This window comes from Panthera tigris, chromosome X, assembly GCF_018350195.1.
Source record: "Panthera tigris isolate Pti1 chromosome X, P.tigris_Pti1_mat1.1, whole genome shotgun sequence".
Classification (NCBI taxonomy): Eukaryota; Metazoa; Chordata; class Mammalia; order Carnivora; family Felidae; genus Panthera; species Panthera tigris.
Window position 1 is genome coordinate 82,981,635 of NC_056677.1, and position 72,089 is coordinate 83,053,723.

Sequence of the window (72,089 nt, forward strand, 5' to 3'; positions counted from 1 at the left end):
CTTTATAATATTACTTTGTTTTGAGGCATTTATAATAATCTTCATGGAATTTTCTGATTGCAGTAATATATGTACATAGCAGAAAAATAAAAAATAATTGAACATATTAATAGTAAAAAAAATATTCAAACACTGGTGGTCATAACAACTTTTCTAATATTCTAAGGTGAAAGCCATTGAATTGGCACTGAGGATACAACATGACATAGTTGTTAAAAACCATGACTTTGGATTTAGACAAATTGGATTAAATTCTTACCTTGCACATGAAGGTAAGGTAAAATTCTTCTCTACCTGTCAAGTTCTTGCAGCTGGACTAAGAATTAAATTTACATATGACAGATTAACAGAAAAAAAACTCACAAAGTTTTGTTATGTGTGCACAGAGCCCCAATAATGAAATTGTCACCTAAAGAAGTAACCAAGGTGGGCAGTTTTTATACATTTTAGACAAGGAGACAATAATCTGTGAGGAATTGACAGGAAAAAGAAAACGACTTTGGGAGCTTCAATTCGTAAGGAATTCTAAACAGAATTTGGACTCGGGTAGTTAATTAGTAAAAAGTAACAAGGGTTGTTTATACAGCCTTCTCAGTTCTAAATTTCTCATCTCCGGTGATAAATATGGCTCCTTGTCTCCTGGTACAGGGAGAATGCCTTTCACATGGGATATTTATTTCTTGCTTTCAGGATGGACAGAGGAAGATCTGAACCTTCCTGCATGGGCCATCTCTGAAGTAACTTTTATTTAAAATACAATATGCAGGGGAACCTGGCTGACTCAGTTGGTAGAGCATGTGACTCTTGATCTCAGGATTGTGAGTTCAAGCCTCATGTTGTGTGTAGAGATTACTTAAAAATAAAATCTAAGGTAAAATAATCAATATACTGAAGTGGCACATTTTGGGGGACCCAGCCCTTGGCCCCTACACACAATTCACTTAACTTTTTTGTCACTCAGGTATCGTATTTGTAAAAGGTAATTCTGATCTATTTCAAATGGTTACTGTTAAGACTCATTTGGGGCACTTGGGTGGCTCAGTAGGTTAAGCATCTGACTTCGGCTCAGGTCATGATCTCATGGTTCTTGGGTTCAAGCCCCACATTGGGCTTTCTGCTGTCAGTGCAGAGCCTGCTTCAGATCTTCTCTCTGTCTCTCTGTCTCTCAATCTCTCTCTCTCTCTCTCTCTTTCTCGGCTGCTCCTCCACTCGTTAGCTCTCTTTCAAAAAAAAAATAAAATAAATAAACAAGGGGTGCCTGGGTGGCTCAGTTGGTTAGGTATCCTACTTTGGCTCAGGTCATAATCTCATGGTCCATGGATTCGAGCCCCATTGCAGGCTCTGTGCTGACAGCTCAGACCCTAGAGCCTGCTTCAGATTCTGTGTCTCCCTCTCTCTCTGCCCCTCCCCCACTTGCGCTCTGTCTCTCTCTGTCTCTCAAAAATAATAAATGTTAAAAAAATTTAAAAATAAACATAAAAAAGATTCATTTATTCAAGAAATTTATTGAGTGCCTACCAATTATTATTTAAGGCCAATAGTTGTTTTGTTTTGTTTTGTTTTGTTTTGTTTTGTTTTTTAAGATAGAGCATGTGTGCATGAGCAGGGGAGAGGGGCAGAGGGAGAGAGAGAGAGAGAGAATCTGAAGCAGGCTCCACATTCAGCCTGATGTGGGGCTTGATCCCACGACCCCAGGATCATGACCTGAGCAAAAATCAAGAGTCAGGTGCTCAATCAACAAGGCCACCCAGGGACCCCTAAGGCCAGTAGTTCTTAAGTATTGCTGTCAGACTAGAAGCATCACCTAAGAACTTGTTAGAATTGCAGATTCTTAGGCCCCACTCCAGCCCAAATGAATCAGAATTCTGGATGTGGGGCCCAACCATTTGTGTTTCCAAGTCGGCCAGTTGATTATGAGTACGCTAAGGTTTGAAAACCACTGCTGTAGGCATGAGGGTCATAATGGATCCCAAAGTAGAAGAAATAGATTGAAGGTTACAAATATGAAGCACTTGGCTCATGAGAACTCAATCAGAACAGACCTGAGAACCAATAAAATGGCATTATGTACTTACTACCTTTTCACATGTTTTTGTAAGAAGGAAATTTCCAAGCACGTTTGTCACTGGTCCGCCAAACAGCGTGAAAGGTAGGAGGAGCTTGCAATGCTCCACTACTGCAAGTAGTGAAGCTACCACAACTTGCAATAGCGGTAATGAAATTACAGTAAGCATTCAGTCCCATAACAAGAACAGGAGCCAAATATCAAAAGAAAGATTCTTTTAAAAAATTGATCCCAAGGTACAGAGTAGTATATTCCTGCCATGATGGGGTGTTTGCTTAATATGTATATGATATCAAGGTAGTAATATACCTTATTAGGCACTACTTAGTAGACGATGATAAAAAAGATGTTTTTGTTTTAACTGGGCATAATATATGGGAAATAATGATGCTGTACACAGTACTTAGCTTTATAGATTGATCTGTGGGATACAAACTGTGTGGGATAGAGTAAGGAATGTAATGTTTTAGCTTGAACTTAAATCCTGTGCCACTCTATAATTAACATATTCAGGTAAGTCTTCTGACCTGTGTTAAAAAAAATCAACCTAATAAATTTGAAGATAAAATTGGCTTTATTAAGCATGAGGGTGGGGCAAAGAAGTTATTAGCAAAAGAAAAGATTGTTTCAGGCAACATCACCTCCCTTTAGGGGGAAAGGCAGAAGGTCTTAGGTAGATTACCTCACCTTTCGTTGGAGGATGGAGAGGGCCCATGTGACAAGCTGAGCCGCCCAGGCACCACAGTAAGAAGCAAGAAATTTAAAAATCAGTTCAAGTTTATGTTCATATGTAAAGGGAGCTTATCATTAGCATTATAACTATAATTAACTTCTGTGTAAATGCCTGAAATTTTTAAGGGGACCAGGAAGGAGAGAGATCTTAATAGAAAAAGTAACTATTAAAGTAGAAAAAGATTTTGATGCCATCTCACATCCTTAACAAGTTGCATTTTGACCTATTTTTTCCCAAAAATATATATGCAACACACACATACAGCAGTCTAAATGAATGCTGTTAATAACTTTTTATTAACAGTGTAGGCTTTGCCACCAAGCCTCCACATGCTCTCATACATTGTTGAACTCAGCTGAACAATGTAATACAACTCTTCCAAAAAAAAAATAGCATTGTTGATTCATCTCCACATTAAAAATGTTTACTAACTACACAATAATAGCTGTAACTCATGCTTATACATATGGATCTCCAAAATCACCATTTATGAAGTTCTTACTATGCACTGGGGCATAATTGGATATTTGCTTTTAATCCTCACAACAGATCTTTGACAGATGCTCTGTTATTGTCTCAATTTTACAGAGAAACTTAGTTATATAGTTTAAATAGCTTGCCCATAGTCACACTGCTACTAAGAGCAGACCTGAATTTGAATCCAGATCTGTTTGACACCACCACTTGTATTCAGGGCCGATAAGCAATAGGCCCCCTGAAATACTGGTATCTGTCTGAGTTCTTTCACAGTCATTTTTTTTATTCTCAAAATGAAAAGGTTTTAGTGTTTAGTTTCCTATTGTTGCTGTAACAAATTACCACAAACTTAAAATAACAGTATTTTCTTAGAATTCTGGAGGCCAGAACTCCAAATTTTGAGTTCTACAAGGCTAAACTCAAGGTGTTGTCAAGTCTGATTCCTTTTAAAGGATCCAGGAGAGAATCCATTCCTTTCCTCTTCCAGTTTCTGTTGACTGATGACATTCTTTGCCTTACGTTGTGCCACTATATTTTCTGCTTCCATTATCACATTGCTTTTTCCTTTTCTGAAGTCAAATCTCCCTGTGCCTCTCTCTTATAAGGACACTTACAATTACATTTAGGACCCACTTGCATAATCCAAGAAAATCTCCCCATCACAAGATCTTTAACTTAATCACATCAGCAGGATCCCTTTTGCCATGTAAGGTAAAATTTACCCGTTCCAGGGATTTAGAAACTGGATATCCTTGGTGAACAATATTCAGCCTACTACAATGTTCAAATGATCCTATGATTTACACTGTCATATAAACATTGACTTCCAAAACTGTGTCTCTACCATATATCTCTCTTTTGAGCTCCATGCTATTTTATTCAACTTACTTTTCGACTTCACCACCTATATTCTCTACCTTGTACTAAATGTCTTCTCTTTCAGTTCTCTCTCCCTACCCAAAATCTCTCTGGGATCTTTATCTTAATTAATGTAGAAATGGAAAAATATTCCATGCTCATGGGTTAGAAGAACAAATATTCTTAAAATGTCTATGCCACCCAAAGATATTTACAGATTTAATGCAATCCCTATAAAAATACAAAGTATTTTTTCACAGAACTAGAAAAAACAGTCCTAAAACTTGTATGGAACCTTAAAGACCCCGAATAGCCAAAGCAATTTTGAAAAAGAAAAGCAAAACTGGAGGTATCACAACTCCAGACTTCAAGATATATAAAAAAGCTGTAGTAATGAAAGTAGTATGGTACTGGCACAAAAATAGACATATAGATCAATAGAAGAAGATAAAAAACCCAGAAATAAATCCACAATTATATGGTCAATTAATCTTTGACAAAGGAATGAATATCCAATGGGGGAAATAACAGTCTTTTCAACAAACAGTGCTGGGAAAACTAGACAGCTACATGAAAAAGAATTAACCTGGACTACTTTCTAAAAAATTTTTAATGTTTATTCATTTTTGAGAGAGAGAGAGATGGAGCATGAGCAGGGGAGGAGCAAAGAGAGAGGGAGACAGAGAATCAGAAGCAGGGTCCAGGCTCTGAGCTATCAGCACAGAGCCTGACACGGGACTCAAACCCACGAACTGTGAGATCATTACCTGAGCCGAAGTCCGACGCTTAACCAACTAAGCTACCCAGGCACCCCAACTTGGACTACTTTCTTACACCATATACAAAAATTCAAAATAGATTAAAGACTTAAATTTGAGGTGTGAAGTAATAAAAACCCTAAAAGAGAGCATAGGTAGTAATTTCTGATGACATTGGCTCTAGCAACATTTTCCTAGATATGTCTCCTGAAACAAGAGAAATAAAGCAAAAAGAAACTATTGGGATTACATCATCATTAAAAGCTTTTGCACAGTGAAAGAAACAAAACTAGAAGGTAACCTACTAAATGCGAGAAGATATTTGCAAAAGACATATCTGATAAAGGATTAGTATCCTAAATATATAAAGAACTTATACAACTAAACGCCCAAAAACCAAATAATCCAATTAACAATGGGCAGAAGACATGAACAGACATTACTCCAAAGAAGGCATAGAGATGATCAACAGACACATGAAAAGATGTTGAACATCATTCATCAGGGGAATGCAAATCAAAACTACAATGAATATCACCTCACACTTATCAAAATGGCCAAAAACAAAGAAACAACAAATGTTTACAAGGATGTGAAGAAAAAGGAACCTTCTTACACTGTTAGTGGGAATACAAACTGTGCCACCACTGTGGAAAGCAGTATGGAGGTTCCTCAAAAAAGTTAAAAAGAGAACTACCTTATAATCTAGTAATGACACTACTGGGTATTTACCCAAAAAATACAAAACCCTCATTAAAGGTATACATGCACCCCTATGTTTATAGGAGCATTATTTACAATAGCCAAATTATGGAAACAGCCCACATGTCCATCAACAGATAAATGGATAAAGGAGTGATATATACATTGGAATATTATTCAGCCACGGAAAAAAATGAAATCTTGTCACTTACAATGACATGGATGGAGCTAAAGAGTATAATGTTAAGCAAAATAAGTGAGTCAGAGAAAGACAAATACCATATGATCTCACTCATATGTGGAATTTAAGGGGAAAAAAGGAGCAAAGTAGAAAAGAGAGAGAGAGAAACCAAGAAATAGACTCTTGGTTATAGAGAACAAACTGATGGTTACCAGAAGGGAGGTGATTGGGGGGATGGGTAAATGGGTGATGCAAATTAAGGAGTGCACTTGTCATGATGAGCACTGGGTGATGAATGGAATTGTTGAATCACTATATTGTACACCTGAAAGTAATATAACACCATATGTTAACTATATTGGTCTAAAGTAAAATAAATTAAATTAAATTAAATTAAATTAAATTAAATTAAATTAAGTTACATTAAAACACTAAGATTCAACAAGCTTCCTAAACCAGACTTTCTTAGTGTCCACATCCAATCAGTTACCAAGACCTATTGATTGTACCTCCCTTAAACTACTCAACAGCCTCCTTTCTGATCTCCCCACCTAAAGTATTGTCCTATCCTACAAAAAGCTGATTCCAAGAATGCCTGTGTAGCTCAGTTTGTTAAGTGTCTGACTCTTGATTTCAGCTCAGGTCATGATCTTATGATCCATGGATTCAAGACACATCAGGGTCCACACTGTCTGCTTGGCATTCTCTCTCTCCATCTCTCTCTGCCCCTCCCCCACACACTCAGGCATTCACTCTATCTCTTTCTCTCTCAAAATAGATAAATATACTTAAAAAAAAAAAAGATGATTCCAGGGGCGCCTGGGTGGCTCAGTCGGTTAAACGTCCAACTTCGGCTCAGGTCATGATCTCACAGTTCGTGAGTTCGAGCCTTGCATCAGGCTCTATGCTGACAGCTTAGAGCCTGGAGCTTGTTTCAAATTCTGTGTCTCCCTCTCTCTCTGCTCCTCCCTCGTTCATGCTCTGTCTCTCTCTCCTTCAAAAATAAATAAAAACATTAAAAAAAAATTTTAAGGTGATTCCAGAATGTCATATTCAATAATCCTTAAACAGCTCTATGAATTCAGCATAACTTTGGGAAATCTTCATTCTACCTTTACAGAATTCTCAAAGACAAGAAGAACCTGACAAGTAGAAAACATTTTTTTTAATATATTTTCATATCAGTTTTTAGCTGTTATTGGAGATGAACTCCGTTTGTGGAATGTTTAGAACATTAGTATAAAATGTTGTTCTTGGAGGGTAACTTTATGTACACCACTATACTATAGTCCTGATATATTTCTAGTCTGAGTCCAGTTTCACCTTTGGCTTTGCTGTAAATACAGGTTACGTTACTCTTATTTTGGATTCTTTTTCTTTACTCCCATCCTTGCTGCATCCTCACACCGCTTGTTACTCCATTCCTACCATTGCTGTATTTTCTTCCTGACTGTGAACACTTGCTCTAGGGCTTCTGACCACTGTTTTCATCCTGTTTTGGATGGTGGCTGAATGGGATAGGTCCAACCTTGGTCTCCGTGACTCCCCTTTTTTGATACGTTCCCTGCTGGCAAAGCAGTTCACATGGTCTTTTCACATCATCAATATCTCATACAATATATTCAATTCTTCTTATTAAACTATATATTTTTGTCTTAACTCTCTAAGGTCATTTCCTTTAATTGGATATTTAGATGTTCTCAAGCTCCACTCTTCCTCCCACAATAATCTAATCCTATCCATGGTGTGTAGATATTGCTATTTTTAAATTAAATTTAATTAATTAATTTTTAATTTTTATTTATTTTTGAGAGAAAGAAAGACAGACAGCAAGCATGGAAGGGGCAAAGAGAGAGGGGGACACAGAATCTGAAGCAGGATCCAGGCTCTGAGCTGTTAGCACAGTACCCCACTCAGGCCTCGAACCCATGAACCACAAGATCATGACCTGAGCCAAAGTCCAATGCTCAACTGACTGAGCCACCCAGGAGCCCCTATTTTTTTTTTTAATTTAGAGAGAGAGAGAGAGCATGTGAGAGGAGGAGAGGGGCAGAAAGAGAGAGAGAGAGTAAGAGAGAGAGAATCTTAAACATACTACATGCTGAGCCCCACCCCACCCTCCACCCTGACATGGGCTTGATCCCACAACCCTGGGATCATGACCTGAGCCAAAATCAAGAGTCAGGAGATCAATCAACTGAGCCACCCAGGTGCCCTACTATTCTAACTTTTACAAAAAAGTCTTGATAACATGTGGTGGGCTGTCCCAACAAGTTGGCCTCTGGAATGATTTCTTAAACTATTTCCACAAGCAGAGTTCAAGCAGCTGTCCCTGTCTTTGTGTTCCTCTAAATTTGCATAATCTATCACCTCATGCTTGCAGATAACCGAATTTGTCAATCTTGACTCTAGATTCTCATTAGCCACCTTTTCTTCTGGAGAGCTGACCAGATATCTATGCTTTCCCCCACCACCTCCCCCCATTTTCACTAACTTTTTATTTTGAAAAAGTTCAAACCTCCAAAATATTTCAAGAATAATAAAGTGAATGTCCATATACTCTTAATCCCTTTATCTAGATTAGATTCAGCAATTAATATTTTGCCAATTGCTTTCTCTCTTATGCTACATATTTACTTTCTCTTTCTTCATGTTGAAACATTTTGAAGCTAATCACAGATATTATAATACTTCAGCATTTTATCTCCTAACAATAAGGACAGTCTCCTAAACAAGCACAATACAATGATTGCTTCAGGAAATTTAGTATTAATGTAATACTATTTTCTTATCTACCATCCTTATTCAAACGTTATATTTAGTTGGTATGTCTTTTAATCTCTTTTAATCTAGAATAGTTCTCTCACCTTCATTCTTTCATGGCATTGACATTTTGGTGGAATGTGGAGCAATGAAATTCTCATACATTGTTTGTATGAGTACAAAATGTTGTACAACCAATTTGGAAAACTGTTGGCAATTTCATACAATGTCAAACAGTTGCTCTTTCTATACCCCAGCAACTCTACTACTAGATATTTACCCAAAAGAAATAAGAACACATATTCATTAAAAAAAACTTATGCAAGAATGTTCATAGCAGCTATATTTATAATAGACAAAAATGGAGATAACTCAAATGTTCAAAATATCTGAGTACATAAACAAATTGTAGTATATTCAGACTATGGAAAAGGACAGGAAACTTTTTGGAGTGATGGAAAATTTTTTGGAGTAATGGAAGTGTCCTATTTTACACACAATTGTATACACTTAAGATCTGTGCATTTCACTGTGTGTAAGTTTTACTTCAATTTTTTTAAAAGAGTGTCTATCTGAATATGCACATCATAAAGGCAGGAACTTTCTTTTGTTCACTGCTGTGTCTCAGGACCTAGCCAAGGGACAGGGCACTTAGCAGGAGCTCAATAAAGGAAGGAAAGGAAGCAGACCATGGAAATCATCTACATCAATGGTTGTCAAATATGTAATGTAGACTCTAACTTTCAACCCTAGATGTATAGGTATGTCTTGTATTTGAAACCTTATATTATTAATCCATTTCCTAGTTTACTAAGAATCCTTTTGATCAATTACAAGTGTTATGAAATAAGAAAATGTCCATTTCAATGAAAATTTTCTTACTTTAAACCTAAACTTTCCCAGTTTTTTTCATACTGCCTTCACTTTACGTGGTGAGCCTCCAGGATTAAGGGATAAATTGGCTAAGTGATGAGTATGTGTCCATACAAAATTATGCAATATTGTCGGTTAACATTTATCTTAGTCCATGTGGCCAGTATTAGCAGGAAGTTGAATATAGAGTCTCAGGAGAAAAGTCTGGGTTGGATAAACTGATTTTGTCTAGCACAGTCTGTTACACAGTAGGCATCCAGTGAATGAGTAAATAAATGAAATGTAAATCTGGAAGCTCAGGCAAATGTAACTGAAGGTATATCCTACCAGTATTTTTCTATATCTGTGTATCTTTAAAAGCAGAATTCGGAATCAGTTTCATAATGTTCTTTGAAAATTATGTTTATTGCTATTTTATTTTTGAAAAATTAATGTCACTTTGTAGTAGAATATTTAGAAAGTAGTTATGAAATGCCACCTTGTGACCAAAGACAGAAGTACAGGATTTCACACAAGGGAGAGTGGCCCAGAGAGGGGAAGCTTCACAGCCAGTACCCTCAGAGGTCTAACACTTATACCAGGTTCTTCTCAGAAGTAAGATGGAACAGAATGCAAAGAACTGGAAGAGCCATCAGGCCCTATCTCAGCTAAAGGGATAGGAGAAACAGAATTATACTACTTTCACCTTTATGATCCTTTTCTAATTATAAAAAATCCATATGCTCATTGAAACAGTTAAAACTGGAAATACAGAGAACAAAGAGGAAGCTATAAATTTTCCATAATAATACCATTTAGAAGTATTTTGATATTTCTCTTTAACTTCTGTGTGTGTGTGTGTGTGTGTGTGTGTGTGTGTGTGTGTTGCAGCTGGCTTTTTCATGAAACAGTATGATCGTCAGAAATACCTTTCCATGTCAGTGAGATGTTTCTACACCATATTTTGTAATTCATGAAAGAAAGACTTTCTTCATGATTTCAAATTTTAAGGCAGGTAGCTAAATAACATGGAAATGTAAAAAGGGAAATTTTCTCGTTCTAAAATTCACACATGCCACCAGAGTGCATAAATGCTGGAAATGTATATGGAATTCAATTATTTATTTTATAATTCTAAATGAATAACATTTATTCCATTTAGTTTATGCACTATTTGCTTCTTTTATGCAAGGGATGAGGTTGAATGAAAGGAACAAGAATAGACTTTTGCTTTGGAAGGGTGATATGGAGTCAAGGAAGCACAGACTTTCTGAGTTTGTATTTGAGTATTATCTCAGCATCACCTGATGATGATGATGATGATGATGATGTTGATAAGGATGATCAAAGATCTAACGTTCTATGAGGGCCTGTTGTAAGCCAGGAATTTCATAGTTTTCTGCACTAACTTCCCACAACAGTCTTGTGGGTGTATGTAGAGTCATACTCATTTTAGAGATGAATGGACCACTCTGGGCTCACACTTTTTATACATAGAGAATCCAATTCTAGCCACTGCTTTTCCATTATACTGGCCTCATTCTTTCAGATGATAGGTTGCCAAGGCTTGCTCATTGATCATTAGAAATCTTCACAGTATGTGGCCTGTACCCAACAGGAATCCACTGAGTATTCACTCAATACCATCCCTTGATGATGATAATGACATTGATCATGATGATGATGATGATGATGATAACAGCAGTGATGGTGATGGAGAGGAAATTTCCTCTTTGGTCTAAGAGTTCCATTTCCAGGGAGCCCATGAATGGTCTAGTCTCAAAGATAGTAGGTGTCCTCCAAGAAAAAATGATAAGTGATTAATGCAATGTTACACGCTGTAAGGGAAAGAGCCCAGCTTGGAACCCAAGTTTTTTCTGACTCCAAGGCCATACACTTAACCACTTTGCCTTCCTAAACCCAAGAACTTGAATTTTATCTTCACCTTACTGTCCAACCAGTTTTTCAGGATATGAAAAAAAAAAGTGGTAATAATTCCTCAGATGACAGACCAAAAGAGCAATGGTAACAATTGTTTCCTCTACCATCAATGCCTTCAAATGCATCTTCATACCAACTTACGGCTTAACTCCTCTGGCCCCCCAAGTTGGGGGCTGAGCCCACAGTGCAAGGATGTTGTTCAAACAGGAGGTGACACCCCTTTTCTCCTGAACTGTAGGACCACATACTCTTGTAAGCTTCCTTTACCTGGGGTTTCCTATATCCCTGAGCCAGGGCTGATACAGACATCAGAAGCACTGCACCACACACACACAGAGTTATTGCAGAACCACACCAACAGGCCCAGACACAACAGAGGCCTTCTGGGAGTCTGAGCAAGCTGGATAGTAGGAGAATGATAGAGGTCTTGCCTGAAATCTATACCCATTTTCATCCCAATTGTTTTGGGAGCTACTTCACTGGACTCTGAGAGAAAAGTCAATCTCTTCAGCTTTATCTCCAAGTTACCTGGCCAAACCCAGTTCAGACAATTGCATAGACAAAGATGATCATAAACCAATGTTTCTGGTTATGAATCTTTGGGGCTTTATCTCATCCCATACACAAAGTTCCTTAAAAGAGAAGGGGAGAAGGAAGCAAAGGTAAACTGCTCTGAACTGCAATGAGGACAGGTGTTGTCCTCCAAGTATGTCCAGGGCAGCCCAGCCATCATCTTAAGAGAGTCTGTGCCTGCTGCAGGCTGGAACAGAGAAATCATAGTCAGAGCCACCCTCAGGAGGAGTGACTTGGGTGAGCACAGCCAAGTCTACCTCAGTGACTACCTGAGCACAGCCCCTCTGAGAACCAGGAGAATGGATTTACCCTGTCTTGTAGAACTGGTGCAATGAGGACCTAGAAGTTCATCTCACTCCAACCAGAGTCGAGCCCAACTAGCATCCATCCAGCTGTTGCAACTTTGAAGAATAGTTTGGAGACATGAAGATCCCCCCAAATTATATCACAATGAAAAAATGAAAACAAAGCCAAAAAGCATAGGACTGGCTAACCATTTTGTGTGCTGATCACAAAAAGGGTACCTGAATATATTTAACTCATATTAAAAGGAGTGAATGCATGGCCAAACATGGTGTTCAGTCAAGAAAAAATTTATCTAATATTACATTTCTTCCCTTGTCTTTTTATCTTGTATTTCATTATCAAGGGGAATCTTTTAAATTTTATGTATAAATCTGTCAATCTTTTCATAGTTCATACTTAAAAATATAAATACTGTTGTAGACCTCTACTTTCTGAATTTCAATAAAATTCATCCATATTGTCTCCTAATTATTTTAGGGTTCATATTTGAAACAATGTAAAGCATACTGTATATGCCAGTCATCCTCATGCTTCAGTGTGTATCATAATCCCCTAGAGGAACTTGCTGTTACTTTTACAGCCAGTCAATGAGTCTTAGGTCAGCCCCAGAAATCATTATTTTAAAGATGCTCTCCAAGGTGATTCTAATGCAGGTGATTATGCAAGACTTTGAGAAAACATTTGGAGTGCAATCTACATCATGCATTTTCCTTTTGGAATTGCTTGCCATGATACTAGAGAAATAAAAAGATTTGTTGAAGACTATTGAGTCGATAGCAGAATTTGGACAACACCAGCTCCTTAGTAATAATCAAGAAATCAATTAAATATTAAAACATGATGTCTCAGTTAAACACAAGTATGTGAGGCTGTCAGGAAGAAAAGATAGTTTTTGTTCTGTAGGGGAAATAAAATTCTGAACATTTATATAGTAGCCTTTCTATTAGTGCATTTATACAGTTCAAGTCTTTTTTTTCTTTTTTCACGTTTCAACTGGGGATGGGATGGGGTGAAGGAAACTATTCCCTTAGATCGGTTTCCTGTATTGTTTTGCGCAATTTATGCATATTCAGTCTTCTGAACCAGTAGGACAAGCCTGCCAGGCGCTTTCAGGGAGAGATCATCTCACAAGAGAAGGAAGACAAAACTTTAGTCCTTAGACCTAAAGCAGCAACTCTGACTACAGCACTTTTTTTATTCAAACTTGTACCTTGGTCCTACTTCTCAAATGACCTCATCATGTCTGACTCCTAATTAGAGGAAGCGTCCTGGAATTAAAAACAAAAGGGGCTGTTTTGCTAAAAACTCTGCAAGACACTGTGGCTCAAGCAATCCTAGGGCAGTCTCACCTGTGTTAAGGGTCACTATAAAGCAGACAGGCTTCAGAAAAGAATGGAGGTTCAACCCAGTAAGGACTCCAGGAAATTGAGTGGGATTTGGCACCCAAGCACTCCAATGTGTCAGGAGCAGTGAGGGCCAGCAGAGTAAAGGACCCAGCAGAAGAGGTAGCAGTGCCCACCAGGCATGGCAGAACCCAGGGGAGGAGTGGGGTTTAACAGCAGATGACTGGCATGGAAGCCCCCAATGCCCTGCCTACTAGTGAACTTGTTCCTGAGCACAGGTAAGTCATGCCAGGGACCTCCCTCCAATAACTGATGTTCTGTAGTGGGTTGGAGTTCTGTATGCACAGGTAGGACTGAGTCTACCTGGCACAGCTCAGAGTTGCCTCATTTCTTCCTTACAGCAGCTCTGTGAGGCAAATATTTTCCCCATGAAAAGACTGAGTCTAAGCAAGTATATCTGTAATAATTGCCAGTTTTATTCCTCTGGCTAAGAGATCCAGAGGTAATTTGAGGTTTACATATTTCTTTTAGTTATTCCATCAAGAATTTAGGTGCCCCCATTGCCCCTATAAGCCGGTTGCAAATTATTTGACTCTTAATTATAAAACTTTTATTCTTTTTGTGTGTGTGACATGTGTTCATGAAAAAATACATATAAGCAAAAAGAAAAAAGCTCACACTACACAGAAATAATCAGTTTTTGATATATGTATGTATGTATACACACGCACGCACACACACAATTTGGGATTTAATCCTACATATGTGAGCTGATACTAAATATACTGCTTTTTAACCGGTTATGTTTTACTTTACAATATAGTATGAATATATTTTCATGCATATGTGTGAAACTTTCCAATTGAAAAACAGACCTGGAGAATGGGTCAAAATACAAAATCCAGTGAGATGCTGGTAACAAGGGAACTACCTAAAAAAAATTCCACCAGATGATTAAAATAAAACGAAAGTCAAAGATACATCAGAAAACGCTAACAGAAAGAAAGCAGGGGCCAGATTTAATATCAGACAAAAAAATTCAAGGCCTAAAGCACACAGGATAAGGGCGGCTGCGTGAATGTCTTTGCTTCCAATGCATCATCACAAACTTGTTTCTTACTCTTCTTATCTCTTCCCTAAGCCTTTCCAACTCATCTACTCCTCTTATCATTTCTTCAGGGTCCAAATGCCTCACAGGAGTGTCCTCTTTAAACCCCTGGCCAGGTTGGGTCGGCCCTCCTCTAAGATTTCCTTCTGCTTCCTGGCTTACACCTTCTTCGGAAGGTTGAGGATTTCCTTCTGCCTCCTGTGGTACAGCTTCTGAAGGGCGGCCTGCCTCTGCCTTTGGCATGTTCTGTGGTTTTCCTTCATTTTCTTCACAAGACTTTTGCATGTTGAGTATTTTTCTGTTATTTCTTTTGAATAAATTAATTCTAGAAAACAAGGAAACAAAACTAGATGCCAGACAAATAGACCAGCCATAGTATGGGTTCCCATAGCGACTGGCCTCTTCTCTTTCAGGTCCCTAATATGTCTAAGTTTTCCAACTAGAGAAAGCTAGGTCCTCAAGCTCAGAACTCCCCTGACTCCACCCCTTCCTCCACCTTCCTTCCCTCCCCGTTTGGCTCCAGCTCCATCTTCCCTTCTCCCGCTCCAGCCCACCATTTCCCAGCAGGCCCTGCTTACAGGCCTCTCCTAGCACACAAGCGGAAGCAGCGCAGAAGCAATTAACCCTCTCCTTAGAGGCCTGTCTCCAATATTCCCGCCCTCCTGGGCTTTCCCAAGAGGTTCCAAACTCCCGCCACTCACCTGAGACGGGGTGGTGCAGTATCTGGCCTCCCCTCCCCCTTCCCGGTCTCTCCTACCTCCCCCGCCCCCGCCCCATTTCCGCTGCAGGCTCTGCAAAGGCCTCCGGCGCTTAATCCGGATGGGGAGAGGCTGTGGCGACCCCAGGATCTGCTTTGCTGTCATCCACACTCCCACTCCCACTCCCGTCCCCACCCGAAGGGACCTGAGGCAACCTTACACTGACCTGCAGGGATCCAGGGGATTTTCCTGCCTCTTCCCTCACTCGATCTGTGTCGCGTCCAAAGACCAAGAGTCCTGCAGAAGGACAGAAGTGCTTGCTGAGCAGGCCAGTACCTGAATCTCGGATCCTTTTCACGATTCTAGGCCTTGTTCATCTAAAGTTGTCCTCTCCTTCCTTTTAAGGCAACCCCGCCCTCCCTCCCCGGTGCCCCCCGGCTCCCTGCAGGCAGGGAGTGGAAGACACATGTTATTTCCCAAATTGTTTGTTTCTCTAGGAACCGTCAATTGGTTAGCATTCTGCCTTTCCTCCCCCATCCCCCACCCCCATCAAACAGCCCCAAATCTCCTGCAAAAAATGGGAGTTTGGCGGACTGTAATGTTAGGAAAACAGTGGCGACCCTGACTAGCTTTTGCTCTCTGGTTCCTAGACCTCAGGATCCCCAAGGCAGCGCCCGCTTTTATACTGACCTGAAAGGATCCGGGGCACTTTTCTCCTTCTCCAGCAATACGTAGCAGCTACAGGGAAACAGGCCCTGGACTATAAGGACTTCTGCACACGTCGACTCCTGATCACGTGAGGGTCGCGTCATCAATGAGCTCCAGTCTTCAGTTACCCCTCCCATTTAACACTGCAGTCCGCCCCCTGCATTCCCTCCAGTTGATACTGTCAATCTTTTTTCGTATTTGCCAATCACAGACAATAGAACTGGTATCTTACTCTTGCAGTTGCTATTCGCCCTTCTTGGATTGCCAGGGAGGATCAGCTTTTAGGGGTTAATCGACCATTTCTCCTTCGTTTGGGAATTATCTCCTTCTCTCTCCTGCTTCAAATTCGCCCACCTCCTCTCCTCCAGGAAGACCTACAGTCCACCATTTCCCCTGGAGTCCTAACTAGCATTAAAAGGGGCGAAGGTGGTAGATGGGGGAAGGTGGTGGGTAGAGGCGGCAGGAAAAGAATGTAGGAGTGAGAGTGTGGGATTTTTTTTTACGACTTCTTTTGAATTTTTTAATGTTTTAAGTATGATATTAAATGATCATGATATTTTACAATGATACTTAAAAAAGATGCCTTATAGTCGATATTTGACACAATATGGAGGACAAGATAGTTTTATCAATTTTTAAGACTTCGGAAAAATTTCGTAATGGCTACAAATGAAATGACAGTTTGCACAACATATTGATGTGTTAGAAAAAAATAATCTTATTAAAAGTGCACCTTTAAAAAAAACTGGCTCCCAGATTAATCTGTGGAAAGAAGCCCAGTTTTCTCTTGTTAACAATTTTATATAAATAATCAACTATTTTCTCTCTCTGGCTGAACTCAAGTTATCAAGTGTTAGAAGCCTGATTTTTTTCATTGATGACTGATGAATGAATTCCGCTTGGGTTTCAAATGGACTTCAGACAGACCTCTTCTGTTCTCTAGGATCTGGTGCCTTGTTAATCAGATGAGTCCACAGAAAAGCCAGCTTTCCTCAGAGTGAACTTTATTTTGGAACTCAAATAGCTTTCATACATTCAAACATTCAGAAAGGAGAGAGTTCCCTATATCTCACCATTTGGTCCCCTATATCTCACCATTTGGTGTGAGGCTTATTAGGTAGAATTTTCATTCATTCATAGCACTCTTAAGATATTCTGGTATCATTCACTTTGTTCCATTCAAAAAGAGAACTATCAACATGCATAATTGTTATGATCAGAAGCAGAGAGAACATCAGTGCTGCAAAAAAATATTAGTTAAAAGTGGAAAATGATACCCTAACAACTCATAATCTTGAGTACTTGAAGGTGTGTTGTTGCCAGAAATGGCATTCTGGCTAATGGAGTCAGCTGGGGAGTCAGGGAAAGGAGGAAGTAAGGAATCTTTTGCCTAGGATGGTCACAGGGGGATGAGGCAGCCAACAACAAAGCCTGCCATGGGAAAGGAAAGGTTCAAAAAATAAATATTTTTTTCAGGCTTAATGCTTCATAATTTATATTTAAGCATGAATAATTTATTCCACAGTTGAGGGATACATTTTCTATTATTCAAGAGAGAGTTTTCAATGTAAATATAGACAGTGAATTATAAAGATGTAATCATTAACTACGACAAAATGTTTCCATTCTTTCACATGTTAAATGTGTTTATTTATTTTAGAGAGAGCGAGAGACAGAGTGTGAGCAGGGGAGGGACACAGAGAGGGAGACACAGAATCCGAAGCAGGCTCCAGGCTCTGAGCTGTCAGCACAGAGCCCAACGCTCCCACAAACCAAATCGTGAGATCATGACCTGAGCCAAAGTCCAAAGCTTAAACCGACTGAGCCACCCTGGTGCCCCATCAGATGTTACATTTAATGGGGGACAACTATGATTTTTTAAAAAAATATTATCATGCAATAAAATTGTCCCTTTTTTTGTGTGGATAGTTCTATGAAGTTTAACAAAAGTTTAGATTTATGTAATCATCACCACAATCAGGATACAGTTCAGTCACCCCTCCAAAAAAACTCCCTTATGCTACCCTTTTGTAGTCATATCTTACCCCCATCCTTGAACTCTGGCAACCACTGGTCTATTCCCAATTCCTATAGTTTTGTCTTTTGCAAAATGTTATATAAAAGAAATCTACAATATATCACATTTAGAGACAGGCTTCTTTTACTCAGCAAAATGCCCTGGAAAGTCATTTAAGCTATTTCATGTAGCACTGATAGTTCATTCTTTTCTTTTTGCTGAGTAACTTTCTGTTATATGGATGTAACAGTTTATTTGTCCATTTACCTGCAGGACATTTAAGTTGTTCCTAGTTTTGAGTAATTATGAAGGGAGCTCCTATAAACATTTGTGTATAGGTTTAGGACATTATTGCCTCACGCCTGACTGTTAAGGGAACTCCTTCTCTGACCTATCTGCTTTCAGTGCCTCCTTCTCCCTTTACAATTTACCTAGCACATTACCATCAAATTCAACTTTACTCTTCCTTATTTTTAGCTTGTTATTCTCCTGCTCGACAGTCCTGGATGGCAACCCCACCATCAGAGAAATAAATCCTACTTTCCTCATCCTGACATTCAACATTGATCAGAATTGATTCTCAGGACCCATGTTCACAACCTTGTCATTACACTTCTCTACTGCATCAAAAGGAACTCTCATTCACTGTGCCCCAAGTATGCCTTCTTCTCTCTTTGTCCTTAACATGCCATTTTCTTCCTCTTGATTGCCCTCCACTTCCTCCTAAATCCTGGTCCTGCTCATTCTTAGGAGCCCAGACTTCATCACCCAGACTCTAAAGCCACCACAACTGGAAGTGATCTCTCCCTTCCCTCTCTATTCTACATACAGGGTTTGTACCTCTTATATTGCCCTTAGTGAAAGTTGCCTTGTACCTTTGCACTTTTCTGTGTATTTGGAGGGAAGGCATATCTAATCAGGCAGATGGTCAGATGTAGTTTGAAGATGGGGAGTGGAGGGAGTGTCAGGCTTCAGCTTACATGCTGTTTGAGTGGCTCTTATAATTTTCAACGGTGCATCTCCCAAAAAACTCAGAGTTTCAGAAGGAGCTGTTTGCAGATTGACTCACAGATGAAACTTCTTTCTGTCTGCACAAAAAAATGGAGCAGAAGTTTCATTGCCTCCTCCTCTGCTTATTCTCCTTACATGTAGTCTGAGCAACTTTGACACCATTTTTAAGGAAATATCGATAGAAAATATTGACCCTGTTTTCCTAAATACTGACGAGAGAGATCGGACACTCACTGGTGTACACTGACAGGAAGATCATACAGGTGTTTACCTTTATTCTTATCCCTGAGCAATTTCAGTGCATCAATATAACACATAGCTACCTTCAAAATTAAATTAATCACAGTAGCTTTTAGATATAAGTAGATTTTTTGAAACCAATATTACACTATATGTTAAATAACTAGAATCTAAATAAAAATTTGAAATAGAAAAATAAATATAAGTAGATACTTGAATATAATAGCATTATATTAAAGTGAAAACTATTTTTAAAAAGGAATGAAAAATGTGCACATATTAATTTAACAATAAAGGTATGAGTTCTAGAAAGTAGATACCCTGAGCTTCTGACCTAATCAATGTCTTGTTTTCATGTACCAAGAGGACACTAGGGATGGCTGCAAAGCCCAAAGTCCTCCAAGTGGTGTGAGGGCAGAAGAAAGGAAGGTAGCATTTTGCCAACCAGGAGCTCTTGTACAAGACTGTGATATCCAGAATATTGTTTTCTATGTTCCCTTTATTTATGTTTTTAATGTTTATTTGAGAGAGAGAGAGAGAGAGCATTAGTGGGGGTGGGGGGGCAGAGAGACAGAGAGAGAGAGAGAGAGAGAGAGAGAGAGAGAGAGACTCCCAAGCAGGCTCCTCACTGTCAGGCTGTCAGTGCAGAGCCCAATGCATGGCTGGATCTGAACCATGGGATCATGACCTGAGCTAAAATCAAGAGTTGGATGCTTAACTGTCTGAGCCACCCAGGTGCCCCTCTGTGTTCCCTTTAGAAGTCACTTCCATAGTTTTTTGTTCTGAATCTCTATATTCAGGAACTCCTCCTGCATATTTCTTTTTCATTGTTGTTTCAAAGCTCATCCCATAGAAGAGCTTGAGACAGCTATTCCTCTCCTTCACTTCTCTAGCACACTCTGTATGGATTGAAAGCATCCTTCCCAGCATGGCAAAATCTGCTCCACATCCAAAGATTTGGCTGCATAGTGTAGATTCAAGTGGCCACCATATGAGATGATTCGCCCCTTCAGAGCACAAGCAGACATAATACATTGGGTCTTTGTTCTACTGAGAGTAGTCCACTCATGTTCTGTTAAGTGAAACACAGAAAACATGATTTCCAATTAGACTGTATCTGTTTCACAAAGTAAACTCTTCTACCATCCCTCCATACTATATTCCCTGACATTTGGAAATTTGGCATGGATACGTTTCAAAAGTTTCACAAACTACTCAGAATAGCCATTGGCCATGTTCAAGGAAATGAACCTATCTTGAAGCACAACTTTTCATCTCTGCCAGATAATTCTGCCTGCTTCCTGAACTCACAGCTAAATGCTGCACACATTGTGGATTATTGTGGCAAAGAGTTTCTGGTTATCAGGGCATAATGCTTATGAATTGTTGTGAATCTGAAATGCTGTGTCATAACCACTGCCATTTCAAATGTTCCCATGGTATCCATGTTGGCCACAGTTAATAGGAATCCTTGAGTTGGTCTGCTTAGACTTTTAATATGACAGCATGCTCAAGATCCACCTCAGGTAGATTCTTTAGATTGTTTTGCTTAATTAAACCTTGAGATCCATATCTATGTAGAGCCTCTTATTGGGTTCAGGGTAGGCACACATCAGCTGTACTACAGCTTGGGCCAGGCAACCTTTTCCTGTGGCAGAAGCTGAGTTGTTTGAGAGAAAGTGTCCTTGCTAACAGGCTTGGTGCTTTTAAAAATTAAATTTATAATAAAAGAAAGTTTCTGCTGGCCTTTTGATTCTGCCTACATTACCTGTTCTACATTATCCTTTAGATGCTGTATTTTCCCATCCTAACACTTTCACCCTGTTTTGTTGGCTTTCTACTTTGTATCCCTCCCTTACCTTTTAGGGTGCCATAAGGACAAAAACTTTATCTGGTTCAACTTTGTAACCACTCCAATGTTGATAGAAACAATTAAGTTGGTGGAAATAATTTAAATCAATATGGGAAAGATTAAATAAATTATCCATACTGTAGAAATTGTGTAGATATAAAAAGGAATGAAAAATGTACATATAAGTGACATTGAATTATATTAAAATAATATTTTGGGGGGACCCTGGGTGGGTCAGTCAGTTGAGTGTCTGACTTCAGCTCAGGTCATGTTCTCACAGTTTGTGGGTTTGAGTCCCACATCGGGCTCTGTGCTGACAGCTCAGATCCTGGAGTCTGCTTCAGATTCTGTGTCTCTCTCTGCCCCTCCCCTGCTCATGCTCTATCTCTCTCTGTCTCTCAAAACTAAATAAATGTTAAAATAAATTAAAATTATATTTTTGAGTGAAGGAAGTGGCATAACAGTATTTAGAAAATACTCTTTCATGCACATACACATGATAAATAGATATATGTATGCATAACTAGTTTATTAAGTAGTTCAAATTTTCTGGCATAACATGGAATGGTTTTATTTTTTCAAGTAATTGCTGTCAACTGTAGTCTGTCAAATTCTCCCTTTCTCACTGAATAATGAGTCCATGTAATGACATTTCAGTTTGTTTTCTCAGCTATTTAGTTTCATTCATTAAGAGAGTTTTATTATATGGGTTCTTGAAATTCAGCCTGGTGTATTTTTTTAAAGTTTTTGTTCTGAAATTATTTTAGTTCTAATGAAGACTTTTAAGGATAGTACAAAGAGTTCCCATATACCCTATGTCCAGCTTTGTCTAATAATTATGTTACATTTATAAAAATAAAGAAATTAACTTTTGTGCCCTACTATTAACTAAATTACAGACTTTATTCAGATTTCTCCAGGTTTTCTACAAATGACTTTTCTCTATTCCAAGATTCAACCCAGGATACAAAGTTAACACATCTTTTTAGTCTACTCTGCACTGTTGTAGTTTCTCAGTCTTCCTTGGTTTTCATGACCTTAACACTTTTGAAGAGTGAGGTATTTTGTAGAATGTTCCTCAATTTGGGTTTGTCTGATATTTTTCTCATAATTACACCAGAGTTACTGATTTGGAAGAAGAATATCACAGAGGTGAAATGCCATTTTCATCATAATATCAGGGTTACATGATATCAATATGACCAATCAATGGTGAAGTTAATTTTCATCACTTGGTTAAGATGATGTCTACTGGGTTTCTCCACTTATAAAGTTACTGTTTTTCTCTTTTTTTACTCTATTTGTTAGAAGCAAGTTACCAAGTCTAGCTCACATTAAAGAGGAGAGGAATTAAGTTCTACCCCCTGGATGGGGGAGTACCAAGGAATTTGTAGATATGTGTTTGAAAACAACCATAGTAGGGTGCCTGTGTGGCTCAGTCAGTTAAGCGTCTGACTTTGGCTCAGGTTATTATCTCATGGTTTGTGAGTCGGGGCCCCATGTCCGGCTCTGTGCTGACAATTCAGAGCCTGAAGCCTGTTTTGGATTCTGTGTCTCCCTCTCTCTGAGCCCCTCCCCCACTTATGCTCTGTCTCTTTCTGTCTCTTAAAAAATAAATAAACATTAAAAAATTTTTAAAAATGAAAAGAAAATAACCATAGTAATTAATAAATAATAGGAGTCAAATAATTTGAAACTATGAAAAATATTCTGTGGATTTTTCCTGCAGCAATTATTACAATGATGTTCTTATGGTAAATTTTTATATCACTCATTTCCTTCTACATTTAATACTTCTAAATTATTCTGTAAAGATTTGTCCTCCCCCTCCCCCGATTTACTTATTGATACAAATCTTTGTTTCTATCACTATGACTCATGAATTTTTAAATCTTTGGCATTATAATTCAATATGATCATTATTGTTTTTGGGTTTTTTTCCCCCAAATTGTACCACCCTTGGCCATAGGGGCTCTTTCAGGTTAGCATGCCCTTATCCTTTTTCTGCTTCCTTGCTTTCTGGTACTACAAGATATTCCAGATTCATCTTGTATTTTCCTTTTTCCAATGGCCCAATAATCAGCCACTTCTCCAAGAAATCTTGGTTACTTTTATTGGATAATCATATATAATTAAGATCTGAATGCAAGGTGTATCTGTTGGTAATGGAGTGTCATTGTTTCTAGGACTTCTCAGTTGATAGAGCAAAGAGATGTATGTATACCTGCATCTATTTATTGTGTCTGTATCTCTCCTTCCCTCCTTCTCCCCTCCCCACAATACATACATTCATACTTATGACTCTAATCCATTATGACAGGTATTAATTTAGCTTTTTCTCCACTTATTTTTAAAGTTTTTTTAAAATTTATTTAAGTAATCTCTACACCCAATGTGGGGCTCAAACTTGCAACCCCAAGATCAAGAATTGCATGTTCTTCTGACTGAAACATTCAGGCACCCCAGTCCGTCCACTTATTTTTAACTTCTGTCACTGACAGTGAGAAACCTGGTTCTCTTTATATATGATTGATTGATTGATTGATTGACTGATTTAACCCTACTGTATATTTAAAGTAGTTTCAGAATTGTTGTCATTTATATCTGTGGGAAACAAATTTCCCAATAAGAGCACAGAATTTATTTTGTCAGTTCTTTTTGTCTTCATCCTTATAATATACAGCGAAAAGACTATTTTCCAAAGCATCTTAGGTCAGCTCTTTTCCCCCCACCCTTTCATAAGGTTAGGGCATTCATCTGTAATACAATGCCTCGGATTTTCATGATTTATATTTTTTTCATCCCTTTGCTTTCAATCTACTTGTGAATCTAAAGTGTGTCTCCTATAAACAGCATATAGTTGGATCTTTTTAAAATTCAGTCTGACAATCTTTGCCTTTCATTTGAGTTGTTTAATTCATTCACATTTGATGTTATTATTGATATAATTGTAATTATTTCTGCCAACTCACTTTTAGTTTGTCATATGGCTCATGTATTTTTTGTTCCTCTATTCTCCCTTTCCTTCCTTTTCCTTACATTAATTGAATATATTTTTTAACTTTTTTTTAATGTTTATTTATTTTTGAGAGAGAGAGAGAGAGAGAGAGAGAGCAGGGGAGGGGCAGAGAGAGTGGGAGACAGAATCACAGGCAGGGTCCATGCTGTCAGCACAGAGCCTGACGTGGGGCTTGAACCCATGAACCATGAGATCATGACCTGAGCCGAAACCAAGAGTTGGACGCTTAACCAACTGAGCCACCCAGGTGCCCCGAATATATTTTAATAAAGAATTTTAGTTTCTTTAATAACATTTTCATTATATTTTTCAGAAGTGTTTCCTTTATGATTGTCCTAGGACTTGGCACATACATCTTAACTTACCAGGATCTATTTCATATTTATACTAACTAAACTCCAGTAAGACATAGAAACATCATTCCCTTACAGTCCTATTCCCTTTTTCCACTCATTTTGGTAATATTGTTATACATATCACATCAAAAAATCTTATAAGCCCATCCATTTTTATTATTACTTTACATAACTTTATGTCTTTTATGAAAGATGTGAGAAGAAGGATAGCAAGTAATATTCATAGAATTATGTTAGTCTCCTTATTTATCACTTCTGGTTCTCTTCGTTTCTTCAGAGGTATTTTAGTTACCTTGTGGATTCATGTCCTTATCCTAATACAGCTTTGCTCCCACCCATCTCCTTTGTGCTCTTATTGGCAGATATATTTCAGCTCTATATGTTATAGCCCCAAACAACACATTATAAATGTACTGTTTTAAACAGTTCCTTTTCAAAATCAGTTAAGAGAAGGAAAGGGAAAAATATGCACTTGTACTGTCTTTTAGAATTACATAATTACCTGTATGTGTGCTTTTATGTTCCATGGATTCAAATTACTGTCTGGGGTCATTCACATTCAGAACTAGAGAACTTTCTTTAGTATTTTTTGTAAGGTGAGAATGCTAGCAACAGATTCATTTTTTATCTATTTCTTTATTTTGCCATCATTTTTGAAAATTAACTTTGATGAACACAGAATTCCTGGCTAACAGGTTGTATCTGTGAGCAGTTTGAATATGTTGTTTTCCTTCCTTCTGGCATCCATTATTTTGATGATAAATTAGCTATTAATCTTACTGTGGTTCTCTTATAAGTTAGAAGTTATTTTTCTCTTGTTTTTTTTCAATATTTTCTTCTTGTTTTTGGCTTTCAGTATTTTGCAATGTTGTGTCTGTTTGCCAATCTCTTGTATGTATTCTACTTGAAATCCACTGAGCTTCCTGGATATGTAGATGAATATTTTTCATTAAATCTGGGAAGTTTTCAAACCTTATTTCTTTGAATTTTTTTTCTCCTCCTTTTCCCTCTGCTTTTGGTATTCTCATTATGTACGTTAGTCCAATTAATGCTATTCTATGTTTCCCTGAGACTATTCAGTTTTCTTTTTTCTCTCTTCTTTAGATTACATAAAATCTATGAATCTTAGAATTTACAAATTCTTTCTTCTGCTAGCTCAAATCTACTGTTTGGTTCCTCTCATGAATTTTTTATTTCATTCTTTGTACTTTTCAGAATTTCCACTTGTTTCTTTTCATAATATCTCTTTTTTATTTTTTTCTACTTGATATAACATTGTTATCATACTTGCCTTTATTCTTTAATCACAGGGTTTTTCATTCTTGAAATATATTTATAGTGGCTACTTTGAAGTTTTTGTTAAATTTAACATCTGGTCACTCTTACAGGTAGTTTCTATTGCCTGCTTTGCTCCCCATACATGGGCATACTTTCCTGGTTCTCTGCATGTCTTGCAATTTTTTAGGTAATACATTTTAGCAACTCTGAGTACTTGTGTTCTTCTCCTGGGGTTTATTATTGTTGTTGTTTGCTTGTTTGTTTAGCGGCTGGCTATTTTAGTCATGTCCATTTCTTCCCAGCTATGTTAAGACTCTTTTGTTGTTCCTGAGAGGGCACAGAATTGGGTATGCCCACAGTCACTGTTGTATGACAATGGTTTTGTCAGTTCTCTTCACTGTCTTTTTCCCTGAACATACTTAGCTGTTAAGCTCCACTAATAGCTGGCTGATTGTTCTCTTCTTTTTATTTTGTTTTTAATTTAAAAAAAATTATGTTTCATTTATTTTTGAGAGAGAGAGAGAGAGAGAGCAAGTAGGGGAGGGGCAGAGACAGAGAGAGAAAGAGAGAGACAGAGAGAGACAGAATCCGAAGCAAGCTCCAGGCTCCGAGCTGTCAGCACAGAACCCAATGCGAGGCTTGAACTCATGAACCATGAGATCATGACCTGAGCTGAGGTCAGATGCTTAACTGACTGAGCCACCCAGGCACCCCTGTTTTTAATTTTTTTATTATTTATTTATTTATTTATTTATTTATTTATTTATTTTGAGTGAGAGAGCAGGGGAGGGGCCGAGAGAGGGGGACAGAGGATCTGAAGCAGGCTCTGTGCTGACAGCAGAGAGCCCAATGTGGGGCTCAAACTCATGAACCTGGAGATCATGACCTGAGCCAAAGTCAGATGCTTAACCAACTGAGAAACCCAGGTGCCCTATTGCTATATTGTTTTTGAAACTGCTCTGGGGCATAAATTGCTTCACAGATTTATGGTATGAAATTTTGGCCCCTTTTCAGACATAGTTTTTGATGTCATTGTGTGATGTTTGTTTTGACCCCAATAAGACTCTACTTATCTGTCTCTTTTTTTAATCCTCTGATAAACTAGCTGGCATAATGTTAAGTTACATCTCTAGTTAATGTACTGACCTCCTCTTAATTGCATTTGACCACAATCTTCATTTCTTATCGTGCTTTCAAACTTCAACCTCTCCACACTGTGTGACAGTGCTTTGGAAAGGGATTGGAGCTCTCTGCTTCAAAGCCTGCCTTTCCCAATGGAAAAAAAAAATCTCTGATACAAGGCTCTGGAGCTAGGGATGGGCACAGTGGCACAATTTGAGTGACACTCCTGCTTTAGGACCTGTGCACTTGAATGGGGATTAAGTACCATCAAGTCTTCTTGACTTGCCTGTCCCAGGCAACTGGGGGCCCAGTATTCTTAGCACACTGTGCTGAAGAGAGAGCTTCTTTCTGATAAATTGGGCCTGGGCAGAAGGGAGCCCTCACCTTTTGGCTACACTCACCTAAAACTTATAGTCTGAGCAACAGATTAACTCAAAGCAGTATAAGAAGTTCCTTCTCTCCTGGAAAGATAAAGTGACCCTTCAGATGTGAGCTGAGGTGAGAAGGGAACTGTGCTCTTGGCTGTACCCTTCTGGAGTATAATTTCCATTATGCTGAGCTGGGAAGGTGTAAGCATGGAGAAAGTCTTGGTTCAAATGTCACAGATTCTCATTGTTTTTATTGTTTTAGATTTTTTTAAAGAAATGTATCATTTTTTTTTCCATTTGCTGTATACCCTTATGATAATTTTCAAAGAATTCAAATGGTTATATTAAAAAATAACTTTCAGCAATTTCACCGGGGAATGGATCCTCAGAGTTCCTCACATTACCATGCCAGAAGTGGAACACCAACCACAGTTATTTTAAATTCCCTGTCTGATAGTTTCAAGACCCATGTCATATTTGATTCTGGTTCTCATTATTGTTTTGTCTCTTCAGAATGTTTTCTTTTCTTGTCTTTGTATTTCTCATAATTTTACCTGAAAACTAGGTAAGATAGTAATTACTGAGGTAAATAGAGTTTATGACTGAAGATGAACGTGTCTTTCCTGCTAAGTTTTTAGTATGGAAGTTTAATCTAGTTAGAAGTTGGGCTTAGTTTGATGTTTTCTTCCCATTGGCTTTGAGTCTTTCCAATTGGCTTTGCAGTTTTCCTTTGCTCTTCTGAGAAAGAATGTTTCTTGCTGTCCTCCACTGTTATTTTTACTCAGTGGTTGTTAGTGTGGTATTGAACAGAGAGGGACAGGCATTCTCTGATGTTCGGATAAGGTCTTCATCTTAGGTAAGCACTGTGAACCTGAGTTTTAGTGATGTAACCTTTGCATGTATTCATGCCTCTCCTTCAGATACAATGCTGAACCTAGCACACATGCCTGCTCCCTCCCTTCATAGAGCTTTTTGTTTTTCTGTTTCCTTTCCCCAACTGCTGTGGGGTTCTACTTGTGCCTTCAAGATATGGGTTTTGTTGTCCTTCTTCCTGCGTGATTAAGTCTTTTGTTTATCAGGGGAGTTTAGTCTGATTGGGATTTAATCAGTGACTGCTGTCTCAGTCTCTTAGCTGGCATTTTGGAGCAAGCTTTCTCAGATTCTCCCTGATCTTCCCTAGGAACACTTGAAGTTTTTGGAATAAAACCTGAATGTAAGCCCTTTATATCTGCAGCCCTCGGGGACTTCACACACTCATGCTAGCCCTCACTCAGTCTTTAGAAATTCATTAGCATTTTCAAGCCAAATTTTCTTACTGGTCTACATGCTGTTTGGTAGTGTCTATCCCAGATAAGCAGATACTCAGGTCCTATTTCTCCCTCCACAAGTCTCTCTATAGATTTTGTGATAATTGTTTGCCCTGTGAACTCAGTTCTCTGAGAGTTTTAAGAAAAATTGTTATTTTGCCGTTTATACAACTTTCTTTCCTGTTGTATTGTGAGTGCTATTCTTTTTAGCTCTCCATTTGGGGATGAAACCAAAAATTTTCTTGTTCATTTTACAAATTAAATAACACCACTTGATTTAAGGTTCCTTTTGGTTCCCATAAGAAGTACAAACTCTTGCTCTAGTGGCTTGCAGTGGACAAGGAGTTGATATCTATTCTCAGGAACATTTATTTTCTTATCCCAAAAGTATTTATGGGTTGGGAAGATTGTGAGGGAGAAGCAAAGTAGCTATCTCTTATATGACTATCCTTAGCAACATAGGTCATTGTTTGTTGGCTAAAAGGAACAGGTAATAGGTTCGATAGTCTCCAATGACAGAAACTCTTCATTGTTAGTCATAAGGCTTTGTTGTTTGTTTGTTTTCTCTGTCCTTTTCACTTCTGAAGTATGAAGGAGAATTTTGTAGGGATGGAAATTAAACTCCATACCATAAAACTTTAAAGCATTGCTCCCTTTCAGAACCAGTTACAACCTGGATTTGAACAGATAATTTGAGTTTTGAAGTAAACATGTTGAACCCTTCTCTCAGAGTCTATTGAAATAGCCCCCAGAACAATAGGCATGGGGATGCAGTTAAGACAATTACTCCAGCCAACTTTGCTCCAACTCCCAGAAGGGCCTTGATTGTGCCTGGGCCTGTTTTGGTGGTTTTGTAGTGACATCAGTTCTGTATCTGCCCAGTGCAGTACTTCTAATGTTTGAGTCATCCCAGGCCCAAATGTATAAGAGATCCCAGGCAAAGGGAGCTTAAGAAGGAATGTGATCTTCCAACTCAGGAGAAAACAGGTGTTACCACCTGTCTGAATACCTACATGTACTATAGGAAGAGCCCATGACTTGGAGGCCAAGGCAATCGAGCCGTGAATTGGCATTAAATGTCTTTTAAAGGCATTAATAGTGGAGGAAGCAATGCCATTGTGAGCCTTGCTCTTTAGGTCTGTCATCTGAAAAAAAACATTACCACTATTCTGACATCTTAAAGGATTGGTTGGTCAATAGGGTGAAGATAAGATTCAAATCCTTGTATTTAGGGAAGCTAACTAGTTAAGCATCATCGCCTTAGAGCCAAGTAAACCCAAGTTCCAATATTGGCCCTTCCCCTTACCAGTATGTGACTTTGCATAAGTCATTTACACTCTATGAGCCTCAATTAAGTCACCTATATGGAAAGCATAATAACACCTTTCTCAGAATTGCTTTCCAGAATTGAAGAGTTAGAAATATGAAAAAAATGGGCTGTGAACAGCAGTGATTTATATCACTTCTAGACCACGGTGTGGAAAAATGAGTGTGAGATCTCCATGTATGCTTTTCCTCTGTTGCAGTGGTATCGTGATTAGTCTGGATCTCTGGGAAACTAGAGGGAGCAGAACCTGTCCATACCCAATCCTCATGAATTTTCAAAAATAAACCTTTGTTGTGGTAAGCCACTGATGTTTTGGGGTTGGTAGCTACCCTAATGCACAAATGGTCCTCAGAGTTAAACAACAGAATCACTGAAGGCTTGTTACAATACACATTAGATGTGATAAAGCTATATTAGGAGATAGGCAATTGATATGGAGATTGTGATGAGAAGAGAGAACTACTCAATTATGGTATCAGAAAGCCAGTGGATAATGACTAAGTTAATAAGTTAGAAAATAGCTGTTACAAGTCATATATCTGATAAGAGACTTGTAGCCAAGATAAAGAAAGAACTCAAAACTTGACAATAAAAAGGCAAACAACCCAATTTTAAAATTGGTAAAGGATTTAAATAGACATTTCTCCAAAGAGGATATACAAATGAACAATACACACATGAAAATATGCTCAACATCATTAGCCATTACGAAAATGCAAATCAAGACCACAATGGATTCCACTTTATACTAAGATGGCCAAAATAAAAAATGCAGGCAATGGCAAGTGTTAGCAAGGATGTAGAGAAGTTGGAACACTTGAACACAGGATCTGGATGGGACTGTCAAGTGCCACAGTTGCTTTAGGAAACAGTTTGGCAGTTCCTCAAAAAGTTGTACATAGAATTACCGCATAGCATAGCAATTCCACTCCTAGGTATATACTCAAGGAAATAAAACACATATTTAAATGCAAAAAGTTGACATTACTGTATAATATATATGAAAGTTGTTGAGAGGAAATCCTAATAGTTCTCATCACCATATATTTTTTTTTCTTTTCTTTTCTTTTTCTTTATTTCCTTTTTTGAGGAGGGAGATCCCTGCACAGAGGAGGGGACTTCTCAGGAAGGAAGCTTTTCATCTCAGGTCAGCTCCTCAGGGCTAGGGTCACACCTTGGTCAAATACTATCAAAGTGTGGGGGAGGGCAAGGGCTCAGGGATTGGGGTACACACTCACCTTGCATGGCCCACTCGCACACTCATACAGTCGTGCATCCACTCAAAACTCAGCCTACATGAACCTTCCATGCAACACCATTGCACCACACAGGTGGTGCCGCTCCAGGCCCCTCTCCCAACAGGTGTTTTGTTTTGTTTTGTTTTTATCATATCTATATGAGATGATGGGTATACAGCTAATTATTGTGGTAATTTACAAATATGTAAATCAATCCACATGCTGTACATCTTAAACATATAGCAATGCATGTAAATTATATTTCAATAAAATGAAAGATTTCAAGTAAAAAAAGAATGGAAAAAACTTTTGGTTCTTTCAGCAGAAATGAATAAGCAGTGTATCACATACTACACACCTGTGTTTACTTTAAAACAGACAAAAAACAAGTACATTAAATTTAGAGTACCTCTTCATAAAAAGAATCAAAGCATTTAAATGAAGTTAATACAACTTTGGACATAATCATTAGCATGCACTGAGGCTATCTACATAATAAGCTAAGACAGAACCATAATTTCTGTACTTGTAAATATTATATTTTGTCTTCTCAATGAAGTTTATTTTAAAAGGCAAAAAATCCCATGTACATGAATTTTTAGTACTGATACATGCTACTATATGGATGAAACTTAAAAACTTTATGCTACTTGAAAGGAATCATATATTGTATGATTCCATATATATGAGATGTCTAGAATATGCAAATCTGTAGAGACAAAGTAGATCATTATTTGCCAGGAGCTGGGGGGAGAAGAGAATGGGAACACCATTATATGCTAATGTGTATAAAGTTCTTTTCAGGGTGATGAAAATATCCTGGAACTAATAGTGGTGATGGTTTCAGAACTCTGCTAATATACTAAAAACCAATAAATTGTACACTTTAAAATTAAGGGTGAATGTTGTGGTATGTGAATTACATTTCAATGCAACTGTTTATAAAAAAAGAAATTGCAGCGTAAGTATATTATTCAGAAATATGGAGATAAATACTAGAAGAAACCAAAAACGTTTATGGTAGTTGCCTTTGGAGGATGAGAATGTGGAATGGCAAGGCAGACTGAGATTTTTAATAATAAACTTTTTGCACTATTGGATTAAAAAAATTTACAGGTATCCATTTGATAAAAATGAGCTAAGAACAAAAGACACACACACAGACATTGTGAGGACAAGTCAAAAGAGATTCTGCTATATTGGATGTGCTAGGATTGTGAATTTTTGACAAGGTAGCTAGATGATTTTAATGCAGGTAGTCTGCTGGCAGCTAGCAAAATTTGAGAATACTACTATATCCAATGTTAAAATCATTTACCAATGAATTGTGATATAATCCCTGTACTGCTGTGTTCCTTTTGGAGTGTTAAGTTTCAGTTGCTAAAAAATGAAATTATGTGCTCAGGCTTACATATTCAATCAGAGACAGAACTGGAGCAAGAATTGAGGCCTTCTGACTTGATAATGTACTGGCTTTTTAAAAAAATTTCTATTATATGTTGTGGGTAGCAAAATCAGTAAGATGAATTCTTTGTTTTGTAAAAGGCAAGTCTAATGGGGTAATTACAATGTCTGAAAAGTATATTAATTAAAAATTTACAAAGCATTTTCCCACATTTCTTGTCAGTGTTAAAACTACAGTATAACATGGAAAGAGGGACCTTCTCCACAGTTTGGCAGGGAACATAGTGAGGATTCAACTCAGCAGAGACTCTGGAAATCAAAGAGGTTTTGTTACCTTGAGGATTCCAACCCACCAGCAGCAGTGAGGCCCTTAGGGGAGTGCAGGACCCATGAGAAGAAGCACAGTGCACATCAAACATAGTATTACTCAAGGTAAAGTGGCACCCACCTCTTAGCTTCCAGGACTTATTCCTGACACAAATGAGACTTCCTTCAGCCCTCCCCCAGAGTTCTGTTACTGCAGGTCAGAGGGTAGGAGTCAGCTCAATACAGCTCACATACTCAGTACCTCATCTGATCTTCTCCACAGCCCTGGAAGAGAAGTTTTATCCCCATTTCACAGATGACAAGACTGTTACAGAAATGGATCTGTAATAACTCTCAAGTTAATTCCTCCAGTTTTGAGTCCCAGAGGGAATGTGAATATAACACATCATTCACATCATGCCAAAGTAATTTTAAGTGTCTCCACTGCCTTCATAAACTCACTGAACTGTTATTTTGATTGCTTTGTATGTGTTTTCCCATTTTTACATCTTTTATTATTTATTTTATGGCAAAAGTAATCTATGTTTTTTCAGGAAAAAAGCAGATAAGAGAAGATAATCTCTTCCATTGCCACTACACAGAGAAAGCCACCATTTCTCTTTTGATATACTCAGTTTCCCTACTCATGGATGTATTATGTAACTATTTTTTTTTCAAAAATGGGCTGATGCTGTATATGCGGTTCTGAAAACTGTTTTTTTATTATTATTTTACAATGTACCATGAACATATTTTCCATGCACATGGGTGAAAGTTCCCTACTTAAAGACAGAGTGCTGCAGTTGGGTGAAGGCTGCTGGTAACCGAGAGTGACACCTAAAGCAAAGTATCAGCATAAGGTTAAAGCACATAGCCTGGCAAATGCCTACCAGGGAAAGCAGGGTCAGCAATATTCTCACTAGAGAAATCAGAATTGAAGGCCAAAGGCATTAAACATATGGGACATCTTCTAAGTCCTTCTGGCCCCTACCTCCACCCCTCATTCCTCTGACACCCCGTTGCCCCCTTGGGGCAAAGGGATCCTGTACATCTCTTTGCATCCAATGAAAACCACCCATTTTCTGTTTTTTCCTTAGCTCTTCCTGAGCCCTTGACACATCTCCACATTCTCTCATTTCCTCACTGCCCAAGTGCCTTTCCTGTAAGTCCTCCTGATAGTCCTTGGGGGAATCGTCTGTCCCCCTGTCCGTTTTTCTTTTTGCTTTCCTAGGCACATAATCTTCAGCTGGGCGCTTTTCGGCAGCCCGCGACTCACTCTCAGCCTTTGTCAGGGATTCTGGCTTGCCCTCACTGTGTGGTTTTCCCTCATTTTCAGACTTGCCCTGCTTTTCTTGCTTTTTCTCATCTTCTGGTTGTCCCTCATCATCTGGCTGTCCCTCATTCTGGAGCTTTCCCTCATGCCCTGGCTTTCCCTTCACTTTCAGCTTTTCTTCCTCATCTGATTTTCCTTCATCTTCTGTATCTACTTCATCTTCTGGCTTTCCCTCATTTTTGAGGTTTCCTTCATTTTCTGGCTTTCGTTCATTTTCTTTGTAGACCTTTTCCATGTTGAGATTCTCCCTCCTTTGCCTGTCCTAGGAGACAAAAAGGAGAACTTAGGTTGTATAATATAGTTCCTAAAAATATTTGCCTTTATGATTTAGAGTTTTCCTTACCCTATCCAAATTACAGGTGCACTCCTACCTATACATTTTTTCCCTTTCCTCCCCACTTCCACATGTTTACATGAGCCAGCCTTACAGAAACTTTCACAGGTGCTTCTCTCTACATTTAAGTGGGGTGTGCTGAGAACTGTATAAGAGCAGATTTGTCCCTAAACTTTGCTCTGGCCTTAGCAATGCCCAGGACAATTTTAAATGGGTAGTCCCAACTCACACTGACCTGCAGGAATCCTGGCCAGTTTCTTTTTTTCCTTGCCTGCAGTTGTAAGACTTCTAGAACTGCAGATATAACAGATAATGGCCAGTTCTCAGATTTCAGAGCTATTCTAATATCTTCAAGGGGCTTCACAGATGCCATGCCTCTTGTCTCTCACTTCTTTGTTCTTACCTTGGTCCTCACCAGCCATAAAGCACCATGTTCCTTCCCTTAGGGTCCTGACATAGGCCATGTATTCTGAGACTGCAGTAGGGTGGCTTGGAGGAAGGTTGTCCTCCCCAACCTCTGCTCAAGCTTAAGTCACTGCTACTCCCAGGGGTCCTGGGACAGTTACCTTCTCCCACTGACCTGCACTGATACTGCAGGTCTTTCCTTTTCTTGTTTGGGTTGGTGCCTACAACTACCGACCTGAAGACCTATAAAGAGACAAGAGACAGATGGTAAATGAGAAGTGAATGACTGGCAACTGAGACGCTGTTTCTTTTCACACTATAGTTGTCAACACTTTCCCAACTCGTGCCACCCCCCCATCCTTTTCCTTGCTTCCCGGATCCCCCTTTACAGCCCTTCCCTAATACCTCCATTTTCTACCACTGGGCAATGGCAGAGAACAATTATTTCCAAAGAGTTACTATGTTTCTGAATCTTCCTCCCAAATTTATATCTGATTTGTTCTTGCACTAAAATGAGTGAGGTTCAGGACAGTGATGTTCAGAAGGCAGATCCTGCTGGGCTCAGGTATCTGCCTTCCCAACCCCCCACTCCAGGGTGCCCACATAGCACAAAGTCCTGATAGAGTCAGGAGGCAGGACTGAAATGTCCAGAGCATTCCTGACACCCCTTGCCTTTCTACATACGAAGAATACCACGTTTTCCTACAATGCAAGAGACAAATTATTTCCAAATTCAGTAGATTTGGCTCATCTTATCTCCTGTTAGTGTTCTTTAGTTTAGAAGCCACTCCTCCCCAACAGGGAGCTGCAGACTGAACCTCTGTCTCCCTTCTTTGCAGCACCTCCTCCCCCCTCCCCCGCTACCTGCAGGCCATCATTTTCGGCTACAAAATGGACGGAAGTTGGAGAAAAGATGCAAATAACACAGGCCCTCCCCACCTTTGGCTCACAGGCTGTGCCATCCTCCAGCTGCTCGGCAGAGATCAGGCTATTTCCTCCTCATCGTCATCCCCCTCCCCCGGCCGTCTCCGCCAGACGTCTCTGGATAACCTGCCTCCTAGGAGATCCCAGTTGGTACCCAGTCTCAACCCCTTGTCCCTCTCCACCTCCTCCCGCCAAGCCCTGGATTTCTTGTACCAAATATATACCCATTGGGAAAAGAAGGGATAGAGAGAATCCAGTCCTGGACCCGCTCGGGTCTTTGCCCTTTGCCATCCCCCACCCCAGGGGTCTGCAGGTGCCTGTGGATTTGTAGCCCTTCCAGAGAGATGCTTCCGTCTCCTCACATTTCTTTCTGCCATAAGCCCACATTTATCCGGGGAAATAAGAGTTGGTACCCAGACCTCTCCCTGAACACTCATACAATTTCCTGCGCCAGAATGAATGGTGGTGGGAGGGGGTGGCATCTGGAAAGCAGACAGGATCCTTTGTAGCCTCTATCAGTTACCATCCCTACCCCAGTGCACCACCCCCCGCCCCCCGCAACTTCTCCTCTGGTTGTACCGACCTGCAGGGCTATAGGGCAGCTGCCCTCTGTCCCTCAGTCTGAAATCTTTCTCCACGGAAATAGGGAGCTGGTACCTGGAGGAGAGGGACTTCTGCACACGTAGGCCTCTGATCACGTGAAGAAAACGTCACCAGTGGGCTCGGGTCCCTAGTTCCCCTCCCACCAGCAGAAAGTGCGTCAGGAGCCAGCCCACTTCTTCCCTTCACTAGCCCCCTTCCGCCTCGCTCTGCTTAAGTCCCCTCCTCTCACCGTTTGAGCCCCTGTCACTCATTTTGGTCTTTGCTATTCCCAAAGATCAAATGTGGCCCCTTCTCCCTGTGGTATGTGTTTGTTCTGTTTTATCAAGGAAGAGCTACATTTTCTCCTAGAGCAACTGGTCACTGGTACATTTCTGAGGATTGTTTTTTCTTTCTCTCCTTTGATCTCAGAGCACCTACCCCGTCCCGTCAATCTACTCAACTTAGCCACTGATTTTCGTTTCTCCTCTCCTCCAGATCTTCACATAACAGGTACATGATGGATTGCCAGGTAGGGAAACAGATAGTTGAAGTGGGGATTTTATTTTCTTCTAAATATTTTTTTTCAGTTTTATTTAATTTGCTCCCCTCAGCATGGGTTATTCTTATAAGCAAAAATTAAATAAAGCTATTTTCATTTGGGGCAAAGAATGTGTTTAGGATAGAAAAAAAACCAACAAGTTTCCAAAATTAAGTTCATTGCATTAATTTTTACTGTATGGAAAATGGCTTGAACTGGCTATACACAAAATATTTTTTTGTAATTTTCATAAATAGGTAGTTCTTCCATGTTCTACTAAAAATACATGTATTTATTGTGCCTAAACAATCACTGAGTGTTAAGTAGACTTGCTGAAATCTGATGGCGGACACAATATCAATCTTGAACATTTGGTCCATGGCTATTTTCATTCAGAAGTTTAGCTGTTGTGGAAAGGCGGCTGAGGATCTGAGGGATGCAGATATGGTCTGATTTTCCCTGCCCTTCCAAGAAGCGGGGAATATGCAGTTTCCAGATCCCCTTCTCACCTTCCAGAGCCTCTCATCCTTTGCATTCAGGCACCTGACTATTGCTTACTCCAAAACGAACATGGAGAGATGACCATGGTAGTGACCTGAGTAAATGTCTTTGGATCCTTCCCTCCTTCTTCCAAATTCTCACAGAAGTAAGTCAACCCCAGCAGAGATGGGAATGCTATCCTAACAACTGAAAACCAAGACACATCCCTTCCAGCCCCCTGCAGTGGAAGGTTTCTATAAAACCCAGAGAAATGATTGCTTTAGGGAGAGCCTCCATACCTGCCTGTTCTCTGCCCTTATTCAGAGTGTCCAAGTGGAAGTTTCTTTGACCCTGTCTGCTGCCTACTGCTTGACTTAGGAGGTGATGCCTGATGGGTTTCTAAATTGCAGTATCTTCACCAGAGCACCTAGGAAGCACCAAAGCACCTTGCATGCTGCAAGGTGTCTGCTTCCCAGTTCATACCCATCCTGTGCCCTCTGAGCCAGGTTTGGTTCAGTGTCTAAGGAAGTCTGACATGGTGACTGTACTGATTTACGTAGACCATGCATTCTCAACTGATGAAGCCTTGGGCCACCTAAAATGGTATGCAAGGTTGCATATGCTTAGAAAGTACTAGAGTATGTGCACTTATGAAAAGATCTGTACCTAGGAACCAGAGAAACCCTGATACATGAGCAGATTGACATCATGGAAAAGCAGAAGCTACAGGTAGAGAAAAGATATAGAGGAGATGGAGAAGAAGCTACTTGGGAGTGAGAAAAGGAAAAGACAAATAGAAGCTGACCTATGTTGGGAATGCAAATTGGTGCAGCCACTCTGGAAAACAGAGTGGAGGTTCCTCAAAAAATTAAAAATAGACCTACCCTATGACCCAGCAATAACACTGCTAGGAATTTACCCAAGGGATACAGGAGTACTGATGCATAGGGGCACTTGTACCCCAATGTTTATAGCAGCACTATCAACAATAGCCAAATTATGGAAGGAGCCTAAATGTCCATCAACTGATGAATGGATAAAGAAATTGTGGTTTATATACACAATGGAGTACTACGTGGCAATGAGAAAGAATGAAATATGGCCCTTTGTAGCAACGTGGATGGAACTGGAGAGTGTTATGCTAAGTGAAATAAGTCATACAGAGAAAGACAGATACCATATGGTTTCACTCTTATGTGGATCCTGAGAAACTTAACAGAAACCCATGGGAGAGGGGAAGGAAAAAAAAGAGGTTAGAGTGGAAGAGAGCCAAAGCATAAGAGACTCTTAAAAACTGAGAACAAACTGAGGGTTGATGGGGGGTGGGAGGGAGGGGAGGGTGGGTGATGGGTATTGAGGAGGGCACCTTTTGGGATGAGCACTGGATGTTGTATGGAAACCAATTTGACAATAAACTTCATATATTGAAAAAATAAATAAATAAATAAATAAATAAATAAATAAATAAATAAAATGAGAAAAGGAAAAAAAAAAACATCCTAGAAGCTGACCTATGTTGAAGTGAGAGCACTTTCTCCTTGGATTCCAGCATTCTTAACTAGAGAACCGTCTTAATCCTCTGGAATTATATTCAAAATGATGTGCATGTGTGTGTGGTTGGGAGCGATATGTACATTGTTACCGGGTGTGTATATTTGCCTAGGATAGGATCCACTAGTATCATAAGATGTTCAGACGGGTATGCAATATAAAAACAAGTGAAGGCCAACTGCCCTAGAGAATATACTTTTATAAATATCTTTTTTTTCAAATAGGACTCTATTTTTAGGAGAAATTAACATAACATAAAAATTAGTTATTTTAAAGTGTATAACTCAATGACATATAGTACATTCACAATGTTGTGAAACCATCTCCTCTATTCCATTCCAAAATAATTTGCATTAACTCTGAAGGAGACCCCAAACCCATTAAGCAGTCACTACCAATTTTTCCCTTTTACTGGTTCCTAGCAATGACTAATCTGCTTTGTCTCCATGGAATTATCCAATTTAGATATTTCATATAAATGGAATCATGCAATATGTGACCTTTCATGTTTGGCTTCTTTCACTTAGCATAATATATTCAAGGTCCATTCACATTGTAGTATGTATAGTATTTCATTCCTTTTTATGGCTGAATAATATTTAATTGTATGCCCATATTGTATTCTGTTTAGCCATTCAATATTGATGGATATTTGGGTTATTTCCATGTTTCTACCATTATAAGTGCTGCCTTAAACACTTCTGTATAAGTGTTTGTGTGGGTGTATGTTTTTATTTCTCTTGGGTAATATTTAAGAATGGAATTGCTGGGTCATGTGGTAATTCTATGTAAAACTTTTTCAGGAACTGCCAAACTGCTCCACAGTGGCTGCAACATTTTGCACTCCTACCACCAATATATTAGGGTTCCAATTGCTCTCCATTCTCAAAGACAACTGTTAATTTTCACTTTTTTTATTTTTGCATTTTCCTAATGACTAATAATATTAAGCATCTTTTCTTGTATTTATCAGATATTTATCGATCTTCTTTGGAGAAATATCTATTCAAGACCCTTTTCCATTTTTTAAATTGGCTTGCTTGTCATTTTCTTATTGAATTATAAGAGTTCTTCATATATTCTGGATACAAAACCCTTTTCAGATATATGATTTGCAAATATTTTCTTCCATTCTGTGGATTGCTTTTTTACTTTCTTGAAAGTGTCTTCTTATCCACAGAAGTTTTTAATTTTTATGAAGTCCAATTTATATGTTTTTCTTTTTTGTTGTTCTTCTTTTTGATGTCATATCTAAAACTTCATTGCCAAATTCAAGGACATGAAGATTTATACCTTTGTTTTCTTTCAAGAGTTTTAAAGTTTATCTCATATATTTAGCTCTTTGATACATTTTGAGTTAATTTTTGTATATTGTGTGAGTTTATTTTTTTAAATGACTTTATACAATTTAAAGTTTCTTTTGATTGCAGAACACAACACACTGTCACAAAAATAGATAGAAGGCAGAACCCTTTGTTACTTATAGCTCCAAAAGAGAGAAAGTTAGTTGCCAAGCAGAGCTACAGGCATTACACCTGAATAACAGCTAGTTGGATCTCTCAAGGGCAGTTTATGTATTACAAATTAGGTGGGGCTAGCTACATTTTTCTGGACCTTTGAGGATTGGCTAATTTGAATAATTTCTCAGGCTCCAGGGCATAGAGGCTGTTCTTAGTTGTCTGGAACCTGGCCCATGGGCTAATAGGGCTTGTGCATAGTGTCCCAGAGTGTGAATGCATGATCTGGGAAGTGGTAGAAGTGTATACTTTATCATCTGTTCATGAAGGGCAACTAACCAGCCTCTAGCCAGGGCCTCACAATTGACTCGACAGCATTTTTACAAAAATAAAATAAAATAAAATAAAATAAAATAAAATAAAATAAAAATAAAATAAAAATAAAAAAGATGATGTAGTTGATGACTAGATGTCTTGACATCCATCTTGAACTCCATTGTTGGGATATTTGAGTGGCTCAAATAGTAAAAAAGATTTACAGAGAGCAGGACATAAGTTGCCTTAAACAACATAAAAGACCTTTTATTATGAGAATAAAAAGGAAGAAAACAAGTAGAAGAATAAGAAGTTCTTATAGGCCAGACATAACCAAGGTAGATGAGGGGTGGTCTAGGAGGTAGTTGCCTCATGAGGCAAGCAATAATCTCCATTAATTTTTAAAATGGCATTAATAGTTATAACTTCTACAAGATTTCCCCTTTAGATATGGAAGTGTAGAAGTATACAGTATACCTTTTGGCAGAGAGAAAAACATATACCAGGGTCATGAACTAAATGAATAATGAACTGAAGAAATGTAATAGAATCCCCAATATCAAAGAAAGAAAAACAATAAATATATTGTGTTCAATTTGTCAGTATTTTAGGAAAGACAGCATATAGGCATTGTTGAAACGATGGTCTCAGTGTCTGAGGTGAAGTCTTCCCCTGTTTAGAGAGCAAAGTCATCTCCAATGTAAGATCTTTGACTGGGACCATGTTATCTGAAGAAACATCATTTCCAGTGGCAGGCTTCTGGATTGGGGTGATGTCATCTAGGATGTGGGACTGTGGTATTATTTACAAGTAGATACCTACTCGGGTTGATGCGAGTCATGTTTTCATGGTTCTGGTATTATAAGGAGGCTGGGATGTGTGTAGACTCTAAAGGCAATGTTGGGCCTGGAAGACTGACTTGCAAATTTCTTTTTTAATTATGATAAGTTATCATAATATAAAATTTTCCTTCTTAACCATTTTTTAGTACACATATCAGTGGCATTAAGTACACTCACATTGTTGTGCAACCATCACCACCATCCATCTCCAGAACTTTCTTTGTCTCCCCAAACTGAAATTTTGTACCCATTAAACTAACTCCCCTTGCCCCACTCTCTTTATGCCCTGGCAAGCACCATTCTGCTTTCTGTCCCTAAGTGTTTGACTACTTTAGGGATTTTGAATAAATGAAATCACGAATCTTTTTCTGTCTGGCTTATTTCACTTAGCATAATGTCTTCAAGTTTTATCCATATTGTAGCATGTGTCACAATTTCATTCCTTTTTAAGACTGAATAATGTTCCATTTTATGTATATACTACATTTTGTTTATCTATTTATCTGTCAATGGACATTTAGGTTGTTTCCAACTTTTTCTCCCAGTTTATCGAGAGATAATTCACACACATTAGTGTATAAGTTTAAGATAGCATGATGCTTTGATTTACATATATTGTGAAATGATTACCACAGTAAGCTTAGTGAACATTCATCATCTCATACAGGTACAATAAAAAAAAGAAAAGAATTTCTCCTTGTGATGAGAACACCTAGGATCTACTCTCTTAATAACTTTTCTATAAATCATACAGCAGTGTTAACTATAGTCATCACACTTTACATTACATCCCCATGACTTATTTATTTTATAAATGGAAATTTTTACCTTTTGACCACTTTTCTACAATTTTCCCTCCCCTCACCCCCACTGCTGGTAACCACAAATCTGATCTCTTTTCCTATGAATTTGGTGGATTTAATGTATGTTATCAATGTTTTATAGCTTTCAATGTGCAGGTCTTGAATATCTTTGCCAAATTTATCCCTAAGTATTTCATATTTCTGATGCTATTGTAAATGATATTGTTTTAAATTTTAATCTGGCTGTTCATTGTTGTACAGGACTGAATATTTTCCCCCAAAATTCATGTCTACCCAGCACTTCAAAATGTGATCTTATTTGTAAATAAGGTCTTTGTGGATGTAATTAATTAAGAATTGAGATGAGGGGTGCCTGGCTGGCTCAGTTGGTAGAGCTTGGAACTCTTGATCTCAGGGTTGTGAGTTTGAGCCCCATGTTGGGCATAGAGATTACTTAAAAATAGAATATTAAAAAAAAGAGTTGAGAAATATCATAGTGGCTTAGGGTGGGCCCTAAATCCAATGGATGTATCCTTAGAAGAAACAAAGAACACATAGACAGACATACAGAAGAGAAGCAAAAATTAGAGTTAAAGTTGCCACAAGTCAAGGACTGTCTGAGGCCACTAGAAGCTGGAACAAGTAAGGAGGGATTCTTTTCTAGAGAATTTCAGAGAGAACATAGCACTACTTACACCTTGATTTGGACTTCTGGCCTACAAAACTATAAGAGAACACATTTCTGGGTGTTTTTTTTAAGCCACCAAGCTTATGGTAATTTGTTATAGCAGTCTCAGAAAATTAGAAAAACAACTAAATTTGTATTTCAATCTTGTATCCTGCAACCTTTCTGAACTTATTTATTAGCTCAAGTAGCTTTTTATATATTACATAGAATTACTACATAGATAATAGTTTTCTAGGAGTATTTTCTATTTCTTCCTTTGCAATCTGTATGACTTTTATTTCTTTCTCTTATTGTACTGACTAAAACTTCTGGTATAATTTTAAATATAATTTATGAAAGTGTTTATTTTGCTTCGTTTTTCATCTTAGGTGGGAAACATTTAGTCTTTACATACACATCATTATGTATAATTTTTGTAGATGTAGTTTATCAGGTTGAGGAAGGTCTCTTCTATATGTGGTTGCTGACTATTTTAATCAGTAATAATTCTTTCAATTTTAGCAAATGTTTTTTCATCACCCATTAAGATTATCGTATGTTTTTTTCTCTTTTATGTTAACGTAGTGAATTACAATGATTTTCTAATTTAACACTATCTTGAATCCTTGGGATAAACCTTACTTAGTAATGGTGTATTATGTTTTGTATATATAACTGAATTTTAAAAAGGGCAGGTGCCTGGATGGCTCAGACAGTTGAGTGCCTGGCTCAGGTCATGATCCGAGGGTCATGGGTTCGAGCCCCATGTCAGGCTCTGCACTGAGTGTGGAGCCTACTTAAGATTCTCTCTCTCTTGAGGAGAGCACCTTTTGGGATGAGCATGGGTGTTGTATGGAAACCAGTTTGAAAATAAATTTCATATTAAAAAAACATAAAAACAACCAAAAACCAAATATTCTCTCTCTCTCTCCCCTGCTCATGCTCTCTCCCTCTCTCTCAAAAAAAAAATGAACATATATGTTCATGAGGGAGATTAGTTTATGGTTATCTTTCCTTGTAACATAATTGTCTGGTTAGTTATCCGAGTAATTTTAGCCTCGTAGGGTGAGTTGGGAGCTATTCCTTCCTTTTCAATTTTCTAAAAGATTTTGAATAGAATTGGTATTATGTAATTCCTAAATGTTTGGTAGAATTACCAGTTAAGCCATCTTGACCTATGGTTTTCTTTAGAGGAAGTATTTTAAATAAAATTTCCATTTACTTTCATGGTGAGCATAGCTTAATGTATAAAATTGTCAAATCACTATGCTGTATACCTGAAACTAATATAACATTGGATACCAAAAATACTTCAAATAAAAAACTTTTTTTAAAGATTTCTGTTTATTTAATAGGTATAGAGCTTCCTTCTATTCTAATATGTATGTTCAGTGCTATAAATTTCTGCCCAAGTGGTGCTTTTGCCACATCTCACAAATTACTATTTGTTGAATTTTCATTTTCATTCAGTTCAAAATGCCTTATAATTTCCTCTTTGATTTCTTTCTTTGGTTATTTAGACATGTGCTGTTTGATGTTAGTTCAAATATTTGGGATTTTTCCAGATATCTTTCTGTTATTAGTTTCTCATTTAATTCCATTTTGCTCAGAAAACATATATTTTATGATATGAATCCTATTAAAATTTTTGAAACTTACTTTTTGGCCCTGAATATGGACTATCTTGGTAAGTGTTCCTTGTGCAAATGAAGCAAAGGTACATTCTACTGTTGTTGGTGGCAAGTTCTACAATTGTCAACTAGATAAGTTGTTTCATAGTGTTCTTCAAGCCATATATGTTCTTGCTGATTGTCTACTTGTTCTATCAATATTTTAGAGAAGGTGTTGAAATCTCTGACTGTAATTGTGGATTTGTCTGCTTCCCTTGCAGTGCTATCAGTTTTTCCTTCATCTATTTTAAAGCACTGTAACATGTGAATGTTAACGATTGCTATGTCCTTTTGACAAACTTAGCACTTAAAATTATGTAATGACTTTCTATAACTGTAATATCCCTGGTATTATTACTATTTTTTTTAAATATTTATTTTCAGAGAGAAAGAGCAGGGGAGGGGCAGAGAGAAAGAGGGAGACAGAGAACCTCAAGCAGGATTTGCACTGTTTGTATAGAGCCTGATGTGGGGTTCAAACCCACAAACTGTGAGATCATGACCTGAGCCAAAATCAAGAGTTGGATGCTTCACTGACTGAACCACCCAGGTGCCCCATCCCTGATACTATTCTCTGCCCTGAAATTTATTGTATCTGAATCAATATTGCCACTCAAGCTTTGTTTTGATTGATGTTAAGATTGCTCATTGTTTTTCCGTTCCTTGTAATCAATTTGTATCTTTAAATTTAAAATACGGTTTTTATAGGCAGCATATATTTGTCTTCCTTTTATATACAATCTGATAATATCTGGTTTATATTTGAGGTATTTAGACAATTTACATGAATGCAATTATTGATGTTGATTTGTTTGAGCTTAAATCAATCATCTTGCTATTTGTTTCCATTTGTCCCATCTGCTCTTTGTTCTTTTTCCTCTAACATTTTTCATTGACTATTTGAAGATTCCATTTTATCTCATATGTTGGCTCATCAGCTACAACTTTTTACATGATTGTTTTAAGGTTTATACATTTTTAACATTTCAGAATCTACCTTCAAGTGATATTAATGTATAGAATAAGAACTTCAAAATCCTGTACTTCTGTTAACCCTCTCCTGGTCTTTGTGCTGTTATTGACATACCTTTTACTTCTACATATGCTATAAATCCTACAATACACAGTAAGCTGGGGGCAATTAGAAGGCTCATATTTCAATTAACTTTCCCAACTCTCTGACGTTAAATAACTGAAAACTGTTGTTTCATGTATTTTGTCCCGGTTTTAGTTGTTTCAGTTAGGGAGGTAAATCCATACCGTTATTCCATTTTCACTTGAAGCATAAATATGGCTTTGTGTTTTAAATGATAGTTAATCATGAAGGATTTATTTCGCCTCTAACCAAAGTTTCCTATGCTACCTGGACTCCTGTAAGAGTCCAGTGTCTGTGTATTCTCCCTGCTCTGCCTGACTAGAAAGTTCAAATTACACTGCTTTCTTTGGTCACATGGTGGCCTTTAAATTTATTTTCTGAATTTCCTTCAATTGAATTGAAGTTTTGAAAACAAACAGTAATTATTTTTATTCAAAAGTTATGAAACATTATTTGCATTATTATCTCAATTTAAATAAGGATTCCAAGATGTACATACTTGTTTATCAGTTGCTGAATACCAGTAAATCCATACTTACTTTGTTGAATTTTTCATTCACCAGATACCTACTAGATGTGCATGATATGCTAAAACTCCAATGGCCCACCACATATCTATATCTCAAGCCTCTTTCTTGCACATCCTTTTTTTTTTTTTTTTTTTGAGAACCAGGGTACAATCCCTAATCTCACTGCCTTCTCTTTATTAAAATTTTTAGGCACTTATGGGAATAATTTGTTCTTCTTTTCATGGACAATGGCCAGAGGGAGAAAAGGAGACTCACTACACAACATATAGAAATGATATAAATGGGCAAATATATGTCTGTTTCCCTTGAGGGAACCTAATGCTCTGTTTCCTTACTGGCTTTCGCTCACTTTCTGCTGGTTGTTTGTTACCTGAACGTTGTATAGGGAGCCTAACCACTCGCATACTACTCCCTCAGATGTCCCTTCAGATCCAAACACTAACAACCAAGGGAAGCTGGTTAACAGCAGGGTCTCTCTTCAAAGACTAGGATCCTGAACTGATCCTTCTCTGAGGTTAACAAGGCAACTTGGATCTGCCTTACATGGAAGAGATGTACATTTTTCTAGGCATATACATGCTTAAACTTCTATTACAGTATGGCATGAGTTCATATGTGAGCTTCCACTTTTTCTTCAAGGCTGAAGAATATCCTTAGGCCAGTGAATCTAGGATGCTTCTGTTTTCCAGAAAATCTGGTGCTAATATTAACAATCAAGTTTAGGAAGTATGGTAGGGCATATGCTTATCTGTTCATCAGTTCACCTGCCCTTTCAACTCTAGCTTTTCTCTGTATGAACTTGTCTTGCATGAATGTGCCTTATATCTCAAGCACCTGGAGGAGGGAGGGCTTTGGAATTGCTTAGGCATCTGATTCATGATGTCTGGGGGTTGCCGTTACATGGTTTTCACCTGCCTATCCATTTTTTCCTTGGGTTTCATAACTGCTATTGTGACATTATATTCCAGAGCAGGGGTTGGCAATTTTTTTCTGTAAGGGCTAGATAATAAAATATGTACACTTTGCGGGCAGGCAAAACTGTTTCTTTCACAACTATTCAACTCTGCCACTGTAGTGCAGACAGTATGTAAATTCCTAAGTATGGCTGTATTCCAATAAGAACTTATTTATGGACACTAAGATTTGGATTTCATATAATTTTTACATGTCAAAAAATATTCTTGATTTTTTTTCAACCATTTAAAAACATGAAATTTATTCTTAGCTCATTGGACACAAAAATAATAGGCCAAATCTGGCTCTTAGATTGTGGTTTGCAAACTTCCATTTTAGAATCTGAACTTCTTTAAATTTTTTTATGTTTATATTACTTTTGAGAGAGAGAGAGACAGAGAGAGAGAGACAGAGAGACAGAGAGAGAAGGAGCAGAGAGAGGGAGACACGAGATCCAAAACAGGCTTGAGGCTCCAAGCTGTCAGCACAGAGCTCGATGTAGGGCTTGAACTCACAAACCGTGAGATCATAACCTGAGCTGGAGTTGGTGTTCAACAAACTGAGCCACCCAGGCACCCCTAGAATCCTAACTTCTAAGTTTATTTCCACAAGACTGTCTTCATATATAATATATATTTCACCTACATAGCACACTCCAAGGCAACTTCATTTCCCAAGTTCTATTGGAACTTAAACCCAACAGTCCTCCAATGGACTTCTCATAATTACCCACATTTGGGTATTCGTTGACATAATCTCCTGGCATTCAACTCAATGTAGGTTAATTCTTTATATTCCTAAATTTCAGGGGGCTGGAATGAGGAGGGACTGTCTCAGACTGAAAGTGAGCTGTGTTCCCTTACACATCCTGTATAGTCTAATGAACTAAGGGGGTTTCTTAGGAAAGAACTACACACCTACAGACATAGAGAACTAGACAGATAAGGTCTTTTCATGAAGCTAAAAAGGGAGAGGGAATTTACACTTTTATAGAAGAGTGAGGATTCACTTTATTGAGTGTTCTAGAAAAAAAAAAATCAGTGGGATTTCCTCACCTTGAGGACTCCTGAACTGATGTACTCAGGGGAGAAGATGGGAATGGGGCACAGTAGCAGAGGAATGGAAGTACTTACCTCTTAGTCTACTAGACTTGTTTGGGAGTATAGGGAAGAACTGGCTTTGGAAACTTCCTCAAATAGCTGAAAGGGATATCTAGAGTTGGGTCATGCACACATTCCAGTGGGAACAAGAACTTGGAGAAAGCTTACACTTATTGCTTCACCAAGTACACACAGCAGCCCTTGGAGTTATCATCATCTTTCTGATGAGTATGATTTTTAAAAAGACGTGTCTCTTATCACTATTAGTTTATACTTCTAAATAGAAATCCAGAGGTAAGCTAAAACAGATTCTGTCACAAGTTTTTGTGTAAGTGCCCACATTGTTTTTAAAGGTGGTTAAGCTCTTTCATTAGTAATGTGTTTAGTTCTGAAATGAAATATAGGTAAGAAAATTAAAATTATTCACAATTCTACCATAAAGAGATAAACACTTTAACTTTTTACTTTATATATTCTTAGACTGTCTTCGTATACAAAATATAAGAGATCTGAAATAGAAAAGAATACAGAGAATGCCTTTTTAAACTGCTTTATTAACTTCACAATATATAATGAGCATCTTGCCATTCAATAGGGTAAGACTCCCTTGCTGACAGAATCTTACACATTGGGTCAAAATACAATATTCAATCAGAAGCGGTCATAGGAGACGCACAAGAAACATGTTAACACCAAAAGGTTTACAACAAAGGTACACTGAAAACATGTAAGTTTAGGTAGGTGTGTTTTCCTATTAACTTCAGAGAAAACATCAGAATTCAAGGCATAAGACAAAACTCATCATGATGGTCATGGTGAGGGGGGTCAGTACTAACTGCCCGCAGACTGTAACTGAATTGTTTTTCCCTCAGCTTTTCCATCAGCTGTCTCACCTCCTCCCTAATCCTTTCCATATTCTCTTCTCTCATTCTTGCCTGTGGCTCTCCAAGCCTCTGAATCATGTCCCATCTATACTGCAGGATGGGCTGCCTAACACGGAACCGCCTACGATTTACTCTAGGCACACAATATTCACCAGCTTCCAAAGGGTGGACCAAGGGCTCTCCTTTATTTGCAACTTGCTCCTCTTCATTCTTTTTTTCGTTTTCCTGGTTGGCATTTTCCATGTGGAGATTTTTTACTGCTTGCTCGTCTTTGGACGCCATTGCTCCTAAGAGACAAAAGAAAGGGAAGGATTTATCAGGACTGATCAGCACCGAGGACAGAGGCCCTACTAGGCACATTCCAAGATTCAGCCCTGGATCTCTTAGCCTTTTTAAAATTTCATTTTTCCCACCTGAGAGGCTCCCTACGCCCTCTAGGGGGCCCCCAGTAAGAGCCCTACCCACTCCCAGCCGCTCCTCTCCCCTCCCTCGCGCAAAGCCCACCATTTTCCCTGCCGATCCAAGCCCAGGCCTCTGCGGGCACCAAGATGGAGGACGGGCTGTTTGGTGGGGCGGGGGATTTGGGGGTCTCAGGGCTTTCCACACGTTCCCCCCGCCCCCCCCACTGTCCCCCACACCGACCTGGGCCTATCCTTGCAGTCTCCTCCTCCCGATTCTAGCCGCGAGTGCGCCGCTGCGACACTTAGACCCGCACACCTGCAGAGGGCGGGAGTAAGGGAGCGGGGACTGATGCAACCAGCGCTTGGGTCCAACCCGTCGCCACCCAGCCCTTCCTAGGCCCCGGGACCCTACGGCCGTCCCACCCCTACGCCAAGACGCCCCATGCCCCGCGCAGACCACCATTTTCTACACCAAGAAGGACGCGGGCGGGGCCGGGCGTGCAGGAGGCAGGTGTTTGCAAAGGGTCGTTGCCTCACAGCGGTCCAGCCTTCCACCCTACCATTTTCTGCGGCCAAACGCGGTCCGCAGCTGGGCGTGAGGCTGCGGTCCTTCCGCGGCTTCGCCCTCGGGCAGCTGGGACCCGAGGAGGGCTCCGCGGGCCGCGTGGGCTCTCCCACACCGAGCCCAGGGGACGCTCCCCCTCCTCCGGGTCCCTTACCTGCTCCCCCTCCGCCTCCTACCCTTTGGGGGTGCCCCTGTCCCGCACGCCCTCAGGGCCACCGGGAGCAGGTACCGAGAAGGGAGCGAGCGCCGGCCCAGTCTGACGCTAGAGCTAGGCGCTCCAGTCACCGTTGGCAGGTCACGTGAGGCCTTCGTCACCGCGAGCGGCACTACCCCCATCCCGCGCCCTTTGCTGCCCGCTAGGTGGCGCAGAGCTGATTGGTCTGCGCACCTTCCCTCTGCCGCCTCGTCCTTCGAAGCAACTCCAGGCTGGGCTCTGTGACTCTCCCTCTTTATATATTCCTGGGCTTTTCTCTGCTTGCCTGGTAAGGGCAGTATCTTCTCAGGGGTCTGTTGACCACTTCCAGTTCTTCTCTGGGGACTTGCTTCTTCCCCTTCTTTGCTCCAAGGATATGCTTTCTTCCACTTGATGTCTTTTCTGCTACTAGTGCTCTCTCTCCATTTTCCCTCCACTTTTAAAATGCGTAGAAGAGGGGCGCCTGGGTGGCTCAGTCGGTTAAGCTTCCGACTTTGGCTCAGGCCATGATCTCATGGTCCGTGAGTTTGAGCCCCGCGTCGGACTCTGTGCTGACAGCTCAGAGCCTGGAGCCTGTTTCAGATTCTGTGTCTCCCTCTCTCTGACCCTCCCCCGTTCATGCTCTGTCTCTCTGTGTCTCAAAAATAAGTAAACATTAAAAAAATTTTTTAAATGCATAGAAGAGATGAGTGAGGAAAAGAGCCCAGGAGAGTGGATTTTTAAAAATTCTTAATATCTGTTTTGTTCTTTTTATATTAAATCCTCCCAAATCAATATACTTTAGTTATTTTTATTTGAAAATAAGAATTAAAGTTGGGGGGGGGGAACCCAACCATCTGTCTCTTCTGATAAGTCATTACATAAATATAGACTGTACAGCCAGCTTCTTTTTTAGAAATTTGAAAAAAACAGGGCAGCTGATGGCTCCTCTTGTTAGGGGCCCCTAGATACCTGAAGCCCTTGCATGAGGTGAGCCAATTAGACCGTAGTGCAGCAGAGTCTTAATGAATTTTCAGAACTAAAACAATATCAAATATTAAAATTCCTTCATAAATTTAAAGTTCAAAAAGCAGTAAGTTTTTATTTACAAATCACATGATCATGTATTTAAAGAATCCTAAGGGATCTACAATAAGCCTACTATAGAACTAGTACTTTAATTTAGTGGGTTTGCAGTTATAGATAGATACTATAAAAATCCATTGTATTCCTGTGTTTTAGTGATGAATAATTGGAAATTGAAATTATTATCTATATATAATTATAATGATAAAATATATAATTTCATGATAGCTTCCAAAAAAGGTGAAATACTTAGGTATAAATTTGAAAAAACAAGGTCCTGGATCAGGAAATACAATACTGGTAAGCTAAATTCTCTCCAAATCAATCTATAAATTTAGTGTATTCAAAATCAAAATTTCAGCAGCCATATTTGTATACCTTGACAAAATTACCCTCTAATTTATATGTAAACGAGAAAGACCTAGTATAAACAAAATAATTTGAAAAAAACCCCCACAAATGTGGAGAATTATACCATTTGATTTATAGACGTAAAATGTAATAAAAGTAGGGGCGCCTGGGTGGCTCAGTCGGTTAGGCATCCGACTTTGGCTTAGGTCATGATCTCCCTGTTTCTGAGTTCGGCCTGCGTCGGGCTCTGTGCTGACAGCTCAGAGCCTGGAACCTGCTTCAGATTCTGTGTCTCCTCTTCTCTGCCTCTCCCGTGCTCATGGTCTGTCTCTCTCTGTCTCTCAATAATAAATGAATGTTTAAAAAAAATTAAAGATGTAGTAAAAGTAGAGTAGTAATGGAATATACATAGAAATTGAATTTAAATTTAAAAATTTCTGCTCTATGAAAGATATGGTTAAGAAACGAGGTGGGAGGGGCGCCTGGGTGGCTCAGTCGGTTAAGCGGCCGACTTCGGCTCAGGTCACGATCTCGCGGTCCGTGAGTTCGAGTCCCGCGTCGGGCTCTGTGCTGACAGCTCGGAGCCTGGAGCCTGTTTCAGATTCTGTGTCTCCCTCTCTCTCTGCCCCTCCCCTGTTCATGCTCTCTCTCTGTCTCAAAAATAAATAAACATTAAAAAAAAAAAATTTTTAAAAAAAAAGAAACGAGGTGGGAAACCAAGAAAAAAATATGTGTAACCAACAAAATGTTTGTGTCCAGAAAATATATAAAGACCTTCTAAAATTCAAAATAAGGCAAGCAATGCAATGAAAAATGATCAAAAGATTTGAACAAGCATTTCAGAAAAGTACATGTACAAATCACCAAAGAGCTCATGGAAAGATGCTCAATGTTATTAATCATCAGGGAAAAGTAAAACAAACAAACAAAAAAAACCAATTAAATACCACTACACAGCCATCAGAATTGCTAAAATTAAAAAGTCTGACAATCCCTAGTATTTTAGAGGATATGGAAGAACTGGAGCACTCATTCCTCATTCATTGTTGATGAGAAGTTCAACCATTTTGAAAGACTTTTTGACAGTTTCTTTAAAAGTTAAACTTACACTTACCATAAGTCCAAGAAATTTCACTCTTAGGAATTTTCCCAAACACAATTCAAACCATATTTCCTCAAAAATATTTGAATAAGAAATTTCATGGCAGTTTCATCTATGATAGCCCCAGACTGGATACAATCCAAATGTTCATCAACCAGGAAATGTATAAACAAATTGTGATATAGTCATATGTTAGGGTACAGCTAAGGAATAATAAAGAACAAACTGCTGGTACAATCAATAGCATAGATAAATCTCAAAAAAAAATATTATACTCAGGGAAAGATATCAGACACAAAAAAGTGCTTTCTGTGTGATTCCATCTATATAAAGTTTGGGAAGAGGCAAAATTAATTTATATTGATGTAAATTGGGTCAAGTCAGTGTTTGCCTGGCTTGAAGGTTGGAATTATTTTTTTAATTGTAAAAGAAGCATAACAGAACTTTCTCAGCTGAGGGAAATGTTCTGTATCTTGATGAGGTAGTGACTCTACTGGCTAATACATTTGTTGAAATCATTGAACTGTATAGTTAAAGTGTATGTATCTTATTGTTTGTAATTATATCCTGATAAAATTATATCCTGATAATTATATCCTGAAAAAATCCTGATAAAATCCAGGATAAAAAATCCTTATTAAAAATGAAATATCTGGGGGCGCCTGGGTGGCGCAGTCGGTTAAGCGTCCGACTTCAGCCAGGTCACGATCTCGCGGTCCGTGAGTTCGAGCCCCGCGTCAGGCTCTGGGCTGATGGCTCGGAGCCTGGAGCCTGTTTCCGATTCTGTGTCTCCCTCTCTCTCTGCCCCTCCCCCGTTCATGCTCTGTCTCTCTCTGTCCCAAAAATAAATAAAAAACGTTGAAAAAAAATAAAAAAAAAATGAAATATCTGGAAATAAATCTAATTAAATAGTTGCAAGACCTCTACACTAAAAATTAAGAAATAATTTTGAGAAACATTCAAGAAGACCTAAATAATTATAGAGATATGCCTGGTTCATGGATTGAAGGATTAAATATTTTAAAAGTTTATTTATTTTGAGAGAGTGGGAGAGGAGCAGAGAGACAGGGAGAGAGAGAATTCCAAGCGGGCTCCGTGGTGTCAGTGTAGAGCCTGATGCAGGGCTCAAACTCACGAACCCATGAGATCATGACCTGAGCCAAAACCAAGAGTCAGATGTATTACCAACTGAGCCATCCAGATGCCCCGAAAGATTCAATATTTTATAGTTGTCAATTATTCCCAATTTGATGTTTACATTCATGCAATCCATATAATTGGTCCCAATTTGATGTTTAAATTCGTGCAATCTATATAAAAATCTTGGCTAGTTATTTTTTGTTGACAAGCAGATCCAAACTCTGTATATCAAAATGCAAAGAACCAAATATAGCCAAGGTAACAGTGAAGGGAGCACCGAGACTTCCACTTCTAGATACCAAACTTGGTACAATGCTATAGTGAGTAAATTACGAATAAATAGCATATTGTCTAAGAGATTAACATATTTGTGTACACACATGCATGCACAGACCTGTGAAACATACCTACACATGTCACTTGATTTATGACAAAGATGACAGTGCAGTGAAGTGGGGAAAGGATTTGTTTCCCCAAAAAGTGGTAGCACATCAGCTGGATATCTATATGTGAAAAAATGATGTTGACTCCACCCTAATTAACACACAAAATAAACACCCAATGAATTGCAGATCGAAGTGGGAAAAGTAAAAATGTCATTCTAATGTAAAATACAGAGGAAATCATCTTCATTACTTTGGAGTAGGCATTATTGGGTTTTTTAAAGTTTATTTATTTATTTTGGAGAGGGAGAGCACGTGTGAGCAGGGGAGGGGCAGAGAAAGACAGAGAGGAAGAATCCCAAGCAGGTTCTGTGCATGAACTGTGAGATCATGACCTGAGCCGAGATTAAGATTTGGATGTTTAGCCAACTGAGCCACCGAGGCACCCCTGGAGTAGGCAGTATTCTTAAAGAGGACACAAAAAGCACTAATTATGAAGGATAAAAATGATTGCAAATTGTACTTTATTAATATCAGAAACTTCTGTTCATCAGGAGACCATTAAAAGAATAAGGAAGCAAGCCACAAACTAGGAAAGACATAAGGAACACATATATCTGACAAATGACTCATATCTATAATGTATAAAGAATTCTTACAAATAAATTTTAAAAGACAGATAATTCAATAGAAAAATGGGCAAACACCTTAAAACAATACTTAAAAAAACCCAGAATATCCTAATATCTAATAAATTTGTGAAAATATGTTTAACTTCATCAGTTTGAAGAGAAATGCAAGTTAAAACCAAAATGTGAGACCACTATACACCCCCCACCCTTTCTAGGGATGCCTAAAATAATAAAAACTGAAAATGTCAAGTGTTTTATGAGGTTGTGGTACAACATAAATTCGTACTACCACTTTGGAAAACTGTTTATCACAGTATATAAATGTAAACATATGTACACTTTATGACCAAGCAGTTGTACTCCAGATATGCCTATAATAAAAATGTGTATTGGTTTACCAAACAACATTTACACATGTTTATAAAAGCACATATTATGTTTCCTGAAATTAGACATACTCAAATGTCCTTCTTCAGGAAAATGTATAAGTAAATCATATATTTACACAGTTGGATGTAATTCAGTAATAAAAATGTAAAAATTATGAGTACATGTAATATGGAGGGATCTCAAAAATATAATGTTGAGATATAAAAGTCAGAGTGAAAAAGAATAATGTATATGAGTTTTATGAGTTTAGGGTAGGCAAAACTATGATGTTAGAATTCAAGGTAGTGACAGCCTTGAATAATGACTGGAACAGAGCTTCTACAGTGTTGGTAGTGGTCTGGGGTTTTGTTTTGTTGCATTTTAAGTGTTGGTTAAGTAGTTTTAGTTTGTAAAACTTCACTGAGCTAGGTATTCATGATTTGGTCACTTTTACATATGTATTTTATACAGTATTTAAAATTTTCCTTAATGCAAAACAAACTGACACAATTCTTCTCATAGTAAATTGTTAAACCTCAAAAAAATTATCACACTATTGGTGGGTATGTAATTTGATATATTCTTTCTGGAAGGCTATTTGACAGTAATTATTAAAAGTCTTAGAAATTTTCATACTGCTTGATGTAGTCATTTAATTTTTTAGATGCTATTCTATTTTTAAAAAAATTATACATGTGTTTAGAAATTTATAAAGATATTCATTGTAGCAAAACAAATATGAGGAAAATAATGGAAAACATAAGCAAAAATATAAACAAAATGAAAAAAATAAGCAAATATGGATTAGTTGGCTTAAACATATCATTGCCTATTTGTATAATTGAGTTCTATAAAACAAGAAAAATACACTATATATATAATAGAATACTATTCAACCACAAAAAAGATAAAAATCTTGCCATTTGCAACAACGTGGATGGAGTTAGAGAGCATAATGCTAGGTGAAATAAATTAGTCAGAGAAAGATAAATACCATATGATTTCACTTGCCTGTAGAATTTAAGAAACAAAGCAAAGGCACAAAGGAAAAAAAAAAGAGGGAAACAAGCCAAGAAACAGACTTTTAATTTAGAGAATAAACAGATGGTTACCAGACAGGAGGTAGGTGGGAGGATGGGTGAAATAGGTGATGGGGATTAAAGAGTGCACTTGTGATGAGCACCAAGTGATGTACGAAAGTACTGAATCACTATATTGTACATCTGAAACTAATATAACACAGTATATTAACTATACTGGAACTAAAACTAAAAACATAATTAAAAATTAATTAAAGTTAATAAAAGAAAGAAAATGTGCTATAAAGGGGTATTTAATGATTAAGAAATCTTTTCATGATTTACACTTTAAATAATAGAAAAGTTGATTAAAAACAGTGTGCTCAGTGGAATTCTAATATACATGTATATACATATATACATAAACATAGACTGTAATAAATAGAATATAATCAATCCTTATTTCTGAATATACTTATATTGTCAATATTAAGACAAAAAACTTCTTTTTTTTAAGACTTTTTTTTAGGTAAATCTCTACACCAGACATGGGGTTCAAACCCACAACCCCAAAGTCAAGAGTGTGTGCTCCACTGACTGAACATGTAGGCACCCCCAAAACAAAACAAAAAAAATTCTATACATAAAACCACTAGAAACAAAAATAGTAAATAACAAACTAGGAAACATGTGCAGAACATATATCATGAATTCATTTTAACTTCATTTTTCACGTCAGAAAAAAAGTGATGAGGAAAAATCCTTCCTTTCACTCTATGTGGAAAATCTATCACTTGCTTCCCAAAATTGTTTAGGATACAGGATAAGCCACTATAATATACAGACCCCCAAAATACAATGGTTCAAACAAGAGAGAGAGAGGAAAATATATTTTTCTCATACAAAATAGTCCAGAGATAGAAAGGGACTTCTGGGCAGGTGGATTTGTCTGCTGTGTGAGGTCAAGTGCTTTCTATTTTCCTGGCCTGTTATTTCCTAGAGTGTTGTACATACACTTTGAATTCTAGGACACAAGAAGGAGGAAAGAGAAATTATTAGGCAAACAATTTCCTTTTAAAAAGTGATACAGAAGTTGCGTGCTCCACATAACATATTTCATGGTATAGAATTTGGATGCAAAGACGTATTTGGCTGCAAGGGAGGCTGGGGAATGTTAGTTTCCAGTTGTCTGATGAAGAGTTCCTTTAAAACTTTGGGGAAGGGAGTCCTATTACTTAGAAGAAGATGGAGAAAGTTGTTACTGGGGAAAATTAGCCATATTGACTAAACGGAGTAATAGCAATAAGGTTACACTCATCAGTCAGACTTTGGCAAAGTTGTTCATTTGGAATACATTCACGCACAACTCAGTTTAGTGCAAAGCATAAGGTTTTCTCTATTCACGTCTAAGAAAAATCAACTGATTGAATATCATTGTAGTATAAAGAGAACTTGACCATCCATATGTACTATAACTTTTGATAGAGTAACAGTATTTTGGTGAACATCATTGATTATTTCCTTAGGATGGATGCTTAAGAATGGATTTGTAGCCTCAATGGGGCAACTATATTTTTTTTTAAGTTTATTCATTTTATTTTGAGAGAGGCAGAGAGAAGAGGGAGAGAAATAATACAAAGCAGGCTCTGAGCTCTCAGCATGGAGCCAGATGCAGAACTCAATACCACGAACTGTGAGATCATGACCAGAGCGGAAATCAAGAGCCAAATGATCAATTGACTGAGGGACCTATATTTTATTTTTTTAATTATTTTTTTTTTATTTTTCAATATAAGAAATTTATTGTCAAATTGGTTTCCATACAACACCTAGTGCTCATCCCAAAAGGTGCCCTCCTCAATACCCATCACCCACCCTCCACTCCCTCCCACCCCCCATCAACCCTCAGTTTGTTCTGTTTTTAAGAGTCTCTTATGCTTTGGCTCTCTCCCACTCTAACCTCTTTTTTTTTTTCCTTCCCCTCCCCCATGGGTTTCTGTTAAGTTTCTCAGGATCCACGTAAGAGTGAAACCATATGGTATCTGTCTTTCTCTGTATGGCTTATTTCACTTAGCATAACACTCTCCAGCTCCATCCACGTTGCTACAAAGGGCCATATTTCATTCTTTCTCATTGCCACGTAGTACTCCATTGTGTATCTAAACCACAATTTCTTTATCCATTCAGCAGTTGATGGACATTTAGGCTCCTTCCATAATTTGGCTATTGTTGAGAGTGCTGCAATAAACATTGGGGTACAAGTGCCCCTATGCATCAGTACTCCTGTATCCCTTGGGTAAATTCCTAGCAGTGCTATTGCTGGGTCATAGGGTAGGTCTATTTTTAATTTTCTGAGGAACCTCCACACTGCTTTCCAGAGTGGCTGCACCAATTTGCATTCCCACCAACAGTGCAAGAGGGTTCCCGTTTCTCCACATCCTCTCCAGCATCTATAGTCTCCTGAATTGTTCATTTTGGCCACTCTGACATGTGTGAGGTGATATCTGAGTGTGGTTTTGATTTGTATTTCCCTGATGTGGAGCGATGTTGAGCATCTTTACATGTGCCTGTTGGCCATCCAGATGTCTTCTTTAGAGAAGTGTCTATTCATGTTTTCTGCCCATTTCTTCACTGGATTATTTGTTTTTCGGGTGTGGAGTTTGGTGAGCTCTTTATAGATTTTGGATACTAGCCCTTTGTCCGGTATGTCATTTGCAAATATCTTTTCCCATTCCATTGGTTGCCTTTTAGTTTTGTTGGTTGTTTCCTTTGCTGTGCAGAAGATTTTTATCTTCATAAAGTCCCAGTAATTCATTTTTGCTTTTCATTCCCTTGCCTTTGGGGATGTGTCAAGTAAGAGATTGCTACGGCTGAGGTCAGAGAGGTCTTTTCCTGCTTTCTCCTCTGGGGTTTTGATGGTTTCCTGTCTCACATTCAGGTCCTTTATCCATTTTGAGTTTATTTTTGTGAATGGTGTGAGAAAGTGGTCTAGTTTCAACCTTCTGCATGTTGCTGTCCAGTCGTCCCAGCACCATTTGTTAAAGAGACTGTCTTTTTTCCATTGGATGTTCTTTCCTGCTTTGTCAAAGATTAGTTGACCATACGTTTGTGGGTCTAGTTCTGGGGTTTCTATTCTATTCCACTGGTCTATGTGTCTGTTTTTGTGCCAATACCATGCTGTCTTGATGATGACAGCTTTGTAGTAGAGGCTAAAGTCTGGGATTGTGATGCCTCCTGCTTTGGTCTTCTTCTTCAAAATTACTTTGGCTATTCGGGGCCTTTTGTGGTTCCATATGAATTTTAGGATTGCTTGTTCTAGTTTCGAGAAGAATGCTGGTGCAATTTTGAATTGAATGTGTAGATAGCTTTGGGCAGTATTGACATTTTGACAATATTTATTCTTCCAATCCATGAACAGGGAATGTCTTTCCATTTCTTTATATCTTCTTCAATTACCTTCATAAGCTTTCTATAGTTTTCAGCACACAGATCTTTTACATCTTTGGTTAGATTTATTCCTAGGTATTTTATGCTTCTTGGTGCAATTGTGACTGGGATCAGTTTCTTTATTTGTCTTTCTGTTGCTTCATTGTTAGTGTATAAGAATGCAACTGATTTCTGTACATTGATTTTGTATCCTGCAACTTTGCTGAATTCATGTATCAGTTCTAGCAGACTTTTGGTGGAGTCTATCGGATTTTCCATGTATAGTATCATGTCATCTGCAAAAAGTGAAAGCTTGACTTCATCTTTGTCAATTTTGATGCCTTTGACTTCCTTTTGTTGTCTGATTGCTGATGCTAGAACTTCCAACACTATGTTAAACAACAGCGGTGAGAGTGGGCATCCCTGTCGTGTTCCTGATCTCAGGGAAAAAGCTCTCAGTTTTTCTCCATTGAGGATGATGTTAGCTGTGCGCTTTTCATAAATGGCTTTTATGATGCTTAAGTATGTTCCTTCTATCCCAACTTTCTGAAGGGTTATTATTAAGAAAGGGTGCTGAATTTTGTCAAAGGCCTTTTCTGCATCGATTGCCAGGATCATATGGTTCTTATCTTTTCTTTTATTAATGTGATGTATCACGTTGATTGATTTCCAAATGTTGAACCAGCCCTGCATCCCAGGAATGAATCCCACTTGATCATGGTGAATAATACTTTTTATATGCTGTTGAATTCGATTTGCTAGTATCTTATTGAGAATTTTTGCATCCATATTCATCAGGGATATTGGCCTGTAGTTCTCTTTTTTTGCTGGGTCTCTGTCTGGTTTAGGAATCAAAGTAATACTGGCTTCCTAGAATGAGTCTGGAAGTTTTCCTTCCCTTTCTATTTTTTGGAATAGGTTGAGAAGGATAGGTATTATCTCTGCTTTAAACATCTGGTAGAACTCCCCTGGGAAGCCATCTGGTCCTGGACTCTTATTTGTTGGGAGATTTTTGATAACTGATTAAATTTCTTCGCTGGTGATGGGTCTGTTCAAGCTTTCTATTTCCTCCTGATTGAATTTTGGAAGAGTGTGGGTGTTTAGGAATTTGTCCATTTCTTCCAGGTTGTCCAGACTGTTGGCATATAATTTTTCATAGTATTCCCTGATAATTGTTTGTATCTCTGAGGGATTGGTTGTAATAATTCCATTTTCATTCAGGATTTTATCTATTTGGGTCATCTCCCTTTTCTTTTTGAGAAACCTGGCTAGAGGTTTGTCAATTTTTTTTATTTTTTCAAAAAACCAACTCTTAGTTTCGTTGATCTGCTCTACAGTTTTTTTAGATTCTATATTGTTTATTTCTGCTCTGATCTTTATTATTTCTCTTCTTCTGCTGGGTTTAGGCTGTCTTTGCTGTTCTGCTTCTATTTCCTTTAGGTGTGCTGTTAGATTTTGTATTTGGGATTTTTCTTGTTTCTTGAGATAGGCTGGGATTGCAATGTATTTTCCTCTCAGGACTGCCTTCATTGCATCCCAAAGCGTTTGGATTGTTGTATTTTCATTTTCGTTTGTTTCCATATATTTTTTTTATTTTCTTCTCTAATTGCCTGGTTGACCCATTCATTCTTTAGTAGGGTGTTCTTTAACCTCCATGCTTTTGGAGGTTTTCCAGACTTTTTCCTGTGGTCGATTTCAAGCTTCATAGCATTGTGGTCTGAAAGTATGCATGGTATGATCTCAATTCTTGTATACTTATGAAGGGATGTTTTGTGACCCAGTATGTGATCTATCTTGGACAATGTTCCATGTGCACTCGAGGAGAAAGTATATTCTGTTGCTTTGGGATGCAGAGTTCTAAATAGATCTGTCAAGTCCATCTGATCCAATGTATCATTCAGGGCCCTTGTTCCTTTATTGACCATGTGTCTAGATGATCTATCCATTTCTGTAAGTGGAGTGTTAAAGTCCCCTGCAATTACCACGTTCTTATCAATAAGGTTGCTTATGTTTGTGAGTAATTGTTTCATATATTTGGGGGCTCCCGTATTGGGTGCATAGACATTTATAATTGTTAGCTCTTGCTGATGGATAGACCCTGTAGTTATTATATAATGCCCTTCTTCATCTCTTGTTACAGCCTTTAATTTAAAGTCTAGTTTGGGGCGCCTGGGTGGCTCAGTCGCCTAAGCGTCCGACTTCAGCTCAGGTCACGATCTGGCAGTTCATGGGTTCGAGCCCCGCATCGGGCTCTGTGCTGACAGCTCAGAGCCTGGAGCCTGTTTCAGATTCTGTGCCTCCCTCTCTCTCTGACCTGCCCCCATTCATGCTCTATCTCTCTCTGTCTCAAAAATAAATAAACGTTAAAAAATTAAAAAAAAAATAAATAAAATCTACTTTGTCTGATATAAGTATGGCTACTCCAGCTTTCTTTTGGCTCCCCGTAGCATGATAAATAGTTCTCCATCCCCTCACTCTCAATCTGAAGGTGTCCTCAGGTCTAAAATGAGTCTCTTGTAGACAGCAAAGAGATGGGTCTTGGTTTTTCATCCATTCTGACACCCTATGTCTTTTGGTTGGCGCATTTAGTCCATTTACATTCAGTGTTATTATAGAAAGATACGGGTTTAGAGTCATTGTGATGTCTGTATGTTTTATGCTTGTAGCGATGTCTCTGGTACTTTGTCTCACAGGATCCCCCTTAGGATCTCTTGTAGGGCTGGTTTAGTGGTGACGAATTCCTTCAGTTTTTGTTTCTTTGGGAAGACCTTTATCTCCCCTTGTATTCTAAATGACAGACTTGCTGGATAAAGGATTCTCGGCTGCATTTTTTTTCTGTTCATCACATTGAAGATCTCTTGCCAATCCTTTCTGGCCTGCCAAGTTTCAGAAGAGAGATCAGTCACGAGTCTTATAGGTCTCCCTTTATATATTAGGGCACATTTATCCCTCGTTGCTTTCAGAATTTTCTCTTTATCCTTGTATTTTGCCAGTTTCACTATGATATGTCATGCAGAAGATCGATTCAAGTTACGTCTGAAGGGAGTTCTCTGTGCCTCTTGGATTTCAATGCCTTTTTCTTTCCCCAGTTCAGGGAAGTTCTCATCTATTATTTCTTCAAGTACCCCTTCAGCACCTTTCCCTCTCTCTTTCTCCTCTGGAATACCAATTATGCGTATAACATTTTTTTTTAGTGCATAACTTAGTTCTCTAATTTTCCCCTCATACTCCTGGATTTTTTTTATCTCTTTTTTCTCAGCTTCTTTTTCCATAATTTTATCTTCTTGTTCACCTATTCTCTCCTGTGCCTCTTCAATCCGAGCTGTGGTCATTTCCATTTTATTTTGCATCTCGTTTATAGCGTTTTTCAACTCCTCCTGACTATTCCTTAGTCCCTTGATCTCTGTAGCAATAGATTCTCTGCTGTCCTCTATACTGTTTTCAAGCCCAGCGATCAATTTTATGACTATTATTCTAAATTCACTTTCTGTTATATTATTTAAATCCTTTTTGATCAGTTCATTAGCTGTTGTTATTTCCTGGAGATTCTTTTGAGGGGAATTCTTCCGTTTTGTCATTTTGGATAGTCCCTGGAGTGGTGAGGACCTGCAGGGCACTTCCCCTGTGCTGTGGTGTATAACTGGAGTTGGTGGGCGGGGCAGCAGTCAGACCTGACGTCTGCCCCCTGCCCACCGCTGGGGCCACAGTCAGACTGGTGTGTGCCTTCTCTTCCCCTCTCCTAGGGGCAGGATTCACTGTGGGGTGGCGTGGCCCATCTGGGCTACTTGCACACTGCCAGGCTTGTGGTGCTGGGGATCTGGCGTATTAGCTGGGGTAGATAGGCAAGGTGCATGAGGGCGGGAGGGGCAAGCTCAGCTCACTTCTCCTTTCGGTGATCTGCTTCAGGAGGGGCCCTGTGGCAGTGGGAGTGAGTCAGACCCGCCGCTGGAGGTGCAGATCCGCAGAAGCACAGCGTTGGGTGTTTGCGCGGTGCAAGCAAGTTCCCTGGCAGGAACTGGTTCCCTTTGGGATTTTGGCTGCAGGATGGGCGATGGAGATGGCGCTGGTGAGTGCCTTTGTTCCCCAACAAACTGAGCTCTGTCATCCTGGGGCTCAGCATCTCTCCCTCCCTTTGTCCTCCAGCCTTCCAGCTCTCTGAGCAGAGGTCTAACTTTTGACCTCCCAGATGCTAAGTTCCGCTTGGTGTCGGAACACACTCTGTCTGGCACCTCTGCTTTTGCAAGCCAGACTCGGGGGATCTGCTCGCCTGGCAAGCCGCCCCTCTGGCCTGGGTCCCTCCCACCAGTCTGTGTAGCAAGCACCGCCTCTCCACCCTTCCTACCCTCTTCCGTGCACCTCTCGTCTGCGCTTGGCTCCGGAGACTCCGTTCTGCTAGTCTTCTGAAGGTTTTCTGTGTTTTTTAGGCAGGTGTAGGTAGAATTTAAGTGACCAGCAGGACTTGCGGTTAGCCCAGCGTCCTCCTACGCTGCCATCTTCAGTTAGGGCAGGAACCTATATTTTAAATGCACATGCCTGAGTTCCATAAAGAAAGGTTAACATATTTGGATTCTATTACCTGGAAACAAGTGAGAAATCCACTGGGGAAGTTCGGAGCACAGATTTATTGATTTCATGTCAGAAAAAGTTTGCCCTGAACCTGCTTTGAAATCATAGACCATCAATAGATTTAAGCACCTCTAAAGGAGGAACAAGTGGGCTTGTACCCACAAAGCAGCATAAGACAGGTCAGAGTGGTTAATGTTAAGAATGGGGGCTTGGGTTCAGTCAGATAGTTCTTTTCTCTGTTTCCAACCTAACTTCTAGATCTTTCCCATGTTCTGAGGCCCAGGTCAATGTCCTTTTCCTCCTTGAGACTTTCTCTATTTCAGGCCAACATGGCCTTTGCTTTCTTGTAGCTTCTATTGGCCAGAAAGTTCACCCTTTAATATAGCTATCTCCAAATGGTCTCATGTGAAAGGCTATTTGGCCTAACCAGTGACAGTATATTTTTCACCAATGTTGTGCCTTTCTCTGAGACCTAGCCCTTAACATTAAGAGAACACAAAAAAGTGCTGGGCATGTGAAAGTTTCTCCCAAATAACTATTGACTCATCAGTGAACAAAGATGGGAGAAAATATGGGAACATTTGAGACAGTTCGCATTCTAAAACTTGGGTTAGTTCCTAGATTCAACATCAACTAGTGTATATCCATGGACACCTTACTTAAATTTCTCAAAAGAAGAGAAGGAGAGGAGAGTGGGAGGAATATCAGAGAATTGTCTGCCCTAGTAGTTCAGATGAAAGGTCATGAGGGCCTAAAACAGCAAAATGACAAATTCAGCTGTCACATTGAAGAAAGATAGAGGCTTACTGGCTATAGATGGGGTGAGAGTCAGACAAGGCTCTAACATTTCAAGATAGAGCAACTAGACAAATTAATAAGGCATGTTGGGTTAATTAGTGTTAAGAGCACAGGATCTCACTCAAAAATGACTATAAAATATCAACAGAGACTTGAAAGTCAATTTGGTTGCCATAGACCTGTAGTCACCAAATGATGTCTGGGTAGGGCAAAGTGTTAGAGTCAATATTTTAATCTCTTGGATATAGTTGCCAATTTGCAGGAATTAGAATAAAGAGGATCAAGTTGAACCATAAGTAAGCAGTTAGCAAAATCTAGACTCTAGGAAAGTCTAGAAGTCAAACAGCCCAATTTCTTCCATAGATAATGGGTAAGAAATAGAAAGAAATGGAGATAAAACCTGTACATTAATAGAGACTTTAAATAAATATAGCACCATTTTCTAAAGAAGACTAAACTATAATATCCAGATATGCACACTTGGAAGATAAACCATAAAGAAACCAAAGAAAGTGATTACTACAAAATTTAGGACAGTGGTTACTTTCAGGGTAGAAAAGCCAGGCTTCCATTAGGATGGGGCATATGGAGGAGCTTCTGGAGTGGCTGGAAATTTTACTTATGAAGTTTTATGTATGTATGTATGTATGTATGTATGTATGTATGAAGTTTTATGCTCTGAGTTATAGTTAAAACAAGAGTGTTCACCTTATACTATCTCACTAATGTTTACATTTTTAATGTTTCTAGGTTATATTTTGTAATAAAAACTCTTTAAAACTTACATGATTTCTTTTTATTTACATGAATATGACCTAAGACACCTTTTCAAAAATCATTACATAATAGCAAGGGTAATGATGGTGAGCTCTTAGAGTCTCCTTGTGACTTCATGACAAACAAGATCAGGGTTGTTAAGAATCCTATCGTTTGGATTATCTCAGTGGTTTCCTAGTGTATGTTAATTCAGGATTATCTGAATTTCTTTGTCCTGCTATTCCATGCAATTATTCAAGATTTCATTGTGTGTTTCACTTAGGCAGCAGAAGGTACACATCTAGGATAAAACTACATTGCTACAGAGCTACGACAATTGAGGGGTTTCTATATAGCCTTTTATAGTATAAAGTAATTTCTTTGTTTTGCAGAGGCATTAGTCCCACCTTGTGTTGTTTTTGTTTTGACCACTTTTCTTAAACAACTTTCAGAGATGTAATTTCCATACAATAAATCATATATATGAAGAGTACATTTCAAATGAGTCTGAGTATTGACAAGCGTATACTCCCACATAAACACTATTTTATTTAAGATATGAAACATTTTCATTGCCCCCAGAAAGTCATGCCCTTTTGCAGCCATTACCCCACCAAACTTCATTCCAGGAAACCAGTAATCTGTTTTCGATCACTATTGATAAGCTTTCCTGTTCAAGAATGTTGTCTAAATGGAATCATATTGCATGCATTCTTTTGTGCTTGGCTTTATCCATGTTATGGACTGAATAAAGAGTTTGTTTCTTTTTATTGTTCAACTGTATGTGTTTAGTTATCTATTGCTGCATAACAAATAGCCCTAATATTTATTGGCTTACAACAACAAGCAGTTATTATCTCACAGCCAAGAAATTGGCACAGATTAACTGGGTGGCTCTCCCACAAGGTCATACGCAAGATTGCAATCAAGATGTTGACCTGACTGCAATATCATCTTAAGGCTCAACTAAAAGAGGGTCGACTTTCTAATTTACAAGGTTATTGGCAGGATTTTTGTTTGTAGAAAGCTTCTAGACTGAGGGCCTCATTTCCTTTATGGCTGTCCACATGTTTATGGATTATTTCCAATAATAAGCTTTTATAAACAAAACTGCTATGAAAATTCACATACAAATATTTTTGTGAAAGAAAATTTTCATTTATTGCGAATACCTAAAAGTAGAATAGCTGAATTTTAAGAAAATACCAAATAGTTTTACAGAATAGTTGAATTTTGGAAATTAATATATATAATTGTAAGAAAAATTTCCCACCAGCAAAATATGAGTTCCTCTTGCTCCACATTCTCCAAATGCTTGGCAATTTTTTGTCTTTTTATTTTATTTTATTTTATTTTATTTTATTTTATTTTATTATTTTTTAAAATTTTAATTTGAGTGTAGTTAACATACAGTGTCATATATTAGTGTGAGGTGTATAATATAGTGATTCAACACCTCTATACATTACTCAGTGCTGATCAAGGTAAGTGTACTCTTAATTCCCATCACCAATTTCACCCATCTCCCCTGCCCCACCTGCCCTCTGGTAACAATCTGTTTGTTCTCTTAGTTAAGAATCTGGGTTTTTTTTGGCTTGTCTCTTTATTTTTTTCCTTTGTTTTGTTTCTTAAATTCCACATATGAGTGAAATCATAAAGTATTTTTCTTTCTCTAACTTATTTCTTTTAGCATTATACTCTCTAAATCTTTCCACATTGTTACAAATGACTAGATTTCATTATTTTTATACCTGAGTAATATTCTATTATATACATACATGTGTCCATCTATAGATGGACATGTGGGCTTCTTCCATAGTTTGGCTATTGTAAATAATGATTCAATAAACATAGGGGTGCATACATTCTTTTAAATTAGTATTTTCATATTCTTTGGGTAAATACCCAGTAGTGGAATTATTGGATCATATGGTAGTTCTTTTTTTTTTTTTTTTTGAAGAAACCTCCATATTGTCTTCCACAGTGTTTGCACCAGTTTGCAATTCCACCAATAGTGCAGAAGGTTGCTCTTTCTCTACATCCTCACCAACACTTGTTGTTTTTTTGTGTTTCTGATTTTAGCCATTCTGATGGTGTGAGGTGATATCTCATTGTGGTTTTGATTTTCATTTCCCTGATAATCAATGATGTTGAGCGTTTTTCATGTGTCTATTGGCCATCTCAATGTCTTCTTTGGAGTAATGCCTGTTCATGTCTTCTGCACATTTTCCAACTGAATTATTTGTTTTAGTGGTGTTGAGTTGTATAAGTTATTTATATATTTTGGATACTAATGCTATATCAGATATGTTATTTGCAAATATCTTCTCCCATTCAGTAGGTTGTTTTTTAGTTTTGTTGGTTGTTTCCTTTGCTGTTCAGAAGCTTTTTATTTTGATGTAGTCCCAAAAGTTTATTTTGATTTTGTTTCCCTTGCCTGAGGAGACACATCTAGAAAAATGTCGCTGTGGCTGATGTCAGAGAAATTACTACCTGTGCTCTTCTCTGGGTATTTGTGATTTCGAGTCTCACATCTAGGTCTTTAATCCATTTTGAGTTTATTTTTGTGTATGGTGTAAGAAAATGCAGTTTTATCCTTTTGCATATAGCTATACAGTTTTCCCATCACCATTTGTTGAAGAGACTGTCCTTTTCTTATTACATATTCTTTCCTTCTTTGTTGAAGATTAATTGATCATATAATCATGGGGTTATTTCTGGAATATCTATTTTATTCCATTGATCTGTGTGTCCATTTTTGTGCCAGTAACATACTGTTTTGATTACTACATATTTGTAGTATAACTTGAAATCTAGAATTGTGTACCCCCACCTTTGTTTTTTTCTTTTTCAAGATTGCTTAGCTATTTGGGATATTTTGTAGTGCTATACAAATTTTAGGAATGTTTATTCTGGTTCTGTGAAGTATGTTGTTGACATTTGATAAAGATTGCAGAAATCTGCAGATTGTTCTGGGTAGTGTGAACATTTTTGCAATATTTGTGTTTCCAATCCGTGAGCCATGAATATTTTTTCATTTGTGTTGTCTTCAATTTCTTTCATCGATGTTTTACAGTTATGTTTGACATTATTAGCCTCTGTAATTGTAATCATTCTGTTAAATGTGTAATGGTATCTTAATATGGTTTTATTTTGTATTTCCTTAGGGTCTTACAATGCTGAGCATTTTTTCAGGTTCTTATCGTCAGTGTACATATCTATTTTTGTGAAATTTGTATCTAAATATTTTGCCCATTTTATTGGTTGTTTGTCTTATACTTTTGAGATTTAGGAATTCTTTATATACGTTTTAAATACAAACTAGTTGTCAACTATAAGCATTGAAACTATTTCAACCTAGTCGTTAGCTTGTCATTTAATTTCTTAGTGATGTCTTTCAAGAATCAGAAGTTTTTAATTTTGTTGAATTGTGCAGCTGCTTTTTTAAATGATCTGTGCCCTTTTTTTGTGTAACCCAAGACATCTTTGCCTACCCCAAGTCTTCAAAGACTTTCTGCTATGTTTATTTTAGAAGTTTCATAGTTTTGGGTTTCATATTAATGCGTATGATCCATTTCAAGTTACTTTTTGTGCATGATGTCAAGTGAATATCAATGATAACCTGTGAGATATCTTGGCACCTTTGTTGAAAACCAATTGGCCATATATGTTTGGGTCTATTTCTGGACTATGCATTCTGTTCCATTGATCTATTCAATTCTGCACCCCACCATCACTGCCTTTGTCACTGCAGCTATATCATAACATAAAAATTTTAAGTCTTCCAGACTTGTTTTTCATTTTTACAATTTTTTTAGCTATTATAAATCCGTATAAATTTTGGAGACATCTTGTCAGTTTGTACAAAGATGGTTTCTTGGATTTTGATTGCAATTGTATTGACTATGTAGATCAGTTGGAAAGGAAGGTTAACATCTTAAAGATATTCAGTCTTCTCATCCATGACCATCATATATCTCTACATTTATTTAGACATTTTTTCATTTCTCTCAATTGTGTTATGTATTTTTTTAAGTTTATTTATTTATTTTGAGAGACAGAGTAAGAGAGACCACACATGCATGTGAGCTTGGGAGGGGGTAAAGAGAGAGAGAGAAAAAGAGAATGGTAGAGAGAGAATCCACACTGTCAGCACAGGGCCCAATGTGGGGTTCGATCTCATGAACTGTGAGATCATGACCTGAGCTGAAATCAAGAGTTGGATGTTTAACTCACTGAGCCACCCAGGCACCCCACTCATCACCCATTTAGCCCATCCCCCCACTTCCCCTCAGCAGCCTGTTTGTTCTCTACATTTAAGAGTCTCTTGTGGTTTGCCTCTCTCTGTTATTATCTTATTTTATTTTTCCTTCCCTTCTCCAATGTTGATCTGTTTTGTTTCTTAAAATCCACATATGAGTGAAATTATATATTTGTCTTTCTCTGACTGACTTATTTTGCTTACCATAATATACTCTAGTTCTATTCATGTTGTTACAAATGGCAAGATTTCATTCCTTTTGATTACCAAGTAATATCCCACTGTATATATGTATATACCATATCTTCTTTATCCATTCATCATACAATGGACATTTGGGCACTTTCCATATAATTTGGCTATTGGTGATAGTGCTGCTATAAACATGGGGGTACATGTGCCTCTTCTAATCAGAATTTCGTATCCTTTAGATAAATACTTAGTATTGCAATTGCTAGGTCCTAGGGTAGTTCTATTTTTAACTTTTTGAGGAAACTCCATATTTTTTTCCAGAGTGGCTGCACTAGTGTGCATTCCCACCAACAGTGCAAACGGGTTCCCATCTCTGTGCTTCCTTGCCAACATCTATTGTTTCCTGAGTTGTTAATTTTAGCCATTCTGAAAGGCACGAGGTGGTATCTCATTGTGTTTTGATTTGTATTTCCCTCATGATGAGTGATGTTGAGCATTTTCTCATTTGTCTGTTAGCCATATGGATGTCTTCTTTGAAGAAGTGCCTATTCATGTCTTCTGCCCTTAAACTGGCTTGTTTTTTGGGTGTTAAGGTTGTTAAGTTCTTTATAGATTTTGGATACTAACCCTTTAACAGATATGTTGTTTGCAAATATCTTCCCCCATCCCATTGGTTGTCTTTTGTTTTGTTGATTGTTTCCTTGACTGTGAAGAAGCTTTTTATTTTGATGAGGTCCCAATAGGTCATTTTTGTTTTTGTTTCCCTTGCCTCAGGAGACGTGTTTAGTAAGAAGTTGTTGCAGCTGAGGTCAAAGTGATTGCTGTCTCTTTTCTCCTATAGGATTTTGATGCTTTCCTGTCTTATATTTAGGTCTTTCATCCATTTTGAACTTATTTTTGTGTATGGTATAAGAAAGTGGTCCAGTTTCATTCTTCTACATGTTGCTGTCCAGTTTTCCCAACACCAGTTGTTGAAAAGACTGTCTTTTTTCCATTGGATACTCTTTCCTGCTTTGTCAAAGATTAATTGGCCATACAAGTATAGGCCCATTTCTGGGTTCTCTATTCTGTTCCATTGATCTATGTGTCTGTTTTTGTGCCAGTACCATACTGTCTTGATAATTACAGCTTTGTAATACAGCTTCAAGTCTGGAATTGTGATGTTTCCAGCTTTTCTGTTTGTTTTTTCCAGGTTACTTTGGCTATTCAGGACCTTTTCTGGTTCCATACAAATTTTGTAATTGTTTTTTCTAGCTCTGTGAAGAATGCTGGTGTTATTTTGATAGGGATTGCATTGAATGTGGAGACTGCTTTGGGTAGTATAGATATTTTAACAATATTTGTTATTCCAATCCATGAACATATAATGTTTTTTTAATTTCTTTGTGTCTTCTTCAATTTTTTCACAAGCATTCTATAGTTTAAACTATGATAATTTTCAATTGAAAGTCAATTTGTTTTTATTCTCTCCCACTCTTTTCCTTCTGTATTATT

The 72,089-nt window shown here is 38.2% G+C and overlaps 3 protein-coding genes and 1 non-coding gene across 6 annotated transcripts; all 4 read right to left on the reverse strand.

Moving 5' to 3' along the window:
* Positions 1 to 14,017: 14,017 nt before the first annotated feature.
* Positions 14,018 to 16,155, reverse strand: TCEAL8 (transcription elongation factor A like 8). The gene is made up of 3 exons (XM_007091724.3): positions 16,049 to 16,155; positions 15,585 to 15,655; positions 14,018 to 14,985 (listed from the first exon to the last, which is right to left on the reverse strand). The coding sequence occupies exon 3, from the start codon at positions 14,943 to 14,945 to the stop codon at positions 14,592 to 14,594; it is 354 nt and encodes a 117-aa protein (XP_007091786.2). The 5' UTR covers positions 14,946 to 14,985; positions 15,585 to 15,655; positions 16,049 to 16,155; the 3' UTR covers positions 14,018 to 14,591.
* A 14,910-nt stretch (positions 16,156 to 31,065) lies between these two features.
* Positions 31,066 to 31,330, reverse strand: LOC122235632. Its single transcript, XR_006213672.1, has one exon.
* A 2,531-nt stretch (positions 31,331 to 33,861) lies between these two features.
* On the reverse strand, positions 33,862 to 34,479 carry TCEAL5 (transcription elongation factor A like 5). The gene has a single exon (XM_007091723.3). The coding sequence runs from the start codon at positions 34,477 to 34,479 to the stop codon at positions 33,862 to 33,864; it is 618 nt and encodes a 205-aa protein (XP_007091785.1).
* Positions 34,480 to 49,026: 14,547 nt separating this feature from the next.
* On the reverse strand, positions 49,027 to 50,621 carry BEX2 (brain expressed X-linked 2). 3 transcript variants are annotated; one of them, XM_007091720.3, is made up of 3 exons: positions 50,572 to 50,621; positions 50,019 to 50,093; positions 49,027 to 49,663 (listed from the first exon to the last, which is right to left on the reverse strand). In XM_007091720.3, the coding sequence occupies exon 3, from the start codon at positions 49,656 to 49,658 to the stop codon at positions 49,272 to 49,274; it is 387 nt and encodes a 128-aa protein (XP_007091782.1). In that variant the 5' UTR covers positions 49,659 to 49,663; positions 50,019 to 50,093; positions 50,572 to 50,621; the 3' UTR covers positions 49,027 to 49,271. The 3 variants fall into 3 exon arrangements, with proteins under 3 accessions (XP_007091782.1, XP_042830431.1, XP_007091781.1); XM_042974497.1 differs by having other exon boundaries at positions 50,519 to 50,617; XM_007091719.3 differs by having other exon boundaries at positions 50,497 to 50,617.
* Positions 50,622 to 72,089: the final 21,468 nt, after the last annotated feature.

Coding starts and splice junctions, on each gene's coding strand:
- TCEAL8 (XM_007091724.3), bottom strand. CDS start 14,945: ATGCAAAAGTCTTGTGAAGAAAATGAAGGAAAACCACAGAACATGCCA.
- TCEAL5 (XM_007091723.3), bottom strand. CDS start 34,479: ATGGAAAAGGTCTACAAAGAAAATGAACGAAAGCCAGAAAATGAAGGA.
- BEX2 (XM_007091720.3), bottom strand. CDS start 49,658: ATGGCGTCCAAAGACGAGCAAGCAGTAAAAAATCTCCACATGGAAAAT.